Consider the following 72,089-nt stretch of genomic DNA (forward strand, 5'->3'; position numbering starts at 1 on the left):
TGTAAATTCAAATATGGCCCCCTATTTTCATGGAAATGTCATAACTACTCATCTCTCTCCGGCCGGCGACCTTCAAACTTAAAAAAAAAATTTAATGGGAAGGGTAGTTATGACATTTCCATGAAAATAGGGGGCCATATTTGAATTTACAGAAATTTGGGGGCCATAAAGGAAGCTGGTCACAAAGTAGGGGGCCATATAGGAATTAACTCAATTAGATTCGCAGGAGAACTTTCAAGGAGTTGAGAGTGTCTCAAAGTTGCTCACACCCCTTATAGACCTTGAAAGCTCATAAATCTGTCTCATAGGATGGAGATCCGACTAAAGAAGAAAATGAGCTAGCTACACAGAAGCTGTGATGGAATCACTCCGAAATACGGCTTGGAGCCATATGATCATAACGGAATCCATGTCTGAAATCAAGTTTGGAACTTGGTCTATTTTGCTTAAAGGAAGGGTTCCTGTTAAGTCCAAATTGGTTTTTCAAAGTGAAAACAGACAAGGATGGAAACATTGGTGTTTCCAGAGCATGACTAAAGGTCAGAAAATTCGTGGTATGGACCAGAAAAGACCAACCCTCGTGTCACAATGCTAAAAACTATAATGATCTATTACTAGCCAAAGAATGTGTACATGACACATTCAGGAGGAAGTTAACTCTTCTAAAGCTAGTGAAAATGCAAGCTTCAAAATCCATCGAGGGATTAAAGCGAGCAAGTAGGAGTTGGAATCTTCGATTCAGCAAAGTAATCAAGAGTTGTTTTCTTTGAGAATGAAGAGAAATTTTGAATTCAGGAAGTTCAAGAAGGTTAGTGGGAGTGACCCAGTTTTCTTTGGTCCAGTATGTAGACGACATGCTAGAGATTGAGAACAACATTCTGATGCTGAAAACAGTTTAGAACTGACTCAATAAAAGGACCACATAAAGGTGAAATGCTTTTAGGCACGAAAGATCTACAAAGATAGATCGAGAAGGTGATAAGACTTGTTCAAGAAGAGGTCTTGAAAAGTCCAATGTGAAACACTCAAACGGAGTATTTCTACCCAAGTCTCATGGCACACAACTTAGCAAGATTCAGAATCTGAAGGATTCTGATGAGCGAGCACGCATGGGAAAGATGGTTATGCAAAAGGCATAAGATCGGTCATGTGGGACATGATTAGCATTCGCCTCGACGTCGCAAGGTACTTGGAGTATTTATGGTCGTCACCAATCAAATCCAGATGAGCTGATCTGGATCACACAATGTACTTGAGAAGAACTTGTGAGATCTCGGTATGAAAATAAAAGGTTGAAAAGTCATATGTTGCAAACTTCCAGAATAAGATGACAATCTTGACTTGGAAGAACAGTAAGCTGGAAGGGTTTCAGGTAGAGACTGTTGCAAACTTTACAAATAAAAGAAAGTAGTTAACACTTGGGAAGTTTTAATTTAGTATGGTGATACTAAAGATTATCATCGGATGATAACAAGAAAAATTCATATAGATTTGATCTATTAACTAAACTGTCACCATTCGACTAAGTATGGAGGTAATACTAAGGTCATAGGCATTAAGCTTTCCTGAAAAGCTTAGACGAGTAAGATTAAGGGTGTAAGAGTTACACGGGAAGGCTCAATGTTACAAACTCTTATTATTAGAAATAAGTTAATTATTTCGTCGTTAAATCATGGTTTAGTATTTAATCGACAGTCCAAAAAATAGTGAAGCATTCCAAGTAGGTTTATCAGATGCGTGATCTGGTAAATAAAACCCTACAAAGTGAACTTGGAATAGATTCATTATTAAGTCCCTAGTCCAGGTCATTGAATGGACAATAATGACTCATGAAGACTAGCACGGGAGATTGACTGATAGCGCAGTTTCATGGGATATAGGAATATAGTATTTAAGTCAATTACATGGGTGTATGATTGAGAATATACACTGGATAACCCAAACATGAGAGTTCTTCAAAGAGTTGAAAAACGTCATGAACTCTCATAGGCAAGATTGGAGAGATTCCTTAAACATGAGTACTCCACTCATCTTATGTAAGGAATGTCGAACTTTGGTACCGTCAAACTCCGTGCCGTAAAAGGAGGTCATAAAGGCGGATTACTGGGGGAGACAGGATAGACATGAAGTTGAGTGGGAGTACAAAACTGAATCATGTCTTCCTATTGAGTTAAGATAAGTATCTCCGGGCCACTTGAGGAGAAGCAACTGGAAAATGTGTGGCCACACTCAAATGGATTAATGGTTAATCATTTGTATTGACAGTTGTTCTCCAGATCAAGAAAGTCTGAAGGATATGACGTATCAGATGAGATACGAAGATACATGGGAATCGAGCATTGCACTTGTTCTAAGTACAAGTGGGAGACTGAAGGATATATCCGTTCGGTCTAAAGGAGATGTCCTTCCGAAGGAGTGTCCTTCGACCAAGGTGGCAATGCGATCAATTTGTCAGCTAGGATAACGATGACCATAATGTGAAGATCATCCAGACCGGTCCAATTAGGGGTCTAATGCTTTGCTAGAAGCCAACTACGATCGTCAGATCAAGTCATTGATTCGCGGCTAACATAGACCGGATCCTACAACGGGTTACACATAAGAGTGGTAACTTGATCGGAGAGACTTGACTAGACGGGAACAGGCTAAAGATGGATTGGATCCAACTGGAGAGGCCGAAAAGGTTCGAATGGAGATTCGGAACAAGATAGAAAGAACCGGGCCTAAAAAGGGGTGCCCGGAGGAAGGCTTATTAGACCGGCCATGTGATGGCCAACCAAGGTAAGTGGGCCGGCCATATAAAGCCCATAGTGGGCTACCCTGGCCGGCCACACTTAAAGGGTTAGCTAAAATACCCCAAAAGGGTATTTTGGTAATTATCTTTTCTGTGACCCAAAAAAATAGAAAGACCTAATCTGAATATGATTCTAATTAGGGTTTCTCTATAAATAGGGTCAGTAGAGAACAGAAAAGGTGTTGATTTTTCTCCGGAAGAAAAATATACAACTCTCTCTCTCTCAATATACAGCTAGTGGAGAGAGAGGAATATAGAGAAAAAACTCCCGTTCTATCAATCTAGTCAAGAAGAAGAGTTCTTCTCAACCTTCTAGTAAGTCCTAGCAGTCTGAAAGGAAGGGAGATCAAGTCTATACACTCGGTGTCTCAAGTAGAGGAGCTACAATTGGAGCTCTCGATCTTCACACGCGATTGGAAAGGTTCGTGGGAAAAACGAGATAAAGGTATTTATCCCTCTTCTATTTCAGTGATTAGTTCATGCATATGATTCTGGGCATTCTAGTGTTAACATGAGATGTTTGAGATTCCGCTTAGAACACTAGATACTGTATAGGATACACACAAAACCCTACAGTGAGGTGGTAGAGAGGCGATGAGTTGGATGAGAGACAGGTGATGATTGGTAAAGGGGGTCATCTGGGTATTTTTATAAAGTAGGGGGCTAGGCAGGAAGCCGCTCACAAAGTTGGGTGCTATTTGGGAAATAATCCGAAATAATATTATTTGTAAATATATAGTTACCAATGTTAGGAAATTGTAGCATAAACTAAATATCTATTTCTATTTTTGTCTAATATTATTCTTAAATATATAGTTACCATGAGATGAATAAAGTATCATTCAAAATCAATCTTTCTCTATTAAACAATTCCAACTTTTCAATTAGAGAGATATACATGTTACCATTGAGTCAGCCTCATTACTAGGATTCCGACGCGAATTACTTGATTATCACACAAGAGACGTCAAGCTCACAAAATTGCATAAATAATAGACAAACAGATTCTATTGTTCACATCGATCTAGGACTTCATCTAATTTCTTCAACTATCAGTAATCACCACATATTCCTCTACTAAAATGAGGAAAGAGATAAGGTTCTCTCAGAACAATCTCTCTTCTAATGGCATCACTAACGTACTTGACAATCACCTAATTGTTAAACCCTTGACACTATTTATCAATCCAAATGCAAGAACAATCTTCTCGTTGTGAGTCTATAGATTATGTTCACTATGTTCTTCATTTGTATCATGCAAAGCAAAGCTAGTATCAGGAACATAACCGTTCTCTTTGATGATCCTCATAAGATCTTTGAATTTCTTGTGAATGTCCTTACTCTGTGGGTGAGTTTGGTCTCCAATACATAACGAACTTATGGTGTGTTTGGTTGCAGGATTCCTACTAAAAGTGGGATGTGGTAGGAATCAACAGTCCTTTTGTCTATTTGGCTACCAAGAATTCTAGGACTCACCCATGCCCCACTCACCCACCTTTTGACAAGTCAAACCACCCTGTACAGCATGCATGTTCTTTTAATCAACAATCCTTTTGTCTATTTCCTTCTTCTCTTAACTCTGTTTATAGTATGTCTGTTCTTTTAATCTATTATAATCATTTTGGTAGTACTTTGTCATCTTGATGAGGGAGAGAACACTGAGATAAAGGGTTGTCGTATCTAGAAATTAGGGCATTTTTATGGTTTCACCAATAGAGATCTGTAACATGTTTCATTCTTCCTCAATTTGTGATAATTAGGGCATTTTTATGGTTTTACTATCAAAGATCCGTGACTGTTTCATTATTCTCCAATTTGTGATTGATTTACGAATTTATTAAAGTTAGTTCTATATGATTTGGTGATGAAGATTTAGTTATAAAGTCTTCCAAAGATTGGTTTATAAGAGAGGGAGAGAGAGTCTATGGATTTTCTTATAGATATCATCTGATGAGAGAGAATCAGATAGGAGAATCAGGCTAGAATTAAAAAAAAATTGACTGATGGTGCATTGATGATTTGGTTTGATTCGATTTGATGAGGTTCTCTTAGATTTGTGGATTGTTTTAAAAATAAAGTCATGACGCCTTGATGTTTTCTGATGATGTTCTCTTCAATTTGGTTATGATTCCTTTTGATGAGTTTTCTTAAAGAGAAAGTAATGGCCTTGCTGATTTGATAATGCTCTCTTTTATATGATTTGATGATATTCTCATCTTCTACTGCTAATGAGAAATTATTTATCAACATGGATCATTCGATTTGATGATTTTTCTTTGATTCACCTCCTGATGTGGTTGATAAAGTAATCTCATCATCTGATTTGTATTAGTTGAAGTATCATATACAATCAAGAAGACAACATATTATTTCCTCAACAACTTCTACTCGTTCATCCTTCATACATAATTAGTATAATAAGTTTACGACCTTTAGGGTTTTCTCATATGCGATCTTTAGGATCTTTTCATTCTGTGACCTTTAGGGTCTTTTCATTTCGTTTTTGTCATATTGTACTCTTTTACCTTTATATTGCCCTATACTTTTGTAAGTTCATGTCGTAATTTACTTTAGTAAATCCATGTTGTACTTAAAGAGTCAAAATTCTCTTAACCATGTAATGTTTTGGATTCCTAAATCCAAAATTTGTATTGGACAAAAATCCCACCCTTCCCCTAAGATTTTGAATTAATAAATCTAGATTTCAAACTTGAGAAAAAAAAAATTTCTACAAAATAATTATTCTAAAATTGTTATATTACATGTGGCTGCCCATGTTATTATTGGTAAGCATGGGATGCCCATAGACTAAGTGTCTTGGATATTGTTAAGAGGCATTATAGTTGCCCATAGATAATGCTTAAACTTGAAGTAATGAGGTGCCTTCATGGAGAAGATAGTTGCCTCCACCTCATGCATGCAAGGAGGAGGTGCCTCCATGCAGGATTCAATGTACATATTTTCTACACATGGTTGGTTCATGTGTCATCTTTAGGGACACTTCATTTTTGTATAAATATACCATAACTTGTTGTTACTTGATGGGTGTAAAATCCAAAGAATAAAAATCACTAAAGCTTTCTTGAAACCTTGTCATCTTTAGTTTAATATCCATCTTTCACAAAAGAGTTATTTTACGTTATCAGCACGATTCGCTCTACTATGATGTGGTCTTGGGAGGGTGTGTTGTAAAGCAATCCCACATTGGTGGGAGACAGGAGTGTGGTTTTCCTCTTAAGAGGTTAAGCACCCTTCCCTAGTGAGGCCTTTTAAAACCGTGAGGCCCAGGTGTGCCAAAGCGGATAGTGTCACTAGCAGCCCAGAAGGCTGGTTCGCACCATCCTAGTACACGTTATCAGCACGAAGGCTTTAGTAGTAGAAAAGATTTCAATCAACCCAAAGGGACTATCAAACTTTACAGGTAATTCGTAAATTTTCAAGTTCGATATGTCGTCTCTAACAAGTATTGATTTTACAGCCCTCAACTTATCGGGGAAAAACTATATTACTTGGAAGCTTGAAATCGAAGCCCATCTATAGGCCAAACAACTAGAGAAGACAATTTGCGAGGGAAATAATGAACCGCTTTACAGACGCTCAACGGCCCTCATTGTAATCCGCCATCATTTATGTGAAGAACTCAAATCAGAATGTTTATATCAGAAAGACCCACTTGTATTATGAAAATGTTTAGAAAATCGATACGGTCATTTAAAAAAGGTTATTTTACCGAAGGCCCAAAATGACTGGATAAAAAAGCAGTTTCTGAATATAATTCTGTCTTCGTCAAAATAACTACAAAATTGGGTCACTGTGGTTATCCAATTTCTGAAGAACAAATGCTAGAAAAAATGTTTTCCACATTTCATATATCTAATATGAATCTGCAAGAGCAGTATAGAAATATGAATTTTAAATGTCATTCGGAGTTAATTTCATGTCTTCTTGTAGCAGAACAAAATAGGGAAGTAATTATGAAAGATCAAGAAACCCGTCCAACAGGATATACTAACTTTTCAGAAACTTATTCTACATCCGTCTCTACTGAAAGACGGGAACATAACCATAAGGGTTGTGGTCGTGGCAACTACCACAATAAAAATTTGGAGGAACATGGTCATGGTGACGATCAAAATAAAGATACCAGAAGTGGTGGTTACCGTTCTGGGGGGCGCGGTCGTGGCAACGACCGAGGCCGATGGCCAAATAACTCAGGTAACAGATATAAGCCGTATATTCGGCAAAATAAAGGGAAGAAGGTAGTAAATGAACCTTTTGAAATGAAGAATCAACTCTGTTTTAAATGTGGTATAACAGGGCAATTGCAAAAAACATGTAGGACTGCTAAACATCTAATAGATCTTTATCAAGCATCCTTGAAGAAACATACTGCCAATGTGGAAACAAATCATATGGAAATCAATGATTCTTCATCTAACACAAGAATGGATGTATCTGATTATTTAACTGACGATGTTGAAATACATCTTACTAAAGTCAGGACCGAGTCAACAATAACAGATTATGGGATTAATCTGAATAGAGCCGCATCGTTGTTGCAGTACTCCATCGAAGAAAATGGTAATGGATATAAAAATCTTACTAGTAATGAGTTCGATCAATTACTCGATGATGAGTTTGACGAAATGATTAATCGAATTCGTAACTCTCCTTAGTAGTGTTTTTATAATATTTCCAATTGTTATAAATTTTGTAATGTTTTACTTTTTGACTATTATGTAGCAATATATAAAATTTACATGTTTTCTATCGATATCTTATGTTTATTTTTTTATGTTCATTAAGGTATGAATTCTGTAAGTACATTTTTGAGAGATGATGAAGAAATTTGTCTGGCAGACAGTGGAACTACGAAATCCATCTTTCGAAGTAAAAAGTACTTCTTGACTCTGAAATTGTATAAGGCTAATGCGATTACTATCGCTCGTTCATCTAGTCTCATTGATGGCTCTGGCAGAGCAATTATAATATTACCAAGTGGTACGAAGTTAACCATTGACGATGCATTGTATTCGAACAGATCTTTAAAGAATCTGTTAAGCTTTAAAGACATACGTCGAAATGGTTATCACCTTGAGACTAGAGATGAAAATAATGAAGAATATTTGTATATTACTTCAATTGTTTTGGGCCAGAAGCATGATCTCGAGAGATTGGCAACTCTCTCTTCAGGATTGTATATTACAAGGATAAAAACGGTTGAATCTTATGTTGTCATAAACCAGAAGTTTTATGATCCAAGTGTGACGACACTTTGGCATGACCGTTTGGGGCACCCGGGATCTACCATGATGAGTAGAATAATTCAAAATTCTCAGGGGCACCCACTACAGAATCAAAAGATTCTAATAAGCAAGGATTTTCTTGTTCACCTTGCTCATTGGGGAAATTAATTGTAAGACCGTCTTACACAAAAGTCCATATCGAATCTCCTAAATTTCTGGAAAGAATCCAAGGAGATATATGTGGTCCTATTCACCCACCATGTGGACCGTTTCGATATTTTTATGATATTGATAGATGCTTCTGCGAGATGGTCTGATGTTAATCTTCTGTCTACTCGTAATAATGCATTTGCAAAGTTACTTGCCCAAATTATTCGATTACGAGTTCATTTTTCCGATTTTTCGATTAAGTCCATACGCCTTGATGGAGCAGGTGAATTTACATCAAAGTCTTTTGATGCGTACTGTATATCAGTTGGTATTGATATTGAACATCCTGTATCTTATGTTCATACACAGAATGGTATAGCGGAATCATTCATAAAACATATACAACTGATTACACGTCCAATGTTGATGAAAACCAAGTTGCCGGTTTCTGCATTGGGATTTGCAGTATTACATGCTGCTGCTTTGATCCGCTTGTGCCCTACAGCGAATGGCCAACAGTCTCCTTTGCAACTTTTTTTGGGTCATCAACTAAACATAGCGCATTTGCGTATTTTTTGGATGTGCGGTGCACATGCCAATTACACCTCCTAAACGGATAAAATTCGGACCTCAATGGCGTCTAGGGATATATGTTGGTTTTGATTCACCATCTATTATCAGGTATCTAGAACCTACAACAGGTGACACTTCCACTGCAAGATTTGCAGATTGTCATTTTGACAAAACAGTTTTCCTGCCATTAGGGGGAGAAAATTCGTCTGCAGTGAATAGCAAACAAATTGAATTGTGTTGGAGTAGGCAAAGTTTATCTCATCTTGATCCGTATACAAATCAATCTGAACTAGAAGTAGAAAGGATAATACATTTGCAAGGCATTGCAAATAAACTACCAGATGCATTTAATGATGCAGCAAGGGTAACAGAATCGTATATCCCAGCCGCTAATGCTCGTGCATGAATTAATATTCCTAAAGGACCAGGAGAAACTGCTATAGCGAATGAGTCATCTAAAATACGTCAGAAGCATGGACGACCAATTGGTTCTAAAGATACTATCCCTAGAAAGAGGAAGAACCAATCACAAAATAATAGTTCTCTAGAAGAGACTATTAATGATAAAACCACACTTTCTGAGCAAATACCACTTGAAGAGGGTGAAACCATTAATGAGGCAGAGATACCGAACAATGAAGAAATCTCTATAAATTATGAATGTTCAAAAGAAGTGTGGGACCGAAATGAAACAATTGTGGATGAGGTACTATTTTGCGGTGGCAACCTCAATTCTGAAAGAGAATGATGATTATGAGCCACGCTCTATTGAGGAATGTCGACAAAGACCCGATTGGTCAAAATGGAAAGATGCAATTCAGGCAGAATTAGATTCACTCAATAAGCGTAGTGTTTTTGGAGTAGTGGTTCTCACACCTAAGGATGTAAATCCAGTTGGGTTCAAATGGGTTTTTGTAAGAAAACACAATGAAAATAATGAGATCGTTTGCTACAAAGCACGACTTGTGGCACAAGGATTTCTACAAAAACCTGGTATAGATTATGAAGAAACATATTCTCCTGTTATGGATGCAATTACATTTAGATATTTAATCAGTCTGGCAGCTCAAGAAGAACTTGATATGCATCTACTAGATGTCGTTACTGCGTATCTATATGGAAACTTAGATACTGATATTTATATGAAAGTCCCTGAAGGATTCAAATTACCTGAGGGAAAACCACGTAACATGTATTCACTGAAACTTAATAGAGCTTTACATGGTTTAAAGCAATCAGGGCGAATGTGGTACAATCGCCTCAGTGAAAACTTGAGCAAAGAAGGATATGTAAATGATCCTATTTGTCCATGTGTATTCATTAAGAAATCATATACTGGATTCGCTATCATTGCAATATACGTTGATGATATAAATCTAATTGGGACAGTTGAAGATATCACAAAAGCTGCTGAATATTTGAAGAAAGAATTTGAGATGAAAGATCTTGGAAAAACAAAATTCTTCATTGGCTTACAAATTGAGAGAAGTAAATGGCATTCTTGTCCATCAAAATTTATATACTGAAAAGGTTTTGAAAAGATTTCGCATGGACACTTCATATCCTCTTAATACTCCAATGGTTGTCAGATCTCTTGATACTATAAAAGATCCTTATCGTCCTAAAGAAGATAATGAAGCACTACTTGGTCATGAAGTACCATATTTAAGTGAAATCGGTGCTTTATTATATTTGGCTCAATGTACTAGACCTAACAATTTCTTTTGCTGTAAATTTATTAGCCAGATTCAGTTCGGCACCAACAAAGCGACATAGGATGGGAGTGAAGCATATACTTCGATATCTTCGAGGAACTACTAACATGGGGTTATTCTATTCGAAGAATTCTTCCGATGATTCACAAGTAACAGGATACACTGACGCATGATATATCTCTGATCCACATAAAGGAGTTTCACAAACAGGTTATGTTTTTACCAGTGGCGGTACAACTTTCTCTTGGCGATCAAGTAAGCAAAGTATGCCCGCTACATCTTCTAACCACTCAGAGATTATTGCTCTTCATGAAGCTACCAGACAATGTGTATGGCTCAGGTCTATTATCCGTCATATTAGAATTTCATGTGATCTTCCTGAAACTATAAAATCACCTACCATTATTTATGAAGACAATGCGGCTTGCATTGCTCAAATCAGGGAAGGGTATATTAAAGGTGACAGAACGAAACACATTTCGCCTAAGTTATTTTTTGCTCACCATCTACAAAAGAATGGAGAAATTGCTATTCAGAAGATACAATCATGTGAGAATTATGCCGATTTGTTTACCAAGTCTTTGCCTACTACAACATTCAGAAAATTAGTACAAGGCATCGGAATGAGAAGCTTGAATAATCAAATGGTGTAGAACTACACCGGTTCACGGTATGATATTCACCAGGGGAGATTATTATCGTGTGAAGATTTCCACATCACTATGACTGGATATCTACACTCTGTACTCTTTTTCCTTCGCCCACTTTTTGTCCCAATGGGTTTTTCTAGCAAGGTTTTAACGAGACAGGTATTTTGCTTATATCCAGCACCACTCAAGATCGCTATTTTTCAGACTATATCTCACGAGATTTTTCTGACAAGTTTTATTGGGAAAGCTATTTCAAGTAATGGTCACCCAAGGGGGAGTGTTATATTACATGTGGCTGCCCATTTTATCATTGGTAAGCATGGGATGCCCATAGACTAAGTGTCTTGGATATTGTTAAGAGGCATTATAGTTGCCCATAGATAATACTCAAACTTGAAGTAATGAGGTGCCTTCATGGAGAAGATAGTTGCCTCCACCTCATGCATGCAAGGAGGAGGTGCCTCCATGCAGGATTCAATGTACATATTTTCTACACATGGTTGGTTCATGTGTCATCTTTATGGCTACTTCATTTGGGTATAAATATACCATAACTTGTTGTTACTTGATGGGTGTAAAATCCAGAGAATAAAAATTACTACAGCTTTCTTGAAACCTTGTCATCTTTAGTGTAATCTCCATCTTTCACAAAAGAGTTATTTTAAAAATATATTTTTTTCAAAAACTGTATTTTCGCGAAAAATCAATCTTTTTTTTTCTGAAAATGGTTTTTATTTCCCGAAAACCATTTCCAGAATTGTTTTTTCCTAAAACCCGATTTTTTACCCCGAAAACCGATTCTTCCCCAAATAATTTTTTATGAAACCTGATTTTTTTCCGAAAATAAATTTTTCCTTGAAAACTGTTTTTTTTCCAAACTCGATTTTTTTCCCGAAAATACATTTTTCGCTGTTTTTTTCCAAACCCATTTTTTTACCAAAAAAATATTTTTTTTCCTTTCTTGAACCCGATTTTTGATAACTGAAATTTTCTAGAAAAAAAAAAAAGTTCAGAAATCTCAATTATAAAAAAAAAAAAAAAAAATTTCGGGAAAAATGGTTTTCGAGGAAAGAAAGGCTTTAGAAAAACTATTTTTGTAAAAAAAAATATTGGAAAAGGCGGTTTTCCAAAAAAAGTATATAATGAAAACGAAGGGTTCACGAACGACACGATAATTGAAAAAAAAAATGTCTTGAAAAAACAACTTTCAAGAACGGGATTTTTTTTCAATATTTTTTTAAAGAAGCGATTAAATCTTATGATTCTTATTAGTTGCCAACCAAAAAAATTACTTGAACTCATGAATCCGTGGAATCATGAATCCGAAGGACTCATGCATCCGCGGATTCATGATTCCGTCATCCAAACACACCATTACTTTGTTCCGCACCTTAACCCAACAACAGGCCGGCTTCGTCTTTACATTATTTGATTTCATTAGCTTCCTGACATTTAGGAAATCTCCCCATCTCCTATTAATTGCACAAACATTTGATAACAGATATGCTGCATCATCAGATGGATCCAATTCAAGAAGACGTTCAACCGCTATTTTCCCAAGTTCCAAATTATTGTGGTTTCTGCAGGCAGATAACAAACTTCGCCAAACAAGTTTGTTCGGTTCATCAAGCCTTCCTCAACGCAATTATGCATACACAATGTTCTATTCCTGGTGTGATACAAAAGTCAGAACTCATGGAAGAAAAACATCTTAGACCTTAATGGACATAGCCTCCATGGTTACAAGCAGAAAGAAGTGAAACGAAGGTGACATTGTCTGGTCTAATTCCCGTGAAGCATTTTACGAAAAGTTTCTATGGCTTCCTCGAAATATCCGTGCCTCGAAAAAGCTGATATAAATATGTTCCAAGATAACGGAGACCTGTTGTTTAGATCAGGAAGTACTTTTATTACTTCAACCATCCCTCCACATTTCCCATACATATCCGTTGCTGCATTCATAACATGAAGATCTGAATTAAAACCAAGTTTAACAATCAGATTATGAATTTGTTGACCTTCTTCTAGAATGCCCAAGTTGGAACTAGCAGGGAGGCCTCCAGAGAAGCTGAAATGATCAAACTTCAGTCCTCTACGATGCATTTCAAGGAAAAGTTTTAGTGCATCTTTGCTACTGCCATGATGAGCATTTGCGGAGATCATTGCATTCCAAGAGAGCACTTCTGTTAGCGAATTCATTAAAGATGAAATTACTGGAAGTCAGATCACCACATTTTGCATACATAGTGAGATTGTGAGAACAGAATCCTTCACATGATTCATTCTCAACAATGAGTTAATAGATCATTCGGAGCTAAGCAAGAACCAATAATATTTACCAATGTTCTGTAGTTTGCAGACAAGTCATTCTGTTTCATCGATTAGAAAACTTTCATGGCTTCCCATGGTGCTTCATTCTCAACAAATCGACCAATAAGTGCATTCTAAGTAATCCCATCTTGTTCTTCGTCTGAAAAACCTTTTCTGCTGCACCCATTACTTCACACTTTCCTTACAGGATTATTAGCTAATTTTCATAGAGTCCCGCTCGGATTATAAGAGCCTGCATGGTTTTGCCCTTAAACAAAGCTTCAGGGCTTGAACATGCAGCCAAAGCACTAGCAAATATTACATGGTTCCTTAGTCTGCTCTCTCTGAGAAGCCCTGCCAAGAATTCTAGTGCCCCAATAGCCTGTCCGTTTTAAACATAGGAAGCCAACATGGAGTTCCATGAAATCAAATCCTTTTCAGGCATCTCAAGAAACAATAACTCGGAATCTTGAAGTTTTCCTCATTCAGAATATTCAACAGTACTACAAGCTTAAACCAAACTAGATAGTGTGGTACAATTTGGTTTTATGTTAGTTCGTCGCATTCCACGAAAAAATTGAAGTGATACATCACAAAGCCCATTATTAGAATATGCAGATATAATCGAATTCCACGTGATTGATCGCCCATCCGACAAAAAAATACAATTTGCAGTTTCTACATACCAAACATGGAAATAAGAGAATTTGCTACCGAAACATTTGATTCAAATCAAGAAACCACAACATGTGCACGTACTTCATGACCTAATGGTTTATTTTCGAGCAACCTGAATGAACTAATAACAGTTGCAAACGAATTTTGATTGCAGTTAACTCCTTCATCCCTCATTCTTCGATAAGTACTCGTGGCTTCCACTGGCTTGCCATTATTCGAAAAACCCACCATTAAGGAAGTCCAAGAAACAACATTCCTTCATTCATTTCCTCGGAAATTCTATGAGCATTTGACGTAAATCCATAAGTTCCATAAAAATGAAGAAGTGCTGTACTAACAAAAACATCAGATAACAACCCAATCTTAACAACAAGACCAGGAACTTGAATTCCTTCATACCCTACTTGAGCATTCCCTAACCCACCCACCAAAATAACGACCTGGACCCATTGCATCAAAAAAAACTTGAACAAGAGACAACGTGATTAACGTACCATTCAGCATCATACAAATATATACGTCATATAGATCTGAACAAGAAATATTGATTTCTTTTCATTCGCAGGGTGGAGCAGAAAAGAAAGATCTTCGAAGCAAAGGTCTCTGTTTGGTTCCGATCTCGTCGGCTAAGAACATAGCCAAAGCAGATGAATCTAAGGATGGAACCAACCATAACAAGGCTTATGTTTCCCTTCACTCCTTAGAGAGGAGAGTTCAAGAGAGTGTTTTCTTAACTCCTTTGAATAAGTACTTAAACTAATTCGTATGCCATTGAAAAGTTAAAAACTTAGTATGTACATAATATTTTATCATCTATTGTTCTTCTATGCTCATATTTTATGGTACTAGATTTCCTTCACTAAAAGAGGAGTTTGATTACTGACTCTAACAGTTTTAGAATTAGAATGTCAGTAGGTTAGTTCCTCAAAAGGCTGCCTTTTTATACCCTAAAAAGTGATCCCTGGGGAGTAACTAATGTGATATGATGCAATTGAGGGCAAAAAGAAGCCACTATGAAGCAAGCTTTTCGTGGTTACGAGTTAGGTTTGAAGGTTCCTCGTTTTGCCTTCGTATGACTGTATGAGTTCTTGTTGTAATGTACATAAGGTTGTCAGGAAAGGATAGTGGGGTGAGCCACGGGTCGGCCTGCGGTGGAGACTCACCACTACCTTTACAACTTAGATTAGAAGCGTGAACCATTCAAATCAAAAGCTGCTATCTGCAACTCATAGTGCGTGCAAGAAATGGTAATTCGCTTCTAGCTGAAGAACTAATCTGCCTTTGTTTATCAAAACTAGAAGCCCTCAAATGCATCTAATAGGCCAAACAAATGGATCACTAATGTGGAATTTCGTCGATAGCCCTAAGAAAAAGAGATGGTTTAGTGTTCATGGCAATGGATCTTTCGTGAACTTAGGTATTGAAATGTCGTTGAGAATAGTTCATAGTTCGAGAAAGAATAAGCTAATTTCAGAATTAGTCCTTCTACCTACATAGTAGAGAATCCTAATAGAAGCAATCAGTGAAGTTTCATGATTGTAAAATACAAATACCTTTCATTTCTACATCTGAGTTGGAGTTATCATCAATACAATTAGATGGTATTTCTATTGATCAGCAATTGTGCATAACATTTCAAACTTACTAAGAGATTCATTTGATCAATCACCAAATCTCAAACCAACTATATCTTCCTAATTGATTTTTTTTTCTAATCCAAATCACAATATAAAAGTAAAATTGCAACCAGATGTTGAAGTGATCATCGTGGTTTAATCACATTTGTACACTAAAACGATAAATTTTCGAAAAGGGAAGAACATCTGTATTTGATTTGATAAATGTATCGAGAAAAAATAAATTTAGGGTTGTCTTTAAGTGACTCTATTGATCTTCATTTTGATTTAAGTCTCCAAATTTCTGCTTGAAAGTTTCTTGTCTCTGTAACCACATCATGTGTCCCTGTAGAGAGAATGAATTCGTATTTGATTGAAATGTAGAAAGAGGGAAAAAGAAGCTTAGGGTTTATCGATGGGGGTTACCTGGAGACCAGCAGCCCAAGCAATGAGGAAAGATGCGAACCAAAATTTCTTGTCTTTCAACAATTGTTTAACTTCCATGCTCTTCTCCTGAAATTACCTGCAACTTGAAAATGCCCTAAATTAAAGAAGTAGAACGAAGACAAGCACTAGTTTTCTCTCTGTGCTATGCAAGGCCAAAAAAAAAACTCTTTGTGATGATGTGAGTCAACACTCAATTCACTAGGTTAATAAGTTTTTTTTTTTTTTTTTTTTTTTTTTTTTTTTGTTTTGTTTTGAGAAATCCACTACAATTTGTTACAAAGCATCGATACACCATCAAGATGTGATGAGCACAATAACCGCCTAATTTTAAGCATCAAGATGTGATGAGCACAATAACCGCCTAATTTTAACCATAATGAAAGAGGTCAAAAGTCCGACAATATAAAAGAGACCTAAAACCTGACAAATACAATATTTATCTTATGGTCGCGGTTTTTGGGCATAAAGAATAATCTCAGGGGAATAAATTCTAAAGGGAATCCGTATTTTTTTGTACATTTTTGGAGGAATATTATTTTTAACCTAAAAATTAACTTGATCAAATATTGCCTCCTAATCTTCATCTTCTCTATCACCATCACCACCACAACTTCCTAACACCACCACAACTTCCCAACACCACCATTTTGACCTCTTCTCTCTCCTCTCTTTTCCTCTCTCACTTAAGGTTACCCTCTATCTCCGTCTCTCCCTCTCTCTCTCTCTCACTATTGGTCTCACTATCCATGTCTTTTGATCTCTCTCAAACACTCACCCAAAATGAGTCTTCTTTGAACACTCAAAATGATACTCGCTTTCTTTATACTAACATTTCTCTTTCTCTCTCTAAACTTTACTTCTTCTCTTAAGAAAGTGAAAATTGAAAATCGTAACTTCTAAAACACAAAGAACACAATTCTCTCTTCTAATCAGCTACACATAAAAGCATACAAGAAAACAAGAAACAAAGTAACTAAAAGAATAAAAAAACAGAGAAGAAAACAAAGAAAAGAAATAAAAATCGAAAATCCATCTCAATGGTATTTAATATTGATCAATTTTAAAGTAAATCAATACTTTCCATCATGTTTCTCATTAACACATTCACTACCATCTCCATTACTCAAGCTTTCTTCACATTGAGCTATGGCATAAACAGATTCATAACTACTAGTACAAAGCCCATTTCCATTACCGATCCCATTTTCAACTTGTGATAATGTTGAATCTCTTCTCATCTCAAATCCACTTCCTTGAGCTCTTGAATCTGTTAGGAGATTTTCAAACTTCTTAATGTGAGCGGTTATAGCCCTTCACCAACAGTAGCATGCGTTTGAATTAAGGGTCCGTGGGTATATAGACCAAAATAATATTCAAAAAAGGTTTATGATTCAATCTTCCCAAAACATGGATATTTAGTCCTTTTACATTATGGACATAATAACTCATTCTTTATGAGAGAACTACCGTCCATGTCCCTCCTACAAAAATCACGGGATTTTTAATTTTCTAGGGTGAATTTGGAATGTTTCTAATGTGTGCGTGATTTAGGGGATTTAAAGCAACTAACGTATAAATCCGAAATTAATTTTTCTCTATCTTCTAACCGTTTTGGAAAGCAAATCTATTTCCAAATCAATTCAAAAAAAAAAATCGTAACCAAATCAATTTTCTCTCTCTTTACAGATTTGGAAACCAAATCAATTTTCTCTCTCTTACTATGTAATTTTTTTTCGATTCAAATCAATTTTCTCTCACTTAACTTTCAGATTTGGAAATAATATATTTTCAAGGATCAATTTAGCGTGATTTGGGGGTTAATATACAAAACATATATATCACTTTCTCTCACTTAACTTTCAGTTTTGGAAATAGTATATTTTTCTGGGAACATTAAAGCAACATATGTTTTCTTTTTTACTCATACATAAATACACATAGAATACAAATTATGAAACAAATACGTAAATTATGTATTATTTATGACGAGGAAACCATCATTTGTCAAGTATACAACATAATTTATCAAATGTATGTGGGTCTTGTTCAATAAATTACACATAATTTCTTTTACATTACACATAATTTTTTTTACATTACACATCCTTTACATTCTGTTACAAAAAAAAGTACAAAATCTTCTTTGGTTCAAAAAGGGTGCCCATCCATGTAATCTCCATTAGTTTCGTTGACTCACTTTGATTTTATGATTCTCTTTGAAATTTCATCTGGTATATCAAATCTACACACATAAATACACATACATTAAAGAAAAAAAATCATATATTGTATTATAAACTATATGTATAGTTTCGTAATTATATATAATGTTTGTCAAATTTTGACAACATTTGAAGGTTTTGAGTAGTTTGGTAAACTTATCAAGGCTACTGTTTTGGGTGAAAAGTACACGTAATGGTAAATAAATAATACACAATTTATGTGCACTTATACGTAAATTATATACATAATGGTAAGAACATGAAGATATACGTAAATTATATATACTTTATTGCAAAGTTCACGAGATTTGATAGTAAAGCGAAGTATTTCTACTAATGAAATGAGTACTGTTTTGGTGTTAAAGCACGGGTAATGTTCTATAAATTACCCATAATTTACTATAAATTGTGGTAATTTACGATAAAGTACATGTACTGTAAATTATGTTATGAGTAACCGTACGAAAGAACAAATGTTTCATAAATCCGTACGGATTGAAAACCAGATCTGAAGAAAAAAATGAGAATATCATTAAGCTTAAACTACAAATCTAAAGATATCTGCTATGATGATTGATTGCAATAATGTCAAACTCGAGTTGAAGGATTAAACATCAAGATCAAAAACATAAATGAAATTTTAAGAGAGAGAAAGAAAATAAACATCAAACATGCGATTGATGATTGATACTCTGGTCTCACGAAATATCAGAAACAACAGAAGATTAAACATAGATCTAAAGAAATATGATATCATCACTGGATGCAAACATAACATACTAACTTTAAAGGAATCATTGAATAAGGAATAAACATAAAGATTTTAAACAGTTATGAAAATTTTAGGGTTTTAGTTATGAATCATTGAATAAGGAATAAACATAAAGATCTTAAACAGTTATGAAAATTTTAGAGAGAGAAAATAAACATCATACATTCGAAGTTAATGAATTAGTAAACAGATCTTATAGATATGTATCATAAATCTGATACGTTTTATAATAGAGCGAAATAATTAGGGTTTTAGTTATAAGAAGAAATATTAGATATTAACAATGGTGTTTATAAAGATTTCGAAAGTATTAAACCTGATAAATGATGAATTTGGACAACAATATAATGTAGAAGAAGAAGATTTTTTGAGTTTAATGGAGGTTTGTCAACTAAATCGGTTTTAGAGTGATCAAATAAAGAGTTTCCGTTACTGAAAATAATGAAGATATTCTTACTTTGAATAGAAACATGATTGGAGAGAAATATGGGAGATAATAATGAAGATATCCTTACTTTGAATAGAAACATGATTAGAGAGAAATATGGGAGAGAAATATGAGAGATAAATATGGAAAAAGATATGCATAGATTTCGAAGATAAATCAGTTATAAAATATGGAAAGGTTAGATTAGGGATTATGAAATAAAATTTATTCTAGAGATTTGTATTTTCTCTCTAGATGAAACCAAATGGACTAGATATCCATTTATATTATTTTTTTGGTTTTAAAACCCTTTATAGGATTATATCTACTATTAGGACCCGTTTTTTGGACTATAAGCCCAAAAATTCTTGAATTAAATGGGCACATCCATTCATTAGGATGAATCTATTCAAGTGACACCTATTTGGAAGGCTATAAATAATCATCACCCTCCCCATTTGAATAATACAGAACATCCAACGAAATTCCCTCTCTCTTGCTCTTAAATTTTCTATTTTATTATCACTAGATGAAAGTTGTGTTGGCTTATCTATCAAGTCATTTGGCAATTTCTTGAGTCGATTTCTTCGGCATTATCAATTTATTAATTCAGAGTGTTATTGGTCTTGGTCAAAGCGTACATACTTCGAACCAAGCAGTTTGAAGGGCTTCATCGTATCCTGAAGGCATAATTCTTGACCCGTTGTGAACTCGTAGTTTCATACAAGAAGGGGGCGAATTAACGTCTAAACTAATCGAGATTCTCGAGCTTTGAAGTCTAGTGATCAACATGATTTTATTCATCGATTATTTTCCATCTTCTGTTTCAACTTAACCGCTATTTTTTTTCTAACAATTTTTAGACAGTAAATCTGTAGTTGAAATGGAAGTCAATTCAATTAACATCTCACCCGAACCCAGTAAATAAAAAATAAGCGAAACGCCTGTAAGTATCTCAGTTAAATTTGATGCATGATTTTATGTGATATAATTGAGTAGTTTGATATCCATGCGATATTTCAAGTGAGTCATCCCTTTTAACATATGTGAATTTTTATTATACAAGGATTACATGCATGAGTTTGAACTATGTAATTAAATACATACATATCACATATTATATATAGCATGTTTTTAACATATTGAGACGGTTCAGATGTTGACCATTGTTAGTCATTACTAAGGTTAATAAACTGATGTCTAACATCATCAACTTTATTTTGACCGGATGCTCTATTATATGTTAGCATGACAAGACTAACATGTTCACTTTTACATGAAAAGATGAATAGTGAAAAGTTATTAATTATTTCGGTTTGTCTTGTGGTTTAACTTAAAAAATAATTATTTTGTTAGACTAGTAAGGGATGTAAGTGAGACAATCTACACTCCACACTAATTGCTTTAGGTGTTGCCTATTTGAGATATTTTATTGATCATGATATGTTAAAATATCTTTTAGCCATAATACATAGTATATGTTGGTTGTGATTTTGTGGTTACCATGAAACCCTTAACATTAGTGTTGGTGCATTTTATTTGTTCGTGAGAACTATTTGGTTTTTGAATCCAAGTGGTTACCCACTTGAGAGGTATGTACGGGCCTTACAGAAAAGTGATTTTGATCACATTGTTTTTTGTGTTAGCCTGTTAGGTGAAGTGCACTTGAGGCATTTACTAGAAAGTGAAATATAATCTTTTGGTACACGAGGTACATCTTATGTGTGAGTTATACTTTCTCAATTTCGAGAGGCATAAGTATTTTACTTCATGTAATGAGTACATCAATTTGGTATCTATGAACATGTGAAACCTTCTAATTAAGATTATAGAAGAGATATGCATTTGAGAAATTCAATTTTGCGGAATAACGAAACATTATTTTGTAGCATTAGATATTTAACAAGTGGTTAATAATGCTCGTCAAACTATAATTTATTTTTGTGGAAGAAAAGAATAGTAACTCCTAACTTTGACATGATGAAAAAGTTAATGGTGATCTTAGAATTAAAATTCTAAGAAATGAATAATTATATTTTTGAGTGAAGAATATAATGAATGGAGATGGTATTGAATAAGAGTACAATTTTAGTTCCCGTGGACTATTTATTTTCAAGTGACATGATATTTTTTCGGTTCAAAAAAATATCCCATTGTATTAAGAGAACACAATTACACAAGTTGGTGGATTCATTTTGGGGTCCATACATAAATCCTCATGTTGAAAGATGTTGTTGTCTTGGGCATCCAAGAAACAAGTGGTGATTTAATTTCACTAAAATTGACTTTTTTAATTTCTCTAGTCATGTGTACTAGAAAGAAGCCCAGTGATAAATTATTTTGAGTAAGCTACATGAGACAAATAATAGAAAGTTGAGAAACTATTACTCATAAAATGTTTTGGCCAAAACCGGTGTCGTCAGTTGTCTTTCATGTAAAGTTCCGGTTGATTGTATTAAGTCCATTTTGTTTCTAGAGAAATATTTTCTAATGTTGTTATCTAGAAAAATATTCTCTAATGATTTCAGAGTTATCTAGAGAACTTATCTCTAAAGAAAAAAGAAATGGACTCAGGTCTGTGAATGAAGGTTGATCGCCTTTAACAGAAACCCAACTTATGTCTTGAAATAGATAGACAAAGTTCAATGGGTACTAACAAGTTAAAGCTTTCGCGAGCATTTTATATCCCATTAATGAGCTACTATTGGTTTTCTGCAAGACAAAGGATGGATGATAAATCCTTAATAAGTCCTAATTTTAAGTTGTGCCTCGCGGAAACACCTCAAGTGGACTTACCTAAGATAGTATGGAGATCAGACCGTCTCCTAAGAAAATAAGACCGTTTTCTGAAGAAGACTCATATTGCACATGGTCATCAACGTGCAGAGTATGAACACTCTGTCCCCTGAAACGAGTATGTGCGATGACTCCAGTTTTATCATCTAAGTATTCTTGGTTCACGATACGTTCTCAATAGCATTCTGATAAAGCTTTGAGATGTTTGCACTAAGTGAAGGCTCAAATCCATAAGATACCTATCATGTAAGTACAAGTTTCTACGATAATAACAAAGTTGTTTGTTTTGTTTTTATTTTGTCTTTTATGTCTTGTTTTTGTTGCGCTGTTAAATTTTGAAAATGGTGGGGGAATGTTGGGAGATTTTCAAACTTCTTAATGTGAGCGGGTATATCCCTTCACCATCAGTAGCATGCGTTTGAATTAAATGAGCACATCCATTCATTAGGATGAATCTATTCAAGTTACACCTATTTGGAAGGCTATAAATAATCATACCCTCTCCATTTGAATAACACAGAACATCCGACGAAATTCCCTCTCTCTTGCTCTCAAATTTTTTATTTTATTATCAATAGATGAAGGTTGTGTTGGGTTATCTATCAAGTCATTTGGCAATTTTTTGAGTCGATTTCTTTGGCATTATTAGTTTATTAATACAGAGTGTTATTGGTCTTGGTCAAAGCGTACATACTTTGAACCAAGCAGTTGTTGAAGGGCTTCATCGTATTCTGAAGGCATAATTCCTAACCCGTTGTGTACTCGTGGTTTCATACTAGAAGGGGGCGAATTACTGTCTAAAAGAATCGAGATTCTCGAGCTTTGAAGTCTAGTGATCAACGTGATTTTATTCATCGATTATTTTCCATCTTCCGTTTTAACTTAACCGCCATTTTTTTCCAACAGAATCACCACTAGATTTATAAAGCTTTTGAACTCGTGAAATCTGAGGAAACCCAGTAAATTGATATGACATATAACAACCATATAATTGAATCCGTCCAGCTATTGTTTTCCCACATAATCTATCTAACATTTCAGGAATTTTACTCACACAGTTATAACAATCTACATTACTTAAATCTCCTCTGCATTGATATAAACCAGTGAAAGAAGTTCGTCCTCCACTACTACCTGTACTTGTTTGATAAAATTTTGATTTGATGATTGAGAAATCAATGAATAAAATAGAGCTGGTACAACTCCATTTTGATCTGAAAATGTTTGGTGTGCACAACCTTTGTAGATTAAAGTAGTGGAATCTGGTTCAGAGTTGAAGAAGGAAAGAACCCAAATCCTGTTAAAATAAGTAGAGTTATTACTGAGAGAAAATGAAAGGTTTTTTGTAGAGGAAAGCGAGAGGGAGAGAGAAGATGAAGATTAGGGGTGATGTTTGATCAAGTCAAGTTTTGGATTAAAAGAAGAATATGCTCACTAGATGAATTTTTGTTCACTAATTCTTTATGCTCCGGAGACATTTTTCTATTCCCCAAAGTCGCGCCCTTACCTTATATATTGCTTTTAAGTATATGGTCAAACTAATATAGAAAATAAGTAAAAAAGCAAAACACATTTCAGAATTATTATTCAGGTAAAAAAGTATACAAATACTAAAATATCTTTTTTTGTCATTTTGTGTAACTAAATTATTTTATTTTTCTTCAAATTTTAAATCTATATAACTTTTGTTTAGATGTCGGATTTCTATAATTATATACTTAGAAACGATTTTTCATTATTAGCTTTCTAACAAGATCCACTTTCAATATTTAAAAAAAAAAAAACCCCAGACAAAACGGCGTTTTTTCCCTTATGTTTTTCTGCAAAAAATGTGTTTGTAACAATCTGGTTTCCAAACAAGTTCTGCAAACATGTGTTGCAACAATCTATAATTTGCAAACAAGTTCTGCCCGCACCACATCCAAACAAGTTCTTTACATGTCCCTCCATCCATACCTTTTAATTCTACAAAAACGAAAACATCCGCCCGCACCATTCACTGGTAATTCAATCAACTTACTACATAATATAATTACCATAAAGAATGAAGAACACAACTATGATGGTAGTGACAAATAAAACAATGTATATGCATTAAATGGACAAAGAATAAGTTAATACAAAAGACAAATATGTAATCATAGTTACCAAAAGAAACCACTCCAAGTTACCTCTTCCAGCTAAAATGTGGGGTTGAAATAGAATATATGGTCATTTTGTCAAAGCTAGTTCCACAACTTAAAGTTTAACAGCAGACATTGGAGAAACTGAAAGTTAGCACTACTTCTCTGTGTTACCTTCATGCTTTGTTATCTGTTAGAATGCTCAAGTTACCATCTGTCATGGATGCCTCCTGGTAGGAGACTTGCCCGCGAGTGGCACTTTCATTTGTTTGTCAGTGTCTAATGGATTTTTGTTCCGCCCTTCTTATTTCATCTTACTTTGTTACTTTTTGCAGTATCGAACACGAAAACGAGCTCAATTTCTCATACCGAGATTTAATTTCCAATAAACGATAATAAGGACATTTCTTAGCTGCCACTAACACACCTGACTGAAAAAGAAAAGTTTCCATCGTTGCGACGACATCAAGAGGATTTTACAAATGTCCCTCCATCCAATCCTTCTTATCCTTCACAAATGAAAGCATAACATTCAACTAAATTTAAAAAAAAAACAAAGTAAAAACTAGGGTTCTTCTAAATAGTTGTTGTAGTTTCAGTTTTGAATTCCAATGGGAGACCAATTTGAGCAGTTCTAACCATACTAGACCTACTTATAAACCACAAATATATTTCACAACACGAAATGAAATAATAGATTTCTTTCCTAGAATTAGATAAACAATATGATAATAGAAACAAAATTATGAGCACTATTTGTTTCTGTGGTTTGATTTGATTGTTAAAATGCTCAAATACCGTTTTTCTTTGGAGACAAAAAAGTTCATTTCCTTTGTATAAATAAAAACAAACCTAATTGAATTTGAAAGGGAATCATCACTTCTGTCATAGAAAGGATACGAGGAAAAAGAACATGGTAGCAAAAAATAAATTTGTACTCAAAATTTCTAACAACATGGTGGTATGCTAGTGTACTTGCTGGACAATCTTCCAGTGGATCTAAAACCATCACCTTGTACCTATTTGTGAAGCAGACTGGCCCAACATCTGCCCCAATTGGCCTCCCCCTAGACGTCAATGATCGGCGGGGAGATTGTAGTGCCCCTACCTACTTCGTGGGGTGCCTATAGCATCAGCTTCTTTAACCCCACTTCATAGAAACCCTACTGCCCCTACCTACTTCGTGGGGTGCCTATTTTCCAGCCACTTTTGCTAGAGATAGAGTGAGAAAGTGGGAAGGAGTTCTAGAGAGAGAGCTAGGCTAAGAAGGAGGCATCAAACTTGGTGTTTTTTTTTTGGTTTTTAGTGTGGGAGTTCCCTTCATTGGTTGCTTTGCTTTGAGGTAGATTTCTATCTCTCTAGGGTTTGAATGACCATTTTTATAGAAAAAACCTAGACAAACTAGTTGACATTACAAACCTTAGATTTTAGTATTACTTGCGCATATATTAGGATTCTTGAAACAAATATATATATATATATATATATATATATATATATATATATATATTAGAAGTAGTAGATTTTTCATTTCTACAAACTCATTTTTAGGTCACTTTGAATCCCATCTATGTGTTAGATTTTGAAGGATATTTGCCTCAATGACATACTTGATGAACCATAAAATCTCTATTAACATTCTCATTCTACATTCATGTACTACAATGATAATTAGGGCTAAACCCCTTTATTTGCCATGATGTTAGCATATAACTCTTAAAATTAGATGCCTATTACTATTAGACAATATCCTTTGTGTAGATACATGAACATGTGTTAGAACTCAACATGATATGATAATTGTAGGCTATTATCATACATCGATTCATTACTTGCAAACGTTATATATATATATATGAAACTCTTATGTCGTAAATATTGGCGAATATGATTTTGTTTTATATATGTTGTGGTCTGATGCTATTATATGTGTGTGATGTGATTGAGTTGGTGGAGGGTTGTGGGAGTTTTGTGGTTGGTTCGACCCTCTCTACCGGATGTGATCTAGGTATGGAGCGTATGGGGTCGACGCTAACACAAGGGTAGCCTTGTGGACCACACTCAACGTGGACACCAACTTGTCATATTGCTTTTGGTTGTTTGTATGTGATGGGGTTGGTGGAGGATTGTGGGAGTTTTGTGGTTGGTTCACCCACTCTACCAGAAGTGATCTAGGTATGGAGCGTATGGGGTCGGAACTAACACAAGGGTAGCCTTGTGGACCACACTCTTATGCAACGTGGATACCAACTTGTCATATCGCTTTTGGTTGTTTGTATGTGATGGGGTTGGTGGAGGATTATGAGAGTTTTTTGGTTGGTTCGACCCTCTCTACCGAATGTGATCTAGGTATGGAGTATATGGGGTCGGCGCTAACACAAAGGTAGCCTTGTGGACCACACTCTTATACAACGTGGACACCAACTTGTCATATCGCTTTTGGTGGTTTGTTACAAATGTGATTACTTTATTTTAACTGTCACAACTTGAATACTTATCATGGACACCTTATATGTTATGGGATTGTCTATTTGTTTTGGTAGCTCTTGAAACAGTCTATAAGGGCTTTAGAGGTTTCGAAATCTACTTGTTATGGTCTGACCCAACCTATTATTTTTCAGGACAAGGATATCGGAAATTGCCACCTAGTTGAGGCGTAGTTAGCCTTGGAGGAGTTTCTTACCATTCTTTTTTCTTTCTTTAGGTTGTTATTTTGGAGTTGCATCTCCTAAATACTTGTTTTTGCTTTTATTTGATCTTGTTCGACATATGTGTCGATGATTTAGAGACATCAAGCGAGTTTTGAGAAGCTTGGTAAACTTTCATTAGTTGTTTTATTGTTACTTTTGAGCTTCATTTTCGATGTTATTTGTCTCTTTGATGAGTATATCGTATATGTTCACTGTTCTGCGTGAAAATGCTTTAAGTTTAGGTTTTCATGGCGACCGACGTGGAAATCTAGATTTAGAGCGTTACAAAGTGGTAGCAGAGCTTTAGATTCATAAATCCTAGGGGATGTGTCTAGGGCTTAAGATAATTAGAAGAAGTAGTGGAACTTTAGTCCTTCTTGGGGTTTTGTGTGATGGTGGATTTTGTTTTCTTTTTCTTGTTCTTTTCTTCGTTAGATTCTGTTGGGAATTACATGTATCTAGTACATAACCTAAACATGTTACTAGTATTGGTAGCGGAATCTCAATCATCATACGATTAATACTAGGTTGCCCAGGATCTATACATGAACATATCAATGAACTAGAATGAAGAAGAATAGCTGGATTCGCTTTTCCACGAACTAAATTCTGACCAGTATTTGGAAGATAAAGAGCGTCAAGTGGAGCTCCTCATCTTGAGACATTGAATTGTACATCTCGAACACCTTTCTTTTGATTCAGCTAGGATCTTCTTGTAGGTAGAGATGAAGAACTACTTCTTCTAGACTTGATAGAAAGAATGAGAACTTTTCTCTAAAATCTTCTTCTCTCTAATATGTGAAAGAGAGATGATTTTCTTCTGAGAAAATTCCACACCTTTTCTGAACTCATAATGAGGCTTTATATAGGCATTACCTTAGTAGAGTCCAACTCAAATAAGGAATCCTAAAAAGTCTCTTCAGAAAAGATAAGCACAAGTTAGTGTTTAAACTAACCGGGACTCCCTTTATGGGGAAAACCCTAATTAGGGTTCCCCAATGATATGGCCGGCCAGAGCAGCCCTTAATGGGCTTGCTCTGTTCGGCCCAACCCTCTATCTTGGCCGGAAGGGGAGATCCCTGTTTGCCCCTTAAAAGTGGGTTTTTACCTTTTTCGGACTCCGCTTTCGAGCCCGATTCTTTCTATCTTTTAGACTGAATCATATCCATCTATTTACAAGTTCCCATCAGTCTATTCTCACTGTTCAAGTTACTAATTCTTACGTGTAACCCGTTGTAGGATCCGGTCTATGTTAGTCGCGGATAACCGAAGTGATCCGACAATCTTAAGCGGCTTTTAGCTAAGCAGTACGACTCTTAATTGAACCGGATTGACTGATCTTCCAATAAAGTCATCATTATCCTATGAGCCAAATCATACGCATTGCAATCTTGGTCGAAGGACATTCCTTCGGAAGGATATACCTTTAGAGTCCAAGGACATATATCTTTCAGTCTCTTAATTATACTTAGATCAAGTGCAATGTTCGATTCCCATGTCTTTCATATCTCATCTGATACGTCATACTTTATCAGACTTTCTTGATTGGGAGGACAAACTGTCAAATCAAATGATCAACCTTTAATCCATTTGAGCACGACCATGCATTTCCAGTTGTCACTCCTCAAGTGGCCTAGAGATACTTTATCCTAACTCTCGTTTGGAAGACATATTCCATTATTGTACTCCCACTCAATTTCATGTCTATCCTGTCTTACCCGGCCTCCGTTTTTATAACCTCCTGTTACGGCGCAACGTTTGACGGGACCAAGGGTTGACATTCCTTACATAAAACAAGCGAGTACTCATGTGTTTGAGAAATCTCTTTGATTTTGCTAAATGAGAGTTATGATGTTCATATCTTCAACTTCTTGAAGTACTCTCACTTGGTGGGTTTCAGTGTATCCTATACACCCATGAAGTTGACTTGAATTCTCCAATTCCTATAGCGCAAGAAACATCGCTATCTTGTCAATCACTCTTGCTAGTCTTCTTAAGTCATCGTTGTCCAATCGATGTCCTGGACTAGGGTTATTTAATAACGGAATGCTTCCATGTTCACTTAGTAGAGTTTCTTTCATTAGATCACGTATCTAATAAACCTGCCTGAAACTTTCTATTATTTTTGGACTATCGTCTAAATTCTAAACCAAAATTTAGATGACGAAATTAATTTAATTTATTTTGGATAACAAGAGTTTGTAAAAGTGAGTTCCCCACGTAAACTTCTTACCTGCCCAATTTTACAAGTCTTTTAGAGCAGTGTTTCATGACCCTAAATCCTTAGATTCGTACATCTTCCATGTTCGATCTGAGGTGACAGTTTAGTTTGGTGGATTTAATCCACATTTTCGTTTTCACTTTGCTTGTCATTATCATGCTGAAGAACGTCTTCGTCAGCTTTTACGATAATGTCAGTTTTCTTAAACTGAAACTAACACTTCCTAAGTCCTAATTGTTCTTTCTTTACTAGTAGAGTTTGCAACGACTCCCACTGTGAAAAACTTCTTTTCCACATGATTGTCCTTCCTAAAAGATTCCTATCTTTATTTTCGGAAGGTTGCTTTTATGACTTTCTTCAACTTTTACTTTCAGAGATACTTTCTTAGATACTCCAAGTATTATAGGAACTTTCCTGTTGTCTTATGGCTGACGTCATCAAATACTTATGCATTTCTAGATGTGCGGGTAAACATTGATCATCTTTATAATCGATCTTATGTCTCGTGACATTAGTATTCCCTCATGTGTGCTTTTGCTCATTAGAATTCCAAGTTCTGATTTCTTGCTTAGCAGTGATCCATGAGAGATGGGTAGAATCTCACTTCTAAGAGTATTTCTAGTTGGACTTCCTCAAAGCTTCTTTTGAATGAGTCTTATCATCTGTTAATCTATAACCTATAGATTTCGATGCCCAATTTATTTATTTACCCTCATCTGGTGTCCTATTGAGTCAGTTCCTTAACTGTTTCTCAATTCTAGTATGTCTCACATATAGGACATGAAACTAACTAGTTTCACTCCCACTTACCCTCTTGTCAAACAAGAATCTAACCACTCTTTTCAGATAATCAACCCTTGAATTTCTTTTATGAATGTTTAGATACCAACTCTTACTTTCGATCCTATTGACTCTTAGTCAATTTTCAGAGTCTGGTTGTGCTATAGGTTAGTTTCTAGTGCTCCCATTATGTTCTTTTGTTGCTCGGTTCGAATCAGATTCGAATATTTTCTCCCACTTGTTTTCTATAACAACTCTTTTCAAGGAAGACACCATCGAGAGCAACAATCTAATTTTGTTTCGATGTTGTGAGGGAAAAAACCCCATATTTCTTCTTTTGAGGAAGAGAAAACTATGTCCGAAGTTCTCAGACTATAATTGAAAGGCTATTTTAGAATCTTTCTAAATCCATGTTCGCATGGTATTCTTTCAATTTCTATAGCACTTTTGGGTTTCTTGTGGGTATGTAGCTTGTATTTAGACACTATCGCTTTGAAAGACTTGTTATGACTTAGACTATTGATCTTATCAATATTTTTGGTCATCTTGATTCATGACTGGATTTAGGTTAAGTTTCTAAAACTTCTCCTAAATTCGAGCACTTAGTTGATTCTAGTCACATTAACCATCATCTTATGTCCAACAAAAGTTTTAGTGATTAATTGACCTTTGTTTTGTCATAAGAGATCTTGTCAGATCGGTTAGTTTGAACCATGTTTATTCTTTCGAATTTTATGTTCATTCTTGTTGTCTGACTAGATTAGAATAACTAATTGAATCGTTTGATTTTTAATGTTCATAAGCTGAAATAGGTACTTTTCTCAAGAACATCATAAAATACTAAATACTTTATTTCTCATAAATCCAATTTCAGAGAGATGTTCAAAAGAAAGGAAAAATAATATCTAGTAATAGTAATTCCTATAGGAGATCAAAATCCTTCTGGAGCCTTCTCAGCAACTATTGCTTCTTTGACTCTTCGACAGGTTCATCTCCTTTCAGTTAAATACTCAGCTCCCATTTACTCCTGTCATTCATAATGAATTGAGCGTTAGGTATCCAATACCTTTAAGGGAATTGTATTTAATTGAATTAACTTTTAACATTTTTACCTTTAGCAGAAACTACTGTTCCGTTTTTCTTGTCTTCAAGGAATTTGAGACAGTTTCTCTCCCAATGGCCTATGCCATCACATTAGAAACACTTGTAGTCATAAGAGGAATGCTTTGTTTTGGCAACTTGTTTGCCTTTTGCTTTTCCAAATTTCCTCTTGTTCTTTTGGTTTCCGTCCCTTTTGAATCCTTTGTCTTTCTGAACCATTGGAACTTCCTTATTAGGTTCAACTACTGCGATATTCTCTTCGGCTATCTAGAGCATCGCGTGTAGTTTCTCCAAAGATTTATCCCATCCATTCATCATGTAGTGCAATCGAAACTGATTGAATCCTTTATGAAGGGAATGCAGGATGATATCAGTGGCGAAATCCCGACCATGATCGACTCCAAGTAGTGTTAGTTTCTCAAAAAGGCTGATCATTTTAAAAACATGTGGCCCTACAGGCTTACCCGTTTCAAGGCGGCAATCTAGTATTGATTTTGACGTCTCATACTTTTCCATTCTGGATTTCTTTTGGAACAATTCCCTAAGTTGTCCTATCATAGTGTAAGCAGCCATGTGTATGAACTTATCCTGAAGATTGAGTTCCATGAGTGCTAACATTAAGCATGTTACTGAAGGATATAGTCCTTCAGTCTGAAGCAGATGTCCTTCTAAAAGAGTGTCCTTCGACCAAGATGGAAATGCGTACAATTTGTCAGTTAGGATGACGATGACTTTATCCGGAAGATCATCTAGTCCGGTCAAATTAGGGGTCGTAATGCTTAGCTAGAAGCCGCTTACGATCGTCGGATCACTTCGGTAATCCACGGGTAACATAGACCGGATCTTACAACGGGTCACACCAAAGATTGGTAGCTTGATCGGAGAGAGAGTTGACTCATGGGAACTTGCCTATAGATGGATATGATCCAGTCTGATAGTGCCAAAAGATAGAAATAATTGGGCTCGAAAGAAGAGACCCGAAAAGTGCAAAACCCACTGGGTGGGTGCCCGGATCACACCTGGTTAGGGGCAACCCATGGCCGGCCGTGTGATGTCAATAGGTCGGGCATATCAAGCCCATAATGGGCTGATATGGCCGGCCATAACACTTGGAGAAACCCATTAGGGTTTCGGGTCAGAAAGAGTTCTGACTGTTTACTTTTTCTGAGATTCTTATGGAAACCTAATTGGACCCAAATTCTAATTAGGATTTCTCCATATAAGGGTCATTAGAGAACAAAAAAAGTTGTTGGATTTTTCTCTGGAGAAAACTTCATCTTTCTCACAATATACAACTTATGGAGAGAGAGGGTTTTAGAGAAAAAGCTCCCAATCGATCTAATGGAGTCAAAAGAAGAATAGTTCTTCTTCTCAACCTTCAATGGGATTCTAGCTGACAACAAAGAAGGGAGATCAAGTTATGTACTCGGGTGTCTCAAGTAGAGGAGCTACATGTGAAGCTCTCATCTTCTTCGGGATAAAGTTAATGGATTCTAGTTCGTGGGAAAGCGAATCCAGGTATTATTCTTTCTATTTCTAGTTCATTATTAGTTCATGCATATGATCCTGGTTAATTAGTGTTAATCATATGATGATTAAGATTCCGCTTACAACACTAGTTAGATGATTGCTAGTATTAGATAACCCCAAAACCCAACAGTGGCATCAAGAGCCGTTTGCATGTAACTAGTTTTGTCTAGAACGAATTAAATTCAGACTTGATTTATTAGATAGATTAGTTTGAATATAGATTCGGACACGTTCTTGAATAGTTTGAATAAGATACGGACATGTTCTTGATTAGTTTGAATAGAGATTGAGGGGAAATTTTGATTCGTTTGAAAAGTTTTAAAACACTTTCAAACATGTATTTGAAGGGTTTTAATGCATAAAATAGTCAAAATTATATGTTTTTGGAAAGGGTTTTCGAAAACGGATCTAACGGATACAAAATTTTGGAAATCAAATTTCAAAATCATGAAGTTTTGGTGTTGAATTCATCAAAAACAGCAGTTTTCATGAAGAAAACAGTAGGTTGGACAAGGAAGAAGAAGTTCGGAATGGCGATTTCCCAGAATTATAGAAACTGCATGTTTTGTCCGGCCAGGACGCCTCCAGGACGCGTCTGGCCGGTATCGCACGTCTCGGGAAGCTTCCGGAGACGCGGGAATCTCGGTCCGGGATGGGATCACAGTCCGAGTACAACTGGGAATCCCAACGCGTCTAGGACGCGACTGGAATCCCAGTCCGTCTCGGTCTAGGACTGAGACATGGACTCGAGAGTCCGGACACGTCTGGCTCGTCTCGGATATCTCGGACCAAGTAGTCCGAGATAATCTCCACCGAGAGATGGTCGAACGCGTCTAGGACGCGTCTGAGCTATCGAGACGCGTCTAAGACACGTCTTAGTCTACGAGAGGCATCAGGGATGCGTCGCAAGGTATCGAGACGCGTCCTTAACACATCTGTTGCACCAGGACGCATTCTGCCTTAGCCAGGGCGCGTCCTGCCTGAGCCAGGACGCGTCTGGACCGAGGGTCACAACATGTTATGAACATGTTGTTCCTTAGTTCGAGAGATACCCAACCTTGTCTATGGGCCAAATTGGGCTTACCCGAGACTGGCCCATGGATATTTGATCAAGTTTGACTTGGGCTCTTCATGGGCCTCGACTCGAGTAGTAGTTTTCCAATCTTCTTCGATTCCAACTAGAATTTTCCGAAATCGACTCGGGCCATTCGAGGGCCCAAACGGAGTTTTTCCTTGAATCGATTTTAGAAATCATTAAGGAAGAAACATAACGTGCCATTACTTCATATTTTACGAAAATCGACTTAGTAGCATGTTAGACATAGATATGTCACAATTTCCCATAAATAGCAAACCTAAAAAGGAATCTAGGATACATACTTTATTTTATGATTGTCATATTTGTATGTATATATATGTGAATGCGTAGAATAGTATTGCCTTTAGATAAGTAATCGACTCTTGTTTCTAAGCACATAGGAGTATGTGCCCGAATTATACTTAGAGTATAGGATCGTAGAATCCATTGATGAATCGAACGATGAGATCTTGGTTGAAGTGAGAGTAATCAATGGAGGTTCAAGGACGTAAATCCAAACGAACCATAGGCGAACAAGAGGTAACCTAAAAGATTAGATCTTTTAGAGGCTATACTAGGAACTAAGTAATTCCTTACGCAAACTCACATAAACTTTACGTTTGTTCATTGTCTAATTTACTTTTGTGAGTTTTGATAGGTCGTGTAATAGTGTTTGAAGATTTTGCTATGGCCTTCAGAATCTTGGTATGGCCTTTTAAGGATTCATATGGCTTATGGTAGTAAAGTGTTTCTTCAATCTGTAATAAGTGATATAATTATGTTCACATGATGTAATTAAAGTGATACTAAATGTTTGAATTTTATTCTTACATTAATAAATAATAATATTATTTTTTACATGCATTCGCCTTCATGCCGCATATGTAAACGAGGGTATAACCCATTTTTGCTAGCCATTGGCAGTTATATTAAATGTGTAATTTTAATTATTGAAGAGGGTTTGAAGATAAGATTGGGAGTTATAATCTCAAACATTTGAGAAGTTTTGGAGGTGTAATCTTAGCCACAGAAGAGGATTTTAAGATAAACATGAAATATAATCTCAATCATTGGAGATAAGTTTAGGAGTTGTAATCTTAGCCACTGAAGATTAAAGAATACATAATATTCCATAAATTACGTATAATTTATAGACAATAATATAATATTCATGATATTAGTGATAAAGTATATATAATTTGTCAGAAAATACATATATCATGTTCTCATTTTGAAAAACATCGTACGGGAGATGTTTGCATAATTTACTGTAAATTATGGTAATTTATGATAAAGTACATGTACCGTTAATTCTGTTACGAGGAACCGTACGAAAAAAACCACGTTTCATAAATCCGTAAAAATTGAAAACCAGATCTGAAGAAAAAGTACGAATATCATTAGGCTTAAACTACATATCAAAAGATATCTGATATGACGATTGATTGCAACAATAAGTATACTCGATTTGTAGGAATCAGTAATGAAGGATTATCTCATCAATATCGAAATCATTAAAGAAATTTTTAGAGAGAGAAATACAATAATAACATATTCGATTTGAAACAGTATCATTAAAGAAGAATTTTGTCTACCTGATTAACAATTAAGAAATTGATTTTGAAAAGCTCTAATGAATATGAAACAATTTCTTTGTTTTAATGGAAGATTTTCAGTAGATTAAGATGTAGAGAGAGAGAATCAAATACCATAAACTGAAACAGAATCACAAAAGCTTATAAATTAATTTGTGTTTTACCTGATTAACAATGATGAAGATGATTTCAGCAACTCAAATGAATATGAAACAAGGTCTCTGATTTAATGGAGGATTTTCATTCGAATAAGATGTAGAGAGAGAGAGTGAGAAAACGAAGGTTTCGGTTACAAAAGTTTCTGATTTTCAGAAGATCACGGTTTCTTAATATAAAAACGTGATTGGAGAGAAAAACAGGGAGATAAATATGGAAAATATATTTGGTGAATTTGAGCTTAAATATGTTTTTATATTTAAGGAAGGTTAGTTTAGGTATTAATGTTTTATAGTTATTCAAGGGATTTGTGTTTTCTCTCTAGATGGACCCAAATGGACTAGATATCTATTTGTATTAATATTTTAGTTTTTAAACCCTTTATGGGATTAGAGAGGATTAAAAGTGGGGTTGTTTTTTGGGCCATATACCCAAAAATTCTATATTTTATATAGATACAAAAAGACATAAATGTAACGTTTATGATTGAAATTTGGCACTGGTCTTCTAACCCACGCTATTGACTACAATTGTGCTTGATATTTTTTATATGTTCGAATCTGAATTGCTTGACTATGAATTAGCTGAATCATTTTACAAGTTTGATGGTTGTTTCTTAAATCTGAATCACTAGATCTGAATTAGGATAATGACATTTATACCCTTGTAATTTTGTCCAAAAGAAAACGAAAACCTAATTTCTATTTTCTCCTCTGAATGAATAATAGAAATCCTAGTTCTTTACCTCATCTCTTTCTCTTTTTCCTTCTCTCAACAGTCACTCTCTATAATCGAAGATGGAAAAGTTTCAGTGAGGGTTCAATCATGATGACCCTCCCCAAATCCAGAGACCTCTCTCTTTCTCCTTTTCTCCCTCACTCTCTCTCTCTAAACCAAATCTCGGTGGACGAGTCCAAAGGAACCAGAGCATACAACGAAGACCTAAGAGCAAGAGACCGCCAAAGAGTTTTCCAGTTAGTAATCCAATCATAATTGAAATTAAATCGGTTCGATGCATAATAAAATGTCTGAGTAGTGTTTCAGTTATTGATTCCATGAAACCTCTGTACCTTTCCTTCCAACAAAAATTACTTTGGTGATGATGTTGTGGTGGTTATTTGCGGTCTGTTATGGTGTTCCGATCTGGTGGTGGTTTGGTATGTCGTGATGGTGGTTTGTGGTGGTTGTGCTGGTGGGGTACTCTGTTGTGATTGTGTGGTGTTGGATGTAGTTAAGTTGGCTGTGGTGATGGTGTTGGCTGTTGTGATGGTGTTGGTGGTGTTGTGTTCCTGGGGGTGGTGGTGTTGTGTTCTTGGTGGTGGTGGTGGTGTGTCCCCGAAGAAGGGAAGTAGAGGGATATAATTATCTATTTTAAAGTTTAACAGGGGTATTCACGTCTTTAACAATTTTTTAGATCCTAGGTTTACTTTTTAGTCTTGTTTTGAAATTTGAAATGTATACATCTTTATTCAGCCAATTCGGACCTTGACCCAATTCAACCAAGTTTTCAAATTGTTTTAAATTAAAAAACAAACATCTGAAATGGATTCCAATTAAAATTTCATATGTGAAAAAAAACACCTACATCACATCGAAATTCATAGTCATTATCTTACACTCAAACATCACTATTTTGAGATCTAGATATTTGAGTTTCTTTCGGAAGTTAAACGGTATACTAATCAAATGATAAGAAACAAGAACAGAAATTTGATAAATGTTAGTACCCAAATGAAAGTATATAGTTTATCATATATGCTGAACTTCATTAAACAAAACAACCATAACACAAATGAACTTTATTAAACAAAACAACCATAACACAAACAATTCAAACAAATATTACCACATTCCTTTATTACTATCATATGAAGTTTTTTTTTTTTTTTTTTTGAGACAACGAGTATCATATAAAGTTAGGTTAGATAGCCTTTGCCCTTTGATACTAGTGGCATGCTTTTTATTTGATATTCTCACCAACACAAATTTAATTATGAGCAAATCAATTAGCAATTTGGACTCCATTTCCTCTTTCAGGGGGTGCCACACACTGCAGAGTCTGAACCCATAACCGAAACCGTCTTCCTTTGGAAAGTCAATCCAGGATTCATTTGAATGTTAAATTGACCACCCACACACACTATAGGCCCCTCCGACGCCAATACCCGGCTAAGGAACCGCGCCCCCTCCATCTCTGCAAAGGAAATTTACTTTTTTATATAATACATTTAATGATATTAACAATTTCATATATCACAAGAAAACAATATAAAAATATAACATAAATTTAATAAACATATAACAGTAATAAACACAAAAATTTAGCCTTTAAAGGTCATCTTATATATTTAACAAAAGGGTTAATTCCGTTTTGGCCCCCGATTTGTGACCAACTGGCCGTTTTAGCCCCCATAAGTGTCCGGCAGTTCGTTTTGGCCCCAAAAATTTCTTATTTGGCCCCAAATTTTATCCAACCTCCCAATTCTACCCCGGTGGCATTTCTGTAATTTTTATTTTTTCTTTTTGTTTTGTCCACCTCATCTAATCTCTCTCCTCCACCACACCACCTCCTCTCCACCTCACCCTTCTTCTCCGGCAGGATGTTGCCGGCCGGAATAAAAAATTCCGGCCGGCCACTTTTAAAAAAAAAAAAAAATTCTCTCTCTTCTTCTTCCTTTCTCTCTCTTCTTCCTCTCTCTTCTGCCTCTCTCTTCTTCCTCCTTTCTCTCTCTTCTTCCTCCTTTCTCTCTCTTCCTCCTTTCTCTCTCTTCTTCCTCCTTTCTCTCTCTCCTCTCTTTATCTCTCTCTATTCCGGCGAAGGTAATCCTTCGCCGGAAAATTCTGGATCTGGGATTTCCCCAGATCCAGATCCCCTTCGTCTGGGAAATCCCAGACGAAGAGAACCTTCTCTTCGTCTGGGATTCCAGACGAAGAGAACCTTCTCTTCGTCTGGGATCCCAGACGAAGAGAACCCTCTCTTCGTCTGGAATCCCAGACGAAGAGAACCCTCTCTTCGTCTGGGAGATTCCAGACGAAGAGATCTGGATCTGGGGTTTGAAACCCCAGATCCAGAAATTTCCGGCGAAGGTTTACCTTCGCCGGAAATTGGGAGAGATAAAGAGAGGAGGGAGAGAGAAGAGGAGGGAGAGAGAAGAGGAGGGAGAGAGAAGAGGAGAGAGAGAGAAAGGAGGAAGAAGAGAGAGAAAGGAAGAAGAAGAGAGAGAAATTTTTTTTTTTTTACTAAAGTGGCCGGCCGGAATTTTTTATTCCGGCCGGCAACACTCCGCCGGAGAAGAAGGGTGAGGTGGAGAGGAGGTGGTGTGGTGGAGGAGTGATAAGATGAGGTGGATGATAAAGAAAGGTGTGATGTGGTTTTTTTTTGTTTTTAACCTTTTTCACAAATAATTCTGTTTTGGCCCCCGAGGATAATTTCGTCAAAAATTTAGCCCTTGGGGCCAAAACGAACTGCCGGACACTTATGGGGGCTAAAACGGCCAGTTGGTCACAAATCGGGGGCCAAAACGGAATTAACCCTTAACAAAACAAGATGACTAAATAGTTATCCTTCAAATGTATACCCTTGAAAGTAATTGTGCTTAGGAATGCCAATAATTCTAAGACCAGTTAGTTATGCATCTACTCTAAATATCAAGAGGTTATACGATCTAATTCACGTCCATTGGAATTTATCATTAATTAACCCACGCTAAAAGGTATAGATAAAGTAAAAGTAGGAATGGACTTTCGTGCCCCCCTGATAGCGTATTCAATTCATGTATTTATTCATGATATATCTACCTCGTAGTAAATGTAGTGACTTTTGGAGTTCATGTAAAAAAAATATATGGATACAAATGAAAACAAACTAAAAGAATAAAGCATCATAATAGATTAGTATATTTGTGTGTCTAACTAATCCAAATTAAAAGGAAAGAGAAAAGAATCTTAGACATATGTACTTACTTGGAGCATACATCAAAATCAAAACAAAAATGAAAGCGAAATACACATGACTTAAGGAATTTTTAGCCATTATTGTGTGATTAAACTTGGAGAAGCACTTTGGCTTGTGAACATATGTAAGAATGCGCTCAATTTATAGCAACATATAGGTCTTAAGCACGATCAGATTAATTATTTCTTTATTATTCAACTTGTGATATTAATATATGAAGTTTTAATGATAAAATATTTCTTAAAATTTTTTCCCCAATTTACTTCTAAAATGATTACAATACACGACCTTCATAAGAATAGTCAACCAAAGTTTAGGAATTTGGCTTATAAAAAAGTAAATAGTTGTTGATTTTTTTTCTTTTTAATCTTTTTTGCTTATTTATTTAAGTAGTAGTGTTTAGCCATTCATTCTAAAGTCTAACTATCGTGCAAAGTGATACCTAAGGGGGTGGCAAAGGCTGGGAACATTGGGAGACATTTATAGACAAAAATGTCCGATAGATATTTTAAGACATTTCGAGGCATTTATCTATAGACAAAATGTCTTTCTAGACATTTCAAGACATTGAGTTTGTAACCAAAAAGTTTTGTAGACATTTCAAGACATTTGAACCATAGGCACAATTCCCTTGAGACATCTCAAGATATTGAATCTATAGACAAATGGGAGTGCTACATGTACAAGATCCTTGACAAAATTTGTGACTTAAGACTCTTTTTCACTAAAAGACAAAAATTGATCGAAGCTTTTCAAAGTTTGACTTTGATCGGGACCGTTCAAATGACATTTTATTTTCTCCCATTTTTGCCCGTTTATAATATATATTATCTTATTTTTACATATATTTTGGCAACTCTACCAACGTCTTCTAAACTCTACCAACGTCTTCTAAACTCTGAAGAATCCATCATATTTTTACAAACATAAATAAGTTGGATTTAACTATAATAGAAGTATATAGATTTCTCGCAAAGTTTTACATTTTTATTCTTTTACATTGGTGTTCTCGTATCGTTCAATGTTTATTTATTATGTAAATAAACATGTTAGCCGATCATGAAATAGATGTTAGCGCAAAATTCTATTGCTTCTTATATTTTTTATTCTTTTACATTGAACTTATATTGACCCATGTAGGTCAAGCTTTAAATGGATATACTCAAAGATAACAAAAAAATATTCCCGACATCAAAGTGATAATCCTAACATTTCTGTGATATATTCTAGCATTTTCCATTAACTCTCAACATTTTTAACGTATTTCACGATATTTGTATTAAAACTTAGAGTAATTAAAATGAAGAGAAACTCATTACAACATAATCAATTAAAACATAGTCCATTACAAGAACTAACAACTTTTGTTCCATTAATCCTTCAACTGATCCAGTAACAACCAAGTTAATTCAACCCACCTCCTTTGCGTTTATATTGTTAAATCTTTGGCTAACATTCCGTGTGAAACATGCTTATCGTAGGTTCGACCACAAATTCATCTACGTGCAAAATTACATACAAACACAATCTTCCACAATCTCGTCAGTAAATTTATAAAATATATTAGTTTTCAAATAAGTATTTGTAATTCATGGACTGATAAAATAAAAAAGGTAGAAATTGGAAATGTAAAATTTTACGAAAAATCTGTACAGGTGTACTACCGATAAAGTCATTTTGGAAGTAAAACTATTATGTTTGTAAAATATGTTATGTTTTGCCAGAATTTAAAACATGTTGGTAAAATTTCCACATTTTATGCAAAATCAAAGAAGTGCTACAACAAATTTGAGGGTGTTACCGACTGCATAAACAAACTCGCACATTCAATATTACAAAGCGAAAATAATTTTCTGGGTAAGTCAGAAAATAATAAAAAGTAAATGTGCTGTTAGAACCAAGAAAATTTTATGAGAATATACAAATTGTTTGCAAAATATCTTATTATTTTTCATGTAAATTTTCTGAAGAAAATAAGATTGTGGAGAGAGAAACAGTGGGACAAGATATGAAGATTTTTTTTTTGAGAAAAAGATTGATATCCTAACTTTAAGAATAAGAACAACAAAACCATGCACGGTGCAACAACCTAGCATTGAAATAAAACGAGAATATGGTAGAAGAAATTTAATCCATTGAGCATCATGTTCTTCTAGGTTTTCTCCAGGTGAAGACTAAAAAGCGTGGATGATTTTTCTCTGTGATTTCTCTAGGTTTTCTCTTGGTGAACTGAAGAAGCAAGTGTTATAATAGATTTTCTTTAGGTTAAAAGATTATGGAAATATTCATTTAAAAGAAAAAGACAATTTTTTGTAGGGATAGAAACTTCTTATTAATGAATTATTTTCATGAAAGTGAAAAACCCGGGATAGGTTAGGTAGTAGTAGAAAAAAAAAAAGATTAGACATGTAAGTTACTTCTAGTGGATTTATTTTCAATTTAATGTTATCTTTGGGCTCTAAACTCATTGACCCAATGATTTTGGGGCGAAAACTCATCTCCCTATTATTATTATGATATGTTGTAAACATTTTTTGTAATATAAAGAACATTTTGTAAAATTCCCACACTTTGGTATCCACTTTTTTCATTCAACGTGTCGCTTTACTTTTTCTTCATTATACAGACACAATCTTATTTTCGTAAACATTGTTCATAGTGTTTTAAACATAAATCTTAATCCTCAAATATTTTCGTCGACATACCGACACAGCACATAAATTAGAACATCTTCTCTTTGGTATTCGTTTTTCATTCTTATACGTATACTTTTTATCTTCGGTTTCGTTTTTCATTTATAAAAATAATGTCTTCGACATTTTTCACTATTTGTAAACATTCCACAAATTGTTTTCTGCATCCACGCAACTGTCTGGATCATTTTGTATTTTCCTTATGATATAATTATGTGTTGATTCCACTTGCAGATTTTATATCTTTGGAAAAGGATAGAGCAATTAATACTTCTCAAAACAAAGATAAAAAGCTTGTTCCTGAATCTTGGGGCGAGATATTTAATGAGATTGGTCAAACATTTCTCGTTGGTGTCAAAGCTTTTCGAGAAGCTCTTGGCCGATATACTATTGCCACAAAGAACAAGTTCATATATATCAAGAATGAACCCGGCCGTATAACTGCGGTGTGCTCAAAACCCGGATGCAATTGGAAAGTTCATGCGGTTGCACCATTGGAATGTAAATCTGTCTTTTTGTTGAAAGAGTTTGAACCGAAACATGATTGTTCGGATGTTGTTCTGAAACCTTCTGATCCCAAATTGTCTAGTAAATTGGTTGGTAGTCTGATCGTTCGAGACATTAGAAAACATCCAAATTGAACTACAGCTATAGTTAAGGAGAAGTTTCTCGATGACTACGGTGTTGAGTTGAGCTATTACTTTTCTTACGGTGATGAGAAGTTTGCGATGGATAAAGTATTTGGTCCGAAATGTGATTCTTATGCAAAGCTGAAGTGGTACGTAGATGCTTTGGCAACTACTAATCCTCATAGTAGAAACAATTTGCAAGTCGATGAAACTTCTAATAGATTCATTAGAGTTTTTATTGCGCTGCATGCATCTATCCTAGGCTTTGAACACTGTCATTCGGTTATTTATGTTGATGAAACATTCGCGAAGACTCGTTTTAATGGTTGCATCCTAGCTGTTGTTACCTAAGATAGAAACGACGTTATGTTTGCATAACTACATTTGCAGTTAACATTAATATATTTTTGATTAAATTATGAAACATGTCGACAACATTTACCGTTATGTTTTGATGATGCTTCTTAATGTTCAGATATTTTAATATTTTGAATTGCTTTCCCCATTTCTGTCACAACATTTCCCCAAATGTTTACTTAATATTCCTGTCTGCTGCAAACAAAACAAAATATTTCTTTTGTATTAGGCATTTTCCCGATTGCGTACGCAGTTGTGGAAATTGACATTGGTTTCTCCAAAATCTGAAGTTGGTGGTGGATCCACAAAAAAAATACACCTTCATATTAGATAGACATCTAGATTCTCAATGAAGTAAGGAATGTATTTCCAACAACTCACCACTCCTTCTGTGTTTAGCACCTAAGGTGCAATCTAAATCTATGAATACGCAACGGAGAGCGCCAGTCACGTTATTTTCATAATCTTATGTTTAAGGCAGTTCGTGCATTACCCGCGAGTGAGTATCATGCAACAATTGAATAAATAGTTCAGATTGGCGGATCAAATACTATCTGTACCATGTTCTAAATTACGAAGGACCGAACACATTTGATGAATCAACAAAGACTCTTCCTCCATTAATTAAAAAGGCACCCGAGAGACCACGTATAACTCAGTTGCAGAGTTCCGGAGATGTTACTTGGAGAAAAAGAATCTGTCGTAGGTGCAGCCGATCCTCTTACCACAATAGTGCCACATGTCGAGCCCAATTGTAGTTGACATTCTTCTGTATATATAGAACATTTTTTGTTGTGTCTGCATATTTTGTTTATTTTTTTAGACAATCTTTTTATTGTTTATGAATCTGATGTATTGTTATGAACAGAAATGAATGTTTTGTGTACGAATCATTAAATGTTTACAACATTCTTAAAGTTACATAAAATATCAGAGTATATATTAAATTTGGTCAAAGTATTTTCCCCATTTACTTTCAAGATCAAAGAAAACTTCCAATACATAACCAAAAGAGTGCCACATGTCGACCCGATTGTAGTTAACATTCCTCTGTATGTCTAGAACATTTTTTGTTGTGTCTGCATATTTTGTTTAATTGGCTTAGACACTTTTCTTATTGTCTATGAACCTGATATATTGTTATGAACAGAAATGAATGTTGTATATATGCATCTTTAGATGTTTACAGCATTCTTAAAGTTACGTACAACATCAAATTATATATTAAAATTTCGTCAAAATATTTTTGACATCTACTTAAAAGATCAAATCGTACCTCTAATATATAATCAATGATTTTTAAACTTACTTGTCCGTGCTCTAAGCAAAATTGAAGTTGTTCGGGTTTGTAATTCCGAAGAAAAACCTAACCCGGTCTTTTCAAAAATAATTTTATTTTTGCTTATAGCATAATCCTAACTCCTTATACATTTCCCTTCAAACAAGTATTCTTTAACGAAACAACCTAAACATCTTAGTTTTGTTCACAAAAAAAAAAAAAAGAAAATTCTGAACACCATTAGTCCTGCTCCATCCTCCAAAGACTTGCATTTTCCTCCAATATTTTGTGAGTCAGTTCCGCCCTTTTTCTTTGGGCTACAATCTTCCAGCCCTCTGTAGCACTGTCTTCTTTTGGTCCGACTATTTTACTTTCTTCCACTAATTCTTCCATATGCAAAATCACAAAGAGACCACAATCAGGGTTGTTGGAGGCATAAAAATAATTGTTAAAGCATTTCAATTATTGCTGCCGACACTTTAAGTAATGTTGCCGACACTTTGAAAAAAATGCAGAAAGAACAATACTTTAGAAGTAGAACATTAAACTATTTCCTTTATTTTTGAGAAATTGTTAATGTTAAAACACTTACTTTTCTCCCTGTTGTTGGTAATTTGGTCCACCAAGAATTTTTGGCTTCTTTTTCTTATTTCCATGAGCCGTGAAGCCTATCTCTTCCATTGTCGCCTGAATGACCTCGGCGTATTCTATTGCATTTGCCGAATAGGGCTTTCGACATTTTTTATCAAAGAACATGAAACTGTAGTGGGTCCACACATTGAGATACACATTGTACACAAGTAGTGTCCAGTGTGCCCCTGTACTCTGGTTCCCAACAGCTGGGTGACACAAGGGTGCACATACGAACGCGATCTCGTGGACACCCACATCTGATTTCAACGGCTCATTTAACATCTTCAAGATTGATGAATTATTGACTTTACTCATCACTTTGCTAGACAAATTAATAATGTGGGCGTTACATTCCAAACTCATCATCAGATGATCTAATTGCCTCCCGCAAATATCGTTTACTCCTTCGTTCAACCAGATCTTTGTCCTGCAGAAAATGTTTGTTCGTGGCACATTCAGAATTGTCGCAGACACATTGATCCGTGCAATGCACATTAACCATATATGTTCTAATTTAAAATGGAAATGTTATTAACATAACACTTCGTGTTTTGTGACTATTTAATAGTTGTAACGACACTTAGATTTATTTGAAGGTGTAAGATGTAAGTTCATACCTTCTATTGCAGTTCGAAATGAACTCTTCGAGAAGATACTTTTCTTATTCCTTTACGTACCTCCGTACCAGGCTATTTTCCCACTTGCTTAGTTTGTCCATTGATGAATTCCTCCATATTCTTTTCAATTTCCACAATTCTTTCAACATCAATGGGTTACTTTGTTAGCTCTTGTGCTTTTTCAATCATCTTCCTTAATCTTGGTTGATTTTTAACTCTTTTCACAGGAGAGTTTGGTTTGTGGGATGCCATCTCTACTTTTTCTTCACATTTGATCTCTTCTTCAGTCCTTTCAATGTTTGGCCTTTCGAAGAAATCGTCGTCCGAACTCTCAAGTTGAAGATTGGAAGTAAATGCGTTGGAAACCTCACATACTTCTGCAAAAAATCCTTGGTTCCAAGTCAAATCGACATCTAGATCGAAGTTCGGTGTACCACCTACATTCATGAAACTTTCGAAGTTGTTTTTACCTGTTGCCACCACCAAAGGTTAAATGTCAACAATTTAGAAAATGCAACTCTAAACAGAAGTTATGCTCGTAACAATTCTAAACATTTTTGCATTTGTTCAGAAAAGCACTTACGTGCTTGTGTGTTAATTTTTACTTAGCAGACTACTCTACTTTGTTACGGACATTATTCCATTATCGTGGGATAATGATAGAACAATTTTACTTACCATGAAATAAAAAACTTGTCGCGATTGCAGAACAATTTATGTTCAAAGCAATCTTCTGACTAGTAAGAAGCAAAGAGAATTGCACAAGGCAAACATTAATATGTTCTCTAAAAATATCAAAATAAAAATTGACTTGATACTTAAAAAACAATTATTCCATTTGTTTATCGAACTCGAAAGCCAACACAAACATTTTGTTTTTTGTTATCACAACTTTATCAGTACTAAAGCAAACAAACACACTTATTTAAACTGAAGGAAAAAATATCTGTGAGCATTTACTCACTTGCAGACGCGTTTCCTATCTCTGTCTCTACCTCTTTTTGGATTATTGAAGAAGATTCACTTTTGAACAACTCCCCAGTAAGCTTCCCACCATCACTCTCATCTATTACCTTCTCTTCATCATTCTTCCCCTTTATCTTTATTTTCTTCTCTACCTCTTTCTCTCTCCCATTCTTCCCATCTTTCTCTCCTACTTGGACACCCTCTCTCTATTTCCCCCCTTCCCCTTCCTGAATTTCACCGTTTTCTTTCTCTCCTTCCGTCTCTCTATCTTTCTCTCTCTCTCTGTTCAACATTTCATTATCTTCTATTTAGAACTCAATTTCGGCCTTCATAATCTCTTTATCTCTTGTCAGTTTTTCAATCTATTCAAGAAGCTAAATTCGATCAGCCATACTTACCTCTACAATTACCTTCACACTGAACTTCGGTAACTCAACCTCCTCGGAACATTTCGGTTCCAACTCCACCTTGACCTACAAACAAACGACAGATCATGTTATTTCCAAAGAACTTGTCCATACATACTTACATTCCTCAATATGTCCCAAACATTTCACAAATTGTTATCGACATGTTTGTAAGTGTTGTGATAATTGTCAAAATTCTACGAATATTGTAGAAAATGTTAACAGAATTACTTGTTCTGCCTCCAGCATGGCTGCATCTTCTTGTAGTCCAGAATAAAATGCTTCAATTAACCACCTTGTTATTATAGGACTAATCCCAACATTAGCAACCACGTCCTCATGAGTCCTCGTATGTATGTAGTACCAGAACTGCATGGACATTTAAAATTATGTTGAGAATAGTGATAAAGTCTCAATTGCATTATAACAAATGTTTTCATTTTTAATTACTTATTGGGAGCAAAACCAGACAGCCAAAGGCTTTGCTTGTCTCTTCCAAGTGCTTGTGCATTTTGTCCATCATATAACAGTGAATTGCTCTAGGCCACGACACCTTTTTTATCATTATCTTCGTTTGGAGATTGTGATAAAAAGAGGCAACCGCTAAGTAGCCCGAGAAAGAAGCAAACAAAAAGGTGGAGGCCATATACATGACCCACAACTTAAGAAATTCAATTCTAGGGGCTTTCGACCTTGCAACCCTTTGCAATCCCTTCTCTATTGTGGGGCTGGAGAATGCTAGTCCCTTGGATTTTCCCTCTGCTTGACTGTTTCATCAAAAACTCGTCTTTGGAAATGTCAATCGAAGCATTCGCTGCCTCATACTCTTGCCCTTTCAATGGCATCCCGAGCAGTAGAGCGACATCCTCGGGAGTGAAAGCTACCGATTTCCCACCGATGTCAAAGGTTCTTGAATTTCTGTTGTATCTCTTCAGAATGTCGATAATTGGCTTGTTTGGCTTTTCTTTGATGTTTTCTTTTCTAATTCACCCACTAGTTATGGCCTTGAAGAAGGACCCAAATGGCAAGCCGAAGACCATTTCTTTATGTTCCTCATTCATGGAGAAGATCAAGTCCTTTGCCTAATCAACTGGTAATCTTAATGTACATTTAAACTGTACATCCATCTTTTTCTTTTCAGCCTGAGCAGAGAAGTGACCCCTCTCCTCAACTACTTTTTATTTTGAAGCAACAATACGATGCTTGGCTAAGACATAAATATATATGTTAGTACATTTCAAAAGTTGTTTCAAACTTTTTATTTATTATGTAAGCATTCTGAAAACTGTACACGACATACTTGAGAATGCTCCGTACATTATACAAAATGCTTAGCTCACTATTTCATTTGCAATTAACACTTGTATATGTGCAAACTTACATTTTTTTTCGAACTCTATTCAGATATAAAAAAATCTTACAAAATGTCAACATTTTATAATGTGTTCCCAACAATGAATTTTATGTTTAAAAGTTCTACGAAATTTTTCACAGAACAAAAGTTATTTACAAAATCAAGACACCTAACATCTATACTAAAACATTAAAAAAAAATGCTTATGTAACTATTACTTTTGCAACCAACATAGTTATAAGTTTAGATATTTTACATAATGTTTATGTAAAATACGAAGATCAAATGAATATTTTATAGTTTGTTCCCAACAATGAATTATATGTTTAAAAGTGTTATGAAAATGTTCTCATAACAAATGTTATTTACCAAATCAAGACACCTAACATCTATACCAGAACATTATACAAAATGTTTATCTAACTACTACAATGGACTTTAACACTTGTACTAGTGCACACATAAATTTTATTTCTCAAATTTTTCAAACAAATTCATCAGAACATAAGTTCTTCACAGAATCAAGATTTCTCAGAATTAAAGTTGTTTACAAAAATCAAGACACATGAATTGGTTACTCCAACATTTTACAAAATGCTTAATGAACTATTAAGAGGCAACAAACAGAAGTATATGTGCAAACATGCATTTTTCTTACTTCGAGATTTTAGGTAGCCACAACTTTGGTTCGGCTTCTTTTGGCGGCCATTGGTTGAGCTTCTTCACTAGCCCTTTTTCTTGGGCTAGTTCTGATCACCGATTCATCGGCGGTTTTGGATGTTGAACATTTGTTTTCTGTTATTTTTCTCGATTGTTTTGCAGCCGATTTCACCATTTTCTTAAAATGTCTGCATACAAACATATGTTTAGACCTGAAATCAAATGCTTACAAGCAAAACCCTATATTTATCAACACTTAAGTTAAGAACTCGAAAACCTCTTTTTATCAGTAAACAAGAACATGACTGGAATAATAAAGATTTTCCCCAAAAATACCTACTTCATTTATCAACAAAACCTTAAATGTTTAGACCAAAACAAAATTGGTACAAGCAAAACTCTAGATTTATCAACATTGCCCAAAAATATAACTTACAAGTAACCCCACATAATACTCTTGCTTTTTGTAAAAAAAATTCAAAACCCTAAAACATCTTTTATACCTAACGAAGAGCTTAATCACAAAGTCACGACCGTCTGTTCTTCGAATAATCCGACGTACCTCTTCACTTTTCTGATTCAACTTTGCACCGCTTGGCTTGTGAGAATCGAACCGATACTCTCGTTTCACCCGTTATGTTGAGAAAATTGAAGTTTATCGTCGGAGAGGAGCTCATGTTGAAGGTATCACCTATGAAAGGTGTTTTACGTTTTGGTAAGAAAGGAAAGTTGACTCCGAGATACATTGGACCTTTCAGGATAGTTGAGAAGTTGGGCAAGGTAACTTATTGTCTTGACTTGCCTGCAAGCTTGGCAGGAGTGTACGACGTATTCCATATATCGATGCTTCAAAAGCATTTGAGAGATGAAGATCAACATTGGGTGGTTGACTACCATGATGTAGAGCTCCAACCAAATGCATCATATGAAGAAGAACCAGTTCGCATCATTGATCGTAGAGAGCATGGGCTTCGCCGAGAGACTATTCCCATGACCAAGGTTCAGTAGAATTGTCACAATGATAAAGAAGTTACTTAGGAGCGCGATAATGACAAGCAACTTCGTTGTCCTCATCTTTTCCTCTCATCAGGTACGTTCAATTTTGAGGACAAAATTTTCTTTTAGGAGGGGAGATTCTAGTGCCCCTACCTATTTCGTAAGATGCCTATAGCATCAGCTCCTTTAACCCCACTTCATAGAAGCCCTACTACCCCTCACTCTCTTCTTCTTCATTTAATTTTCCAGCCACTTTTGCTAGAGATAGAGTGAGAAAGTGGGAAGGAGTTCTAGAGAGAGAGAGAGCTAGGCTAAGAAGGAAGGAGAAGAAGGAGGCATCAAATTTGGTGGTTTTTTCTTTGTTCTTAGTGTGGGAGTTCTCCTCATTGGTTGCTTTGCTTGGAGGTAGATTTCTATCTCTCTAGATCAGTCTGAGTGTGAAAAGTTGAATTAAAATGTTATGATGTTCCATAGACGCCTGGAAACTCTTCCAAAACCGAGAAGTAAATGATGAATCTCTATCTGACACAATAGACACTGGAACTCCATGCAGCCTGACAGTTTCCTTAATGTAAAATTGTGTCAGTCGATCTCCACTATCTGTCGTCTTCACTAGTAGGAAGTGAGCCAACTTAGTCAGCCTATCAACTATCACCCAAATGGCGTCAAAGCCTCGACTCGAGCGAGGTAAACCTGTGATGAAGTCCATCGATATATTTTTCCATTTTCACTCCAGGATAGGCAACGGTTGAAGAAGTCCCAACGGATGTCGATTTTCCGCCTTCATCATCTGACACACCTCACACTTCCTCACATGCTCAGCAACATCTTTCTTCATTCCGGACCACCAATACTGCCTCTTAAAGTCTTTGTACATCTTGTTACCACCAGGATGAACAATGTACTTACTCCGGTGTGCCTCATCTATTATATCTCGTCTCAACACTTGGCCTGCCGGTACAAATAATCTCCTTCGATACCTGAATCCACCGTCTTGCTCTTAACTAAACCCGGTGTCCGTCCTTGCCATTGAAGATATTTGTTTCTGACACCATACATCATCCATCTGTGCATTCACTATACGACTCAACAAAGATGGTCTAACTATCATATAACCCAAAAATATCGAGTCAACTCCTGACCCAACAACATCAGTATCATACATTGTCACATCTTCTAACATCTTCCACCGATACATCATTAATGTTGCTACAATACCCCTCGGTTGTCGGCTTAGAGCATCAACGACCACATTAGCCTTACCAGGGTGGTATGCAGCGTGAAGTCATAGTCTTTCATTGACTCCAACCAATGAAAGACACAAAAACTCTCATTCGAATCACGGTCCTTGACTAGCTTGAAAAGGCCAGGGACAAGTCTTGATTAAAGCCCAAGACTTAGTCCCGGCCTAGACCCAGCAAGACCCTAGACATGGGCCCGACATGGCACGACTTTAAGGCCGGCATGTCCTGGCTCGAGTCTGTCTCGGCCATGTCGTGTCTTGATCATAGGCCACGACGCTAGTATTTTCTTCACACACGTCCTAGACGCGTCTGGTCAAAGACCGGACCTTTCTGGACGTCTCGGTTATAACTGAGACGTCCAAGGACATCCCAGATGCGTCTGGTCAAGTTTGTGTAGTTTTGTCTCGGTCTCTAAGACCGAGACCTACTCGGATGCCCTTGGACACGTCTAACGCGTCCAGGGAGCTTCAGAGGCCTCTCGGTCTGGGCAAACCCGAGACGATCTTGGTTGCTTCAGACTGAGAGGTCCCGGTTATGCCCGAGACCCGTCTGGTGCAATTTGTCGCATCTTGCCAAGAGCTTCCATGTGCATAAGATACATAGAAGATTAGAAGGTCCATAAAGGCAAGGAGGCTGGGTTGAACGACCGCCCTATGTAGTAAAACAGAAAATAGATCTTCGGTACTAAAAGACACCCAGAAAATTAAATGCACCAAGCATGATGAGAAGATAAAATGGACTCTTATTAATAATTAAGACATCTATTACAAAAGAAATTACAACAAGTCCAATAGACACATTTTTTTTAATTCGTGATAGAGAGAATTTTTACGAATAAGAAGAAAAGGTCATCTGGTAAACCCTCGTGCAGAAGAAGGAAGCTCAATCGGCAATAGGTAAGCTCCAACTTCTATTAAAGAAACAAGAGCAGAGAGATGATCCATCTACGAGAAACGCCCAGAATATGGATAACAAAGAAATAAGGAGCGCCCAAGAACTTGTCAAGTGGTAACTAAAGAATAGAAGATTTTTAAGTAGATCCCTATGCTTGGAGCGCAAGAGAGAAGCAAATCCCAAAGGTCCAAGCATAACCCCGAAGAAAAGAAAAGCATCTGGAACTCGTTCTCTCGTTATCCGGTTAGCATGGACAAACGAATACAAGCTACGTAGTCCTAGGTTAACTCTTCTACCCTCCTTCGTTTCAGAACTTGGGGAAGAGGTAATGGTGAAAAATCGGTTGCACATCAACCATCCACCACCATCGTCCTGGACGATCAAGGCCCATGGGGTTAGCATGCATACTTTGATGGCTCTCGGGTTTAACATGGCTTCCTTGAACTAGAAAATAGAACGAGTTGCTTCAAATTTAAAATCAAAGGAACGCCCCATTTAAAACGGGGAAAAATTCAAAAGACGAAGAAAAATATAGGTGAAGAAGAGAAGCTTTGGAAAATTTGTCCATGAAGAAAATCAAACAACAAATGAGCTATTTATAGATTGAAGATGAAAAGCAAAGGTCTATGTAGAAGAATAAAGAATAAAGGACGATTACCTTGAAAATAAGCAAAGGCATCAATGACCCAAGAGCAATTGCGGTGAATATCTGACTAAGGCAAACATACCATCAATGTGATAAGAAACGACTAAGGCTTCACGCTAATGAAAGGAAGATGTGTGTTCCACGCATGGCAGAAAAGGTACCGTGAGCCGTTACCAAAAAGATAACTTAGAAAATGCGTGATCAGAGGACCATTCGTCCACATCAGAGAATCAAGAGGTTAAAAACAAAATCCGTTCTTCAAAAGCAAAGGCATTAAAATCCGCTGCATAAGAGCAGACACCTCGACAGGCTCTGAAAAGCAGCTCTTGAAAGTAGTCCTGGAAACCAGTGCTATAAACACATTCAACTACAAGAAAAACAAGCGGGCTATCAACATAACCTTAGTTAAGGTATGGCTTAAAACGCGAAAATCTATTTCCTTAAGTCAATCATGTATCATCATAATTACATGTGAATTACATGTATATGGTTATTTGTGGAAATCAAAGGACAGACTTCTAAGTTCTTATATTTCTTGGTTTCTTTACTTTCAACTAAGGAGTGGCTGGACTCGTGATGATCCAAAAAATGGTCATCAGTTAACTACGGTCAATAAGTTAAGAAATGACCGAAGCCCCACGGATCAACCTATATCAAGTCGACATGAAGCTTGAATTTGGAAGAGTCCACTCAAGACCAGAAATAGGGGTTCGGTACGATTGTCTTAGGCGCCTTAAGCCCTGCCCTGACTCAAATACAACCATGTCTGTCCAGGGATTTAAGAGAAGACTACGGGAGTCTGCGTATGTAAGGCCAACACCTCAATCTTGAAACATGGGAAGGGGGGGGGGGGGGGGGGAGTGTGCCTAATGGTTTCAAACTTCATCCCGAATCTAATCATAGATCCAAGCCGGTGAAAATGTTAAGTGTTTATTAAAATTTGGCTTCTAAAGTCCCAAAAGGAGGAAATTCCTAAAAGAATCTGCAAACTCGAAAACATAATCTATTAGGTATCCTAGAACAAGGTAACTTCTAAAAGTCAATAATAGGGGATAATCCCAAAGAGGGTTCCTAGTATCTCACAACTACGAAATAGTAGTTTTAATCCAACGCAGTGGATCTCAATGGTCCCATCATTACCAGTTCTTCACCGTCAGCCCAAGAACCTATAAAAGGTAATCCAGTAGCCTCGAAGAAGGAACAATCACAACGAGCAAACAAACTCTCAGTCAAACGAGTAAGTCCCCAGAATTTGTCCCCCCTAAAGCGAGAGGAACAATTCAACGTAGCAGACTCAACCCCTTGACTTATTCCAAGAAGACAATATTTGACATCAACATTAGTGAACGATGCATCTGTGTTGATTTTAACCTAAGGGTTTACTAGTGGAGTCCATTTGGTTATGATTTTCTTAGAAGATGCTAAGTGAGATGTAGTATCAATACGGGGGAACGATAAGATTTGCTTAATAACTTGGTACGGCGAGGTTATAGTATATTGAATACACCGCTGACATCTAGCTTTTCAAATGAACCATAAAATAATAGAATATTGTATATCATAAGTAGTACATAGACTTTTCCTCATAATTTCCACGAAATAATCCAGTCTAAATTAGAAATGATATTCGTGGATCTAATGTTATAGTAGAACCACACATTTTGAGCGAAAGTACAATGAAGAAGAACATGTTCCGTAGTTTCCGGGAGATTACATAATGTACAATTGAAGTGATTACCAATAAACTTACCAATATGATGTGAAGGTTAGAGCCGTTGTATACTTCCCTAATAGTGAAAGGTGCTATGGTATGTAATGGCTTATGAATAGCTTTTCAGATCCAAGAATGAGTTTGTTTAGCAGGGCTCGCACGAGAAGATTTATACAAACACTGGGTTTTAAGAAGTCTGACCCAGATAGAATTCGGAACAGTTTGAAGACGCCATGCTAGTTTACCTAAAGAAGCTAGGGTATCTACATGAGGGTTCTGAATACCTAGTCCACCCTTAATTTTCGGACGACATATATATGACCATGATTTGGTGCATATACATTCGGACTTTCTCCACGAAAATGACTTTTTAAAAATTACGATGCGGTTACATATGTCCTTGGAGATAGGAAAAAAACTGCATTTGACATCAGAGAACGGTCGCGACAACAACTGATATTACTACTGTGCCACCAACTTGAGAGTGAAAATTAGTTTGCCATTTAAGTTCCCTCATTTGTATTAGTAGTTGATATTTTTCACATTTATACTATTTTATGCATATCTTGGAAGGCGCATGACACCTGGGAAATAGCAAATTTGTTGTGAAACCCAAGTGAGAGCTTGCATGAAACCTAGGACTGAAGTAAAGAGACATAGACTTGGGTGAAAGGAAGTGCCCCACAAAAGTGTAAACAGAAGCCCTTTGATCACTCCCACCGTACCTCTCTCTCTCTCTCTCTCTCTCTCTCTCTCTCTCTCTCTCTCTCTCTCTCTCTCTCCATTCCTTTGCAAGTACAACTATGTGCCATAACGTGCAAGGCATTTCCTCAGAACTCAAAACTTTGGTGCTGCTTCCTTAGTAATTGCTGAAGCTTCTACTCGGATTCATCATAGAGAACTTCATCCCCATCTACTTTGCCTCAGTTTCTCTTCTTCCCAATACCAATTTTCAAATCCTAACAAACGTTCAAATAAAAACACACTTTGTCATCGACAAGTAAAATGCTGAAAATGAATACTTGTGGGGTCATTTTACGATAATTACTAACTTTGGCCCTTTTATTGTAGTTTTACGGTAATTACAAAACGAGGACAATTTCATCTTTTCACACCCTTCGTATACAAGAACACCCTCGCCTACAGCTTCTCGTCTACATCTTTGTACACTGCCTTGGCGCCTTGAATAGGATAAGTGACAATTATAGCTTGCGAAAGGTTGTACACGGGGTGTACTTCAAATGTTTTTCTTTTATTGTCATGGCTCAAGTTCATATTAATACACAGAAAAGATAGATTGTCTGCCTACTTGACAGTATGATATGAGACAAAAGAGGAGAGCATGTTTAAAAGGACCACAGTGCCTTCAAACCCATCTCTTCTCTCTTGTTCTATCATCCAGTGGGCGAAGTGGCGGGTCAAGGAGGCAGGCAACCTAGAATCGCTGTAGCAGAGTATATGCGTATGAAAACTAGGAACTGGGTCATTGAAAACCACATTATGTAGAAGAGAGAGAGAGAGAGAGAGAGAGAGAGAGAGAGAGAGAGGTCTTACTCCGGCCGTCCTGTACTGTAAGAAGATCTTTCCAAGGCTGAAAATTTGTCCTCCTTAATCTCGATTAAGTGCTCATTAGTAGTGTACTCTTTCTCATCCAGTTGAATCCTTGAAAAACTAGGATTTTCAATCAAACAATAATCGAACTCTTTAGAGTTTGAAACAACTTGATTTGATCCTTCTCCACTACCTCCACGAGGTAATCTCGATTTATAGTAAGAAATTAACGAAAATCCTTCGTCTTTCTCATCAATTGAACTGCAATTTACTCCACAAGAAATTAACTGCATTAGTACTGCGGAAGCCTTCAACCTCCCACTTGGATGATGATTATGTACCTTTTGGTCATGAATATGTGAAGATCCATTCACATTAACCTTGTGAACATTGTTACTTGGGTTTTCGAGGGTTTCAGAACTAGATGATGAAGGAGGAGGAGAAATCTCTTCTCTGCTTAGCTCTGTTGTTTGGTGTCGATACTGTCTTTCTTCTCCAATAGAATTTTTTTCTTCTTCTACATCTTTGATTTCATCTTTTTCTTCTCTCATATTTCTTCTCCGTCTTGGTATATCGTCCGTTTGGGTAGCAGCATCGGCCGCTTTTCCAGCTAACTCAATGTTTGACTCCGTCTTGTAAACTTTGTATTCATTGAGATCAATTGAATTCAATGATGGGTTTCTCCTCCGCACAATTGTCACAGGAGAATCCCAATCGTCTTCGGATTCTTGTGTTTCAGTTCGCTTTTCCAAGCTTGAAGTGGAGGATAAAGTTTCATCTGATATGCATGAGTTCAGTGGAGCTTCAAGAAGTTCTGATCCCTTGAGAAAGTATTCTTGGCCGTGTGCCGGATATATGAAATCATTTTCGGACAAGTCTTGCCACACATATCCATTTTTATAGCTCCTGAATCAACAAAAATGAAATCAAACACCCAAAATCAAAATATCAGAGAAGGAAAATTTCAGATTTCAATGGATAGGATAATCTACCGTTTTGAAGACCAAGAATATAGGCTTGCCATTCCTTTCCCCCTCAAGGAGTTCAATCGATTAATGACATCTGAGATCAAAAAAAGAAAAGATTCAGAGAAGAAACACTGAAAAATTAGAGGGTTTGAATTATGTTCTTTGTTTCCATTACCTTTGAGATAGAGTCCCTCAGACGAAGAGAGAGGAACCTCCATGAAATGAGGATGTTCTAGACTACCATTCCTAGATAAGTAATAAACAACAGGAACTCTCCTTTCAGTTTTTGGTTTTAGTTCAGTCAAAATCTTAGCTCTTCCAGGACTTGTTTCTCTTTCTTTCCATTTATTCCGCATTTGCAGCTCCGTTCTTTCTCTCGACCTCACTGCCATTAACAACAAGAATCTCAAAAATAAATCTGATAACCAGTACTCCTAACTCAACCAGGTTTTGGTTAACAGGTTATAAACGCAGAAAAGTAGCCACAACAAGAACTAAAAAACTGTGTCTTTTAGTGAAAGTGTGTCACCATGTCAAAGATTAAGTAAAAATCTACGTAGTTATAGCGTTCTCGCTTCCATCATAGATTTGTGAAGTTTGTTAGATTTGTGAAGTTTGTAGATGAAGATGGAGAAAATGAAAAACTTTGTCCAAGTGAATAGAAAGAGAGAGATGGAGGAAAGGAAGGTGGGAAATTGAGATTTATAAAGGGGGTGGATGAAGGGAAAGGTTCAAGAAAGTGAGTTCAAAATTACCTCTCAAGCAGCTTGAGGGGTTATCTAAAATCCTTGCAATTAAGTTCAATTAATGATTACTAATAACAATAATTTTCTCTTGGTAACATCAAAATTTGTACCACATTTGGTAGCAAAACTGTAATGCGGCTATTCTTTTATAGGTAAGGGTATAAATGTCTCATGGCCACCCCAAAAAAAAAAAAAATTCAATTAAAATCCAAGATTCCAAGTATTATAAACAACAAAAATCATCATTTACGATTACATTGTCTCCTTCCACAAGAGACATCTTTGGACCACCTAACTTACCAAAAATTTCGAAACTGGGAAAGATGATGAAGTAGAAATTATAGCACTGAATATTAAATTCCACGTCAAGAATTAGAATGTGTCTCCTTAAGTGGGGTCAAAAGTGTGGCGAAAAGCGGGTTGAAAGCGTCCCTAGGAATGGGTCCAAAGCGAGTTAGAATGTGGGGTCAAGAGCATCACATACTTCTTCATGTTAACTTTTACGTCTTAGATTTAGTCAAACTTTCAAATCACAACCGCCACATCAGCTGATTTTTTTCAAGAATGGCTAAGAAGTAAGAAATAAGGTTCATATCTATAGCAAGAGATGTACATAATTTCATTCTCTCAACATAAAAGAAAGACGAGGGATAGGCCCAAAATAGGTCTATTCCCGCAAGTATACGGGGTCAAGTTATAGTATAATTTGTAAATCGGGAAATCGTCCCAAGGAATAGGTAGGTAACTTCGGATATTGACGGCGAGTTTAGCCCAATAATCAAAATGTCAATAGCTAACTTAGACTAACACACACACCCCACTTTATAAGTTTGATGATTGATTGGTAAAAAATAAGAAAACGAATAAAACTAAATAAACTAACTAAGAGAGAGGTAAGAAGATATCTAAGGTTATAAAATCCACCGCATAATTTCACTTTATAAAACAAGAACTTAATTACTTAAATCTCTTTTGTATTTACTCGGGATCCAATATAATGAACTATTTGGATTCCGGATGATGTTCTAGATAAAACAATTTTATAATTACTAATTCTAATTGTCTTCCTTATAAAGATTCGGATCACTTAACTATTATTCATCATCTAAAAAGCATACTCCATCTAACAACTTAACGAAAGTATGAAATATCTAATTATGAGGCATGAGTAATGGAAAGAAAATCCAATCCATATAGATAAACAATCAATAGATATTAAAGCACATCAAAGGATTTAATTAATCAAGAACAAGTATTATAAAGATCCAAAATGGGTTTCATTTACAACCTTAGATGACTAAATTAACTATACATGGAATCTAGAATAACATTCATTGACATTGTAAAATAAATGAAAATACTAAGAAATTAATGGAAAGAAATCACCAATCAAATTCCATATCCCCATGTATCTCTAATTTGTCTAAGATTTGCTCCATTTGTGCTCAAGAATCTTACTCCAAGAATTCCAAGTAATAGCTATTTTATTGCACCCAAATAAGAAAAAGAAAGAGAAGGAAGAAATTAGATGTAGAAAGAAGTTAGAAAGAAGAGATGAAAGGGGATAAAGATGATAGAAGAATATGGAAGAAAGAAGGAGAAGACTATTAATGGAAGAAAGAATAGTGGTAGAGATGAAGTATTAGTAGAGAAAGATGGAAAAATAATGGAGAAAATGAATTTAGTAGTAGAGAAGAGAGAAAGAAATAGGTAAGAAGGGATAGGTTGAAGAAAGAAATAGGTAAGAAGAGGATTGAGAGGATGATTTTAGTTAGAGAAAGAAAAGTAGAGAAAGAGAAGGTAAGGGAATAGAGAAGAGGGATTGAGAGGGTTTGCAAGTCTAGGTTTTAATAGAGGAGGAAAAAGGTATTATATAGGGTTAGGATTTTTGGTAGAAAAGGGATAAAATGGGAAAGATGGTTTAGGTGAAATTGGGGTTTTTGTGCCCATTTGTGCAAGAAGGGTTGGCTGGTTTTAACAAAAGTGAAATGGAGGAGGACATGTGGCGGCTGGGAGAGGAGTAAGGAAAATTTCGGATGTTAAGGTACACCGCGGCTAATGAGACGGAGTGCGGCAGCAAGCAGGGAGCGTCGGATGAAGGAAAGCCCGCATCTGGATGGTCAAGATAAGGCCACGTGGTCGGGAGCACAGAAGCTAAGCAGCTTCGGGTGCACGGGATAAGAAATGAAGGACGGGATGCACAGGAGCCGTTGGATTTTGAAGACACGGAGGGTAACGGCTGCGATTAAAACGCGAGCAAGGGACTACCGGATTAAACTGGAACGCGCTACACTGGATCATGCTCATAGGTCTCATTTTGTTACTCAGCGGGAATACGGGAACCGGATGTAACGGCCTCCGGATCTGGACACGTGGGTATCTGGACACGTGTCGGCTGTTGGTGCGGCATCAACTTCACCCGTTAGATCAAAGAAACGCGGAGGCCAACGTATCAGATTATAACGTTGGTTCCTTTTCGATATTCAGCATAAACACGGAACCCCGATGTGACGACCTCCATATTGCGCCACGTGCCAAAAGTATACCGCGAGCCCGAAACTATGCCCGACATCGTCCCGCTAGTCAACCTGATTTGACTCCATCTTGGACTTTGCCTAGTTCGCTCATCCGGACTCCGATTTAACTTCCGTTTTCTCCTACGGACTCGTCTCGACCTCTACTTTTCAACCACGCACTGACCTTAGCTAAATTACCAGAATATCCTTGACTTCAAATGACTAAAATACCCTTCATTCATCTTTTCCTCGTTTTTAACCGTTTTTCACACCTAACTCTGCAAAAGACACCTAATCAAGAAAACCAACCATTTTATTATAATAAAGACTCGAAACCGACTAACTTGGCTAAATTAAACGACTTAGATGGGAAATTTTCATGACCCATCAAACATCCCCAAACTTAGATTTTGCTAGTCCTCGAGCAAAACAAAACAAAAGAAAAGACCTAACTCACTTTCGGAGGCATCCCGGTTGCATTTAGCGTATGCAACAAGCCGTTAAACCCCTAGGTTGCCCTAGTGGACGAGTGTGGTCTCGTGAGGGTTTCCATAGATGACACCCACAAACATCATGGTTTCAAATACACAAGGGTCCAAAATCCAAATCGTAGATAAGCATGATTGATATAGTAAAGGGTTTAAGCATGTCAACACATAATGAATCAAGTAAATAAGCTCTTGTAAAAGCTAAAGGTCTTTTCACTAATGGTCTTACCCTAAAATGCAAGTGTCATACCATAATGAGCACATCTATGTTCCGAAGTCAGAAAACCTTGATTCCCAAGTTTGTACATTTCGCCTCGACTTCGGCCTCACGGACATACACTCCAAAAATGAAATCACTCAAGAATGGTTCGCTCGTATGTGTGAGTGTGATCACGACTATAGACTCAACACATAAAAAGGGGTGAGGACAACATTTTGGAACAAATGATCTTCGAAAAGGAATTAGCCACTATATAGAGTGGGGAAGCTCACTCACCCTTCTCACTCATTCTACCCTATTAAGATGCCTTCAAAAGGTTAGCGGATACAATAGATGATGTGATGGTGGTGGATTCCCGAGAATTTCGACCTCTTCCTTATGGTAGAACCTCTTAAGCATCTCAACATTTGTTTCTTGCTTCGAATACTTATTCATGAACAAAAACACCAACACATATATAAAATCACATCACTCACACAAAAGAGCTGACACATGCTCAAACATACACAAAAATCACTTTATTTCACTATTTTTTTTAATTTTTTTTTTCTTCATATCACTTTTTTTTTCATTTTTTGTTCATTCTTTTTCATTTTTTTTTCTTTTTCTTTTTTTATATCTTTTCATAACACAAATACAATCAACCAAAACAAAATACAACACACACAATTCTATTCTTGCAATCAACTTTTCATTTAATACTTGCTTTTGATATTCTTCATTCTTTTATCTCATGTCTTCATTCTCGGGATATAAGATGATAGATGGTGATGGAGTATCCGCTTTCCTCTAGTTGGCATTCTCATTGGGTTTCATGGACTACAAGGGCAAGGTTAATTCGCTATCCTAATGTCACTCCTAGTGGCTAAGGAAATTGAGCACACAAGATCAAATGAGCTCTTTTATAAGTTACGAGGTTGAGTAGCTCTTCATTCTACTCGGAGTTAGCGCAGAAGAGTACACTCGAATGGCAATTTAGGCTTTGAGCTCTCACATGGGTTAAGTCTCCACTAATGACTACTTTAGGTCTCTTAGAAATGTTTCTTCTTCACTAAGATGTAACTCACATGGCACAACACAAAAACTAAAAGACTCGACTTTCATGCAAAGGCCATTAGCAATCACAAAACTCATCAACTCGACACATATGCATCAAAATTCTTATAACTATCACTAGAATCACATGCAAATCTACTCAAAATGTTCAAAATTTTCAAATTTTGGCTAATTTGAACCCTTTTGTCTTTGAAACCCATGGTCATGCATTGGTAATGGTCATATCCCGCATCCCCAAACTTAAAACTAACATTGTCCTCAATGTTCTAAGCATACACTCACCAAAAGATAAAGAGGCACGTCAATCTAAAGAGAAGAGTGGAGAGATATTACCATAACCGAAGGAGATAAAGGATGATACTACCAAGGCTCATTTATAAAGAGGTTCCAAGTTGATGCCAAGCTCGCGCCATCCCGAAACTTGGAACAAACCACGCTTTAGAAGTAAAACTTTTAAGAATTGCTCCTAAAATATCAACAAATATCATGAGAATGAATCACATAAAAGACATGACCACATACAAATCTACCACTAACGTGGGTATACACGATTGCATTGAGCTATGCAATTAGCCTTTGATTCTCTTGATTTTACACAACAACACGAGTTATGTCTCGTGGAGGGTTTCCAGAGATGATACCCACAAACATCAAGACCCATCTCAATCGGTCTAACGATCATAAAGCAAAAGACGGAAGATTTGGGGGTCAACCCAAAGAAAGCTATATACAAATGAAAATCGTCTCACAACTAAGTACAAACTATAGAGTGCAAGTAAGACGATTGAAGAAAATAAGCCATCCCCAAACTTAGTGGATGCACGGTCCACTAAGTAAGCATAAATGCTAGGGGCGACGACTAAGAAGTCGTCAAAAGGATCGACATATAAGTGAAGGGCTAAGAGGTCAGTCGAAGGCAAAAAGTCAACTGCAAGCTTAGTGGATAGAACATCCACTAAGTCCGTAGACGTCGGTAAGACGTCTGAAATGTCCCAAAAGGGATCAACAACCGAGTTTGAGATCATGTGGAAAGTCGAACTAGACTCTAAGGGTAAGGCAATAGGCTCGGGGACCAAGTCAAGGTCCATGGTTTCCTTAGGTAAACGGTCCGACAAACTATCCAACATGTCTCTAGGTACTATGTCATTGATGTCCTCAAAGGCATCTAAAGCCTCATAGTCAGCTATAACATCATGTCTGGCATCTAAGACTGACTCCCTACAAGTGTCAAAAATCGAAAAGTTCAATATAGTGTCATCCCCAAACTTGTTCATAGAGCCACCATCTTGAATCTCAAAATCTAATATAGTTCTATCATGATGAGACGACACATGTTGAGGAAACGAGACAACAAGGTTATCAATTTGTTCAAGCTCTTGGGTGCTCTCAGTTGATTCGTCGACATTTAACTTAGTACTAGGGTTAGACGTATTACCCTCGCCATCGGACCTAGTACTCTCTTGAGTTTGGGGTGGTAAAACCCCTTCCTCGTCGGCTAATAACTGTGACATCGTCATCTCTAATGGATGATTTAGAGATTCTAATTGATGATTTAGAGACTCAAACCTCTGATGTAACTCTTGTTGCATTTGAATCTGCGTCTGTTTAAATCGATCTTGTGTCTCTTCAAGTTGTAACATCATTTCAGTCAGACGACTCACAGACTCTAATTGAGATTTATCTTCAAGAGTCTCTTCATGATAAGGCTCACAAGTGTAATGAGATGAAGACTCTTGATAATAACTCCCACCATACACGCTAGGATGATACCTACTTCTAAAGTCATTTGTCTCAGAAAAGTGTGAAATGTAAGGTCTCTCATAAATATTTGATGTCGGACCATATCCATCACTAATCTGATCGTCTCTACACATCCATCGGTATTCTTCTAGGGTCATATGAGATCGGTCAAGTTCAAATGGTCTATTCCCCTCACTAATCGGAGCATCTCTACACATCCTTTGGTATTCACCTAAGGTCATATCAGGTCGGTTAGTGCGGGGAATCCTTGAAACAAGCTCATCATCGTCAACATCGAATGACCAACCGTTATAAGAACGGGCCATGATCTAACAATATTCAAAGATGGTAACACATAATCACAAAATGGGACCTAACAATTATAGAACTAAACAATCACACACAAGTAAGAAGGAAGAGATAGAATGCGATACTATCGACTTTTCGCTTTACTTCTCGATTCCTTCCTTTCCTTCGCTCATATGTCTCTTCCGGCCATTTCCTTGAAATGGTACCTAAAAAAATACACTTAAGAAAATAGAAAAACAATTAAAGCAAAAATGTCTAAGTAAGAAATTAACACTAAACTAATGAACAAACCAACAAACTATATCCAAACTACTAAACCTATCCCCGGCAGCGGCGCCAAAAACTTGATAGGCCTAAAAAAGGTCTATTCCCGCAAGTATACGGGGTCAAGTTATAGTATGTTAGTAAATCGAGAAATCGTCCCAAGGAATAGGTAGGTAACTTCGAATATTGACGGCGAGTTTAGCCCAATAATCAAAATGTCAATAACTACTTAGACTAAAACACACACACGCCCCACTCATAAATTTGATAATTGATTTGCAAGAAATAAGAAAATAAATAAAACTAAACTATCTATGAGAGGTGAGAAGATATCTAAGATTCTAATATCCACCACACAATTTCACTTTATAAAACAAGCACTTAATTACTTAAATCTCTTTTGTATTTACTCGGGATCCAATATAATGAACTATTTGGATTGCGGATGAAGTTCTAGATAAAATAATTTTATAATTACTAATTCTAATTGCCTACCTTATAGAGATTCGGATTGCTTAACTATTATTCATCAACTAAAAAGCATACTCCATCTAACAACTTAACGAAAGTATGAAATATCTAATTATGAGGCATGAGAATGGAAAAAAAATCCAATCCATATAGATAAACAATCAATAGACATTAAAGTACATCAAATGTTTTAATTAATCAAGACAAGTATTACAAAGATCCAAAATGGGTTCCATTCATAACCTTAGATTGCTAAGTTAACTATACATGGAATCTAGAGTAACATTCATTGACATTGTAAAATAAATGAAAATACTAAGAAATTAATGGAAAGAAATCACCAAGAATGTTCAAAATTGATATTCCCATGTATCTCCATTTTATCCATGATTTGCTCCATTTGTGCTCAAGAATTTTACTCCAAGAAATCCAAGTAATAGCCATTTTATTGCCACTCAAATAAGAAAAAGAAAGAGAAGGAAGAAATTAGATGTAGAAAGAAGTTGGAAAGAAGAGATGAAAGGGGATAAAGATGATAGAACAATATGGAAGGAAGAAGGAGAAGACTATTAATGGAAGAAAGATTAGTGGTAGAGAAGAAGTAGTAGTAATATTAGAGAAAGATGGAAAAAGAATGGAAAAGATGAATTTAGTAGTAGAGAAGAGAGAAAGAAATAGGTAAGAGGGGATAGGTAAGAGGATGATTTTAGGGTTAGAGAAAGAAAAGTAGAGAAAGAGAAGGTATGGGAATAGAGAAGAGGGATTAGGTAAGAAGAGGTATGAGAATAGAGAAGAGGGATTAGGTAAGAAGAGGTATTGAGAGGGTTTGCAAGTCTAGATTTTAATGGAGGAGAAAGAGATTTATTTATAGATGGGTGAGGGTTTTTGGTGGGTTAAATGGTTGAAAAGATAAAAGGAAGGGTCATTTTAGGAATTTCTAGGGTTAAATATGAAGAAAACCCTAAATAGAACAAGTCTGGGCGGCTAGGGTTTAGCTGGTTGAAATTCGGATGTTAACGTGCTTCTCAGGTAATGAAATTAGGTGCGACATCAAGCAGCATCCGTCGGATCGGTAAAACGCGAGATCTGGACGGTCGGGGCATGGACACGCGTCCGGGACTAACCTCATACGCAGCTTCGGGTAACACGGAAACACCAATAAAAGGGCCAGATGCACAGCAGCCGTCCGATCTCAAAAACGCGGAAGGGAGCGGCTAAGATTAAAACGTGAGATCTGGGACTACCTTAATAAAATGCACCGGAAACACTTGATCGTCCACTTAGAATGCATTTGGATGCTCAGCGTGAATACGGTAACTGGATGCTCCGGCCTCTGTCCTTCGACACATGTCGGGTGTTGGTGCGGCATCAACTTCATCCGTGAATACGGTAACTGGATGCCCGACATCGTCCCGCTAGTCAACCTGATTTGACTCCATCTTTGACTTTGTCTAGTTCGGTCATCCGGACTCCGATTTAACTTCTGTTTTCTCCTACGGACTCGCCTCGACCTCTACTTTTCAACCACGCACTGACCTTAGCCAAATTACCAGAATGTCCTTGACCTCAAATGACCAAAATACCCCTTTATGCATCTTTTCCTCGTTTTTAACCGTTTTTCACACCTAACTCTGCAAAAGACACCTAATCAAGAAAACCAACCATTTTATTACAATAAAGACTCGAAACCGACTAACTTGGATAAATTAAACGACTTAAATGGGACATTTTCATGACCCATCAACGAGTTTCAACAAAAATAAATAAAAAAAAAGACGAGGCAGGGAGAAACTTGAACAAACCTCAGACGCACTGTATTTCCTCGGACCTAACCTGATTAGCTCCTCTTACCAGTCCGTGTTGACAGTTGAGACTTGAGATCATTGTTTCTTTAATTAGAAGGGCTATCACAACTTCAATCTGACCATTTCTCGCTACAAAATGTGGGGCAGATTTTCATTTGCTTTTTGCAACTGTCCTCTAGGAGAAAATTCACCAGTTCAACATGGCTTTGATTCGCTCATCGTAAAGATGACATAGCAGTGCATAAACTAAATGCTAAGAAGAAATTTGTGAGACTAATATCATCTAGAGCAAAACATTAAAAGTTCATTCGAAAGAAACCAAGAAGCCTCCATTTCAAATGGAGGAGAACGATTATGGGTTCAAAATCCAACCTTAAAAACACAAGAAGCCAAGATTAATTTGAAACGGATTCACGATATAAAACTTTTCATAACCTTATTATATTTAGTGGGGAAATGATCCAACCGAAGCTAAGCCACTACATTTGGCGGTGATGTTCCTTTGCTTCGATAGAGGGATGCAGTTGCCATTCATATGAAGAAAGGTGGCTAAAAGTGTGAGATGGACATCTGTGATGGAATCGGTACCTAGCTCAAAAGGAGCTGGACCGGTTTTTCATTAATTTGAGGTACCTACATTCATCAGAATCTTGATCAAGATGTCTCATTGGATTCGTCTCGTCGAGCTCTTGAATTTAGACCTAAATTTTCTTCAAATCCGATTCCGTATGAATGAGTTATTACCAAATTAGTTTGGTATGGATACCATTAACTCTAAACCGGTTTTGAGTTTAGTACCACATTTATGATGTTCGAAAATCTATATTTCCTTATGTAGACTTTTCCATACATTTATGGTATGTTCGTTAAAATAGAAAGGTGATTCGCGTGGTTCAAACCACGCACGCGCATGCGCGGCGTGGGCAAATGGGTGTTTAGGGCGCATTGGGCGCTTTAGAGGCGCCCACACGCACTTTGCACTTCGCGAGGAGCGATTGGAGCCTTTGATTTTACGGTCATAGATTTGATCCGACGGTTAGGATGATTGCCGTCCTTAAGATAGATCCATTAATGATCTAACGGTGGGCGTTCAAGGCGCGAGATCAGATATGTTGGGATTTGATGGTCAAGATGGCACCCGCAAACCAACAGTCAAATATGACTGTTGGGAAGCATCCATTCGTCTGTAGGCACCTGTCTAAAGTGTCACCAATACTTCGATAAATACCAAACAGAATCCAGTAAACAAAACACCAAAATTTTAGCATTCAAAGTTACATAGCATTTAGAGTTGAAGAAGTCAATTCATTGTCGTTCTTATTGCTTGTTCTAAGTTCGCACGCTTTCAGAAAAACGAAGTACTCTTAGTCGTCATACTGAAAGGTACAACCATTGTATGCTGGGAGACAAACATCTTACTGATTTTAGTACTAATACCAGGGTGTTCACTGTCTTAAGGAAAGAGACAACTCGACTCAGCTTTCTCTCTCTAACCTTTTAATTAATTCTTATTTTAAATTAGGGTTATTTCCGAAATAGCCCCCAACTTTGTGACCGGTTTCCTGCCTAGCCCCCTACTTTATCAAAATTACCCAGATGGCCCCTTTTTTTAGATTCCGTTATAACACCGTTAACCAGTCAACATCTCTCTCTTCCATCTCATCACCTCTCTCTGCCACCTCATCTTCTCGCCACCTCATCGTCTTCTCCGGCAAGGTCGCCGGCCGGTCAATTTCCCGCCGGCGACGTTCAAATATTTAAAAAAAAAAATTTTAATTTTTTCTCTCTCCTCTCTCTCTAAAAAATTCGACAGACTTCGGCGAAGGAAAACCCCCTTCGCCGGGGTTTAGAGAGAGAGGAGAGAGAAAAAAATTTAAATTTTTTTTAGAGAGACAGAGAGATAAATTTTTAAAATATTTTAACGTCGCCGGCCGGAAAATTGGCCGGCCGGCCACGCTGCGGAGAAGACGATGAGGTGGCGAGAAGATGAGGTGGCAGAGAGAGGTGATGGGATGGAAGAGAGAGAAATGTTGACTGGTTAACGGTGTTATAACGGAATCTAAAGGAGAGGGCCATCTAGGTTTTTTTGACAAAGTAGGGGACTAGGCAGGAAACCGGTCACAAAGTTGGGGGCTATTTGGGAAATAACCCTTTAAATTATATTGTTTTCCTTTTAATCTGTTTGAAATACAGTAATAATTTTTTAGACAAAAAATTATCTCTGAATTTATTTCAGAAAGACACTCTAAAGTGTATCTCTGTTTTTCTTTAAAACAGGAAGGCCAGATTCTTGGTTTTTCAGAAAACCAAAGAATCAACAATCTTAAGACAATGAATCTTTTAGTTTTTTTGGTTAAAACAGAAAACTAATTTATTGTGTTATTGTGATTATCAGAAATGGCAACAACAACAGAATCAACTGTTAAGCAAGTTGGTCCAAATCACGCTGAAAAACGAGAGAAGTTTTCTGGAGTTGACTTTAAGCGTTGGCAACAAAAGATGTTGTTTTATTTGACTACTTTAGGGTTAGTCAAGTACCTGTCTGAGCCGAAGCCAACTCTTGAAAAAGATGGAGATGTTCAACATGTCTCTACCATTTAAGCATGGAAGCACTCAGATTTTCTATGTAAGAACTACGATCCGAACTCACTGGAAAATTGTTTGTACAATGTCTATTATGGTATAGACATGGCTAGGGAACTCTGGGATACCTTGGCTAATAAATATAAGACTGGAACAACAGGAGTTAAGAAATTTTTAGTGAGTAGATTTTTGGACTTTAAAATGACTTATATTAAACCAGTAATGGTTCAAGTCCAGGAATTTCAACTTCTTCTACCAGAATTGAAATCTGATAATATGGTAACAAATAAATCATTCCATGTGAGGGCTATGATTGAAAAATTAGCTCCATCTTGGAAGGATTTTAGGATCTCCTTGAGACATAAGAATAAGGAAATGTCTCTTGAAGAAATTATCCTCAAATTAAGAATTGAAGAGGATAGTCGTAATTCAGAGAAGAAGATAGTAAAGAATAACTCATCTTCTGCAAAAGTCAACATAGTTGAGGGTGCCCCAAACCCCAAACAGAAAAGGAAGAGATCGAGACCAGGTAAGCCGTCAAAGAAAAATAATGACCGATTTGATGGTACTTGTCACAATTGTGGGAAAAAGGGTTTTTGCTAGAGATTGCCGTACTAAAAACGACAAATTCAACAAGAACAGGAAGGCGAAAAATCATGCCTCTCTTGTGGAAGACGAAGAACTCCAGAACCTATCTGCTATGGTTACTGGAATGGAGGAAGAAGTAGAAGAAGTAACAGAAGACCTTCAGAAACTTAATATATGTAATGTAGTTTTTGAAGTTAACTTGGTTGGTGGAAATCCAAAAGATTGGCGGGTTGATACAGGAAATGCCAAAATTGAGTAGTAGTAGCATTTGTGGAGACAAAAACATGTTCTCCACCTATGCCAAAATTAAAGAAGGAGAACCCCTCTTTATAGGGAATGCTACTACTACTCAAGTTGCTGGAAAAGGAAAGGTAGTGTTGAAATTCACATCAGGAAAAGAAGTTACCCTCAACGATGTATTTCATGCACCAGATATATTCGTAAAAATTTGGTATCTGGGTCTTTACTTTCAAAAAATGGGTTGAAGCTAGTATTTGAGTCTAATAAGTTTGTATCAAGCAAGAGTGGTATGTATGTGGGTAAGGGATATCTATGTGGGGGGTTATTCAAGATGAATGTAATAACTGTTTCTCCAAAAATTATTAATAAAGATAATGTTGCTTATATTGTTGTTGATTCTTGTAATACTTGGCATAAAAGACTTGACCATGTAAATAACTATTCATTCAAAAAGTTAATGAATATGAATTTAATCCCAAGATTCGAAATTGACACTAAAGAAAAGTGTCAAACATGTGTGGAGTCTAAATCAACAAAAACTTCATTTCAGTTCATAAAAAGAAATACAAAACCACTAGATTTAATCCATAGTGAAATATGTGATTTAAAATTTGTTCAGACAAGAGGTGGAAAGAAATACTTTATCACTTTCATTGATGACTCTACTCGTTACTGTTATGTTAAATTACTTAGAAGTAAAGGTAAAAGAAAACCAACTTAACAAAAAGATAAAAGCACTAAGAAGTGACATAGGAGGAGAATATGAATCTCTCTTTAAAGAATTATGTGCCAAAAGTGGCATTATTCATCAAACGACAACTCCATACACACCTCAACAAAATGGTTTAGCCGAGCGTAAAAATAGAACTCAAAAAAAAATTATGAATGCTTTATTACCAAGTTTTTTCTTACCACAAAACTTGTGGGGGGGAGGCTTTACTCACAGCAAATCATCTATTAAATAGATTGCCCCATAGAAAAACAGGAAATTTTTTATAAGAAATATGGAAAGAAAGGAAACCTTCCTTTAAGTTCACAAATGTGTGGGGGTGCCTTGCAAAGGTATTAGTACTTCTTTCTAAAAGAGTCAAGACATGGCCAAAGACAATAGATTGTGTACATATAGGACCTGCTATGAATATTGGTGCTTATAGTTTTTTAGTACACAAATAAGAAATATCAGATATTCATCCAAATACTATTTTAGAATCAGAGGATGCTGAGTTCTTTGAACACATCTTTCCTTATAAACATAATTTGGATAAATATTCTGAAACCAGAAAACGTGATAGGGAAGAAGATATCCAAATTCCAGAAACATCTCAAAGAGATAGAGTGGATGGAAAGGAAAATGAGGCTGGACCTCGAAAAATTAAAAGGATAAAGGTAGCTAAGACTTTTGGTCCTGACTTTCTCACCTATATGGTTGAAAATGAGCCTAAGACATTCACAGAAGCAATGGCTACCCCAGAAGCTCCGTTCTGGAAAGAAGCTGTGAATAGTGAAATAGATTCCATTATGCAAAATCATACATGGGAATAACAAATCTTCCACCTGGTTGTAAGCCTTTAGGTTCCAAATGGATTTTTAAGAAAAATTTCAAACAGATGGATCTATTGACAAGTACAAAGCAAGACTTGTGGCAAAAGGTTTTCGATAACTAGAAGGATTGGACTATTTTGATACCTACTCTCCGATGAGTCGAATAACCTCTATAAGAATGTTAGTATCCTTAGCATCCTTATATAATTTAGAAATTCACCAGATGGATGTGAAATTAGCTTTTTTAAATGGACAGCTAGAAGAAGAAATCTATATGAACCAGCCTGAAGG

General features: G+C 36.3%; 1 protein-coding gene, 2 long non-coding RNA genes and 3 pseudogenes across 4 annotated transcripts; all 6 read right to left on the bottom strand.

Annotated features, from left to right (window-relative positions):
* Positions 1-12,416: 12,416 nt before the first annotated feature.
* Positions 12,417-14,571, bottom strand: LOC147567899 (pentatricopeptide repeat-containing protein At4g13650-like; annotated as a pseudogene).
* A 1,081-nt stretch (positions 14,572-15,652) lies between these two features.
* On the bottom strand, positions 15,653-16,338 carry LOC147567900 (hexose transporter). Its single transcript, XM_086654406.1, has 2 exons — positions 16,159-16,338; positions 15,653-16,078 (listed from the first exon to the last, which is right to left on the bottom strand). The coding sequence occupies exons 1-2, from the start codon at positions 16,234-16,236 to the stop codon at positions 16,001-16,003; spliced, it is 156 nt and encodes a 51-aa protein (XP_086510532.1). The 5' UTR covers positions 16,237-16,338; the 3' UTR covers positions 15,653-16,000.
* A 911-nt stretch (positions 16,339-17,249) lies between these two features.
* LOC147567901 (plasmodesmata-located protein 2 pseudogene) lies at positions 17,250-23,874 on the bottom strand (annotated as a pseudogene).
* Positions 23,875-37,393: 13,519 nt separating this feature from the next.
* On the bottom strand, positions 37,394-39,741 carry LOC147567902 (uncharacterized). Its single transcript, XR_015237952.1, has 3 exons — positions 39,634-39,741; positions 37,572-37,864; positions 37,394-37,531 (listed from the first exon to the last, which is right to left on the bottom strand). It is a non-coding gene; the product is annotated as an uncharacterized LOC147567902 (long non-coding RNA).
* Positions 39,742-44,681: 4,940 nt separating this feature from the next.
* LOC147567903 (uncharacterized) lies at positions 44,682-47,272 on the bottom strand. Its single transcript, XR_015237955.1, has 4 exons — positions 46,798-47,272; positions 45,834-46,303; positions 45,176-45,643; positions 44,682-44,969 (listed from the first exon to the last, which is right to left on the bottom strand). It is a non-coding gene; the product is annotated as an uncharacterized LOC147567903 (long non-coding RNA).
* Positions 47,273-56,261: 8,989 nt separating this feature from the next.
* LOC147567904 (protein SOSEKI 5 pseudogene) lies at positions 56,262-57,656 on the bottom strand (annotated as a pseudogene). Its single transcript, XR_015237960.1, has 3 exons — positions 57,406-57,656; positions 57,255-57,324; positions 56,262-57,168 (listed from the first exon to the last, which is right to left on the bottom strand). The product of XR_015237960.1 is annotated as a protein SOSEKI 5 pseudogene (transcript).
* Between the last annotated feature and the right edge of the window lie 14,433 nt (positions 57,657-72,089).

This window comes from Eschscholzia californica, unplaced genomic scaffold, assembly GCF_041429995.1.
Source record: "Eschscholzia californica isolate CP2 unplaced genomic scaffold, dmEscCali1.0.p SCAF_1, whole genome shotgun sequence".
Classification (NCBI taxonomy): Eukaryota; Viridiplantae; Streptophyta; class Magnoliopsida; order Ranunculales; family Papaveraceae; genus Eschscholzia; species Eschscholzia californica.

Excerpts from the sequence above, each read along its gene's own strand:
- LOC147567900 (XM_086654406.1), bottom strand. The coding sequence starts at position 16,236 with ATGGAAGTTAAACAATTGTTGAAAGACAAGAAATTTTGGTTCGCATCT. Across the intron at positions 16,079-16,158 it reads CTTGGGCTGCTGGTCTCCAG|GGACACATGATGTGGTTACA; the intron begins GTAACCCCCATC and ends TTCTCTCTACAG.